This window comes from Gobio gobio (genome assembly GCF_949357685.1).
Source record: "Gobio gobio genome assembly, chromosome: 25".
NCBI classification, from domain to species: domain Eukaryota; kingdom Metazoa; phylum Chordata; class Actinopteri; order Cypriniformes; family Gobionidae; genus Gobio; species Gobio gobio.
Window position 1 is genome coordinate 34,042,029 of NC_137121.1, and position 72,089 is coordinate 34,114,117.

General features: G+C 40.6%; 3 protein-coding genes across 5 annotated transcripts; 1 reads left to right on the forward strand and 2 right to left on the reverse strand.

The window, feature by feature from the left end:
* Positions 1-13,221: 13,221 nt before the first annotated feature.
* hsd17b2 (hydroxysteroid (17-beta) dehydrogenase 2) lies at positions 13,222-25,613 on the forward strand. 2 transcript variants are annotated; one of them, XM_079810437.1, is made up of 5 exons: positions 13,222-13,921; positions 17,143-17,355; positions 21,688-21,873; positions 22,189-22,326; positions 24,522-25,613. In XM_079810437.1, the coding sequence occupies exons 1-5, from the start codon at positions 13,657-13,659 to the stop codon at positions 24,860-24,862; spliced, it is 1,143 nt and encodes a 380-aa protein (XP_079666563.1). In that variant the 5' UTR covers positions 13,222-13,656; the 3' UTR covers positions 24,863-25,613. The 2 variants fall into 2 exon arrangements, with proteins under 2 accessions (XP_079666563.1, XP_079666564.1); XM_079810438.1 differs by having other exon boundaries at positions 13,553-13,921; positions 21,844-21,873.
* Positions 25,614-30,853: 5,240 nt separating this feature from the next.
* On the reverse strand, positions 30,854-41,006 carry mphosph6 (M-phase phosphoprotein 6). The gene is made up of 5 exons (XM_079809796.1): positions 40,811-41,006; positions 40,091-40,203; positions 31,741-31,831; positions 31,404-31,513; positions 30,854-31,310 (listed from the first exon to the last, which is right to left on the reverse strand). The coding sequence occupies exons 1-5, from the start codon at positions 40,856-40,858 to the stop codon at positions 31,169-31,171; spliced, it is 504 nt and encodes a 167-aa protein (XP_079665922.1). The 5' UTR covers positions 40,859-41,006; the 3' UTR covers positions 30,854-31,168.
* Positions 41,007-44,311: 3,305 nt separating this feature from the next.
* On the reverse strand, positions 44,312-51,237 carry snx20 (sorting nexin 20). 2 transcript variants are annotated; one of them, XM_079809588.1, is made up of 4 exons: positions 48,156-48,212; positions 47,159-47,288; positions 46,916-47,070; positions 44,312-45,506 (listed from the first exon to the last, which is right to left on the reverse strand). In XM_079809588.1, the coding sequence occupies exons 2-4, from the start codon at positions 47,265-47,267 to the stop codon at positions 44,841-44,843; spliced, it is 930 nt and encodes a 309-aa protein (XP_079665714.1). In that variant the 5' UTR covers positions 47,268-47,288; positions 48,156-48,212; the 3' UTR covers positions 44,312-44,840. The 2 variants fall into 2 exon arrangements, with proteins under 2 accessions (XP_079665714.1, XP_079665713.1); XM_079809587.1 differs by lacking the exon at positions 48,156-48,212 and adding an exon at positions 51,075-51,237 and having other exon boundaries at positions 44,713-45,506.
* Between the last annotated feature and the right edge of the window lie 20,852 nt (positions 51,238-72,089).

Consider the following 72,089-nt stretch of genomic DNA (forward strand, 5'->3'; position numbering starts at 1 on the left):
TTGATGACTTAAAACGCACCATCGCAGTCTGTGAAAAAGGTCCATTTGACATCAGCAAACATGTTACTTAAAAAGCTCAGTGTCTTGAGTTGAAGAGGGAAATTTATCCCTGAATTAGCAAACCTGCTAACGTCGCAGCTACTGTATACAAACCCTTACGAAATTTAACCATGGTTTTATTGTAGTAAAAGTGTAGTAAACATGGTTTTATTGTAGTAACCATGGTTTTATTGTTGTAAAAGTGTAGTAACCATGGTTTTATTGTAATAAAAGTGTAGTAACCATGGTTTTATTGTAGTAAAAGTGTAGTAACCATGGTTTTATTGTAATAAAAGTGTAGTAACCATGGTTTTATTGTAATAAAAGTGTAGTAACCATGGTTTTATTGTAATAAAAGTGTAGTAACCATAGTTTTATTGTAGTAAAAGTGTAGTAACCATGGTTTCATTGTAGTAAAAGTAACCATGGCTTCATTGTAGTAAAAGTGTAGTAACCATGGTTTTATTGTAATAAAAGTGTAGTAACCATAGTTTTATTGTAGTAAAAGTGTAGTAACCATGGTTTTATTGTATTAAAAGTGTAGTAACCATGGTTTTATTGTAGTAAAAGTGTAGTAACCATGGTTTCATTGTAGTAAAAGTAAAAATGGTTTTATTGTAGTAAAAGTGTATGTAGTAAAAGTGTAGTAACCATGGTTTCATTGTAGTAAAAGTAAAAATGGTTTTATTGTAGTAAAAGTGTAGTAACCATGGTTTCATTGTAGTAAAAGTAACCATGGTTTTATTGTAGTAAAAGTGTAGTAACCATGGTTTCATTGTAGTAAAAGTAACCATGGTTTTATTGTAGTAAACGTGTAGAAGCCATGGTTTTATTGTAGTAAAAGTGTAGTAACCATGGTTTTATTGTTGTAAAAGTGTAGTAACCATGGTTTCATTGTAGTAAAAGTAACCATGGTTTTATTGTAGTAAACGTGTAGAAGCCATGGTTTTATTGTAGTAAACATGTAGAAGCCATGGTTTTATTGCAGTAAAAGTGTAGTAACCTTGGTTTTATTGTATTAAAAGTGTAGTAACCATGGTTTCATTGTAGTAAAAGTAACCATGGTTTCATTGTATTAAAAGTGTAGTAACCTTGGTTTTATTGTATTAAAAGTGTAGTAACCATGGTTCTCTTACGAGAGGTTCTCTCGTATTGCGTAAGTTCCTTACGCTACGGGAAAGTATTCTTTCTTCGAGATTTCTGAAAAACCCAAAATTATCCTTAATTTTGTAATATTGTCAACGCAGTGCGGCAGCCTGGCAGACCATAGCAGGCTATTCCAGCGTGCTATTGGCTGCTCTGCTGGCAACTGCAGCAGCCTATCGGTGAGCCCGCGTGACGTGGCGACCAATGAGGGCGCTTCGCGCCCACCTGGCTTCATTTGCCTACAGGTGGGGCGTGGCCACGTGTATATAAGCAGGGCTCACGGGCTGCATATTCGATTTTCTTTTCTTCAGCGAAGCCCTTCGCATCGCTGGATCTGGAACCCGCCGCCGTGACCGCGCAGACAAGCAAGCAGAGGACAGCGCCTGAGGAAGCCGGCAGCATCGCGCCACCTTCAGCCATCCGTGCCTGCTCTGCTATCCGGCAGCCCATATCCTTTACGCTCAAAAGTGTCGTCGCCGCTGCGTCACACTTTTTCACAAAAAGAGCCGAGCGTTGATACAAATGTCTCGTTCCACCTGCGGCTCGTGTCACGCGCAGCTCAGCTCCGGGGACCGCCACGTGATCTGCGCTCTCTGCCTGGGCCGTGATCACGCCGCCGCCGCACTCCTCGCCGGCGGATGCCTAGAGTGCGAAGAACTGACGATGTCGACCCTGCGGGCTCGACTCGTCCTGTTCGATGATGATATCCCTCCAGTCCCTGCCACGCCGCGCAGAAAGAAGCGCCGCTCGCAGCGGATTCCGGAGTTCGCCGAGAGAAGCTCGCCGGAACCTTTCCCGCCCGCTTCACTCTCGCCTTCCCCGCCCCCACCCCAGGCCGCCATTTCTGTTGCCGCCTCCGGGGATGAGGCGGATGCGGCCGCGGAACGCGCCGACAGCTGCTCCATCATGGCTTCCGACAGCGAGGACTGGTCTTCCGCGTCCTCTTCAGTCCGGGGCTCCGGACGCTCTCGAGCGGGTGAGGACGCCGAACTCTTGCGCCTTCTCACCCGGGCTGTCGAGCAGCTAGGCCTCGAATGGGCCCCGCCCAAGGTGGCAGCGCCGAACCGACTTGACGGATGCTTCCTAAACAGTCGCCGCCGTGCGCCCACCTCCAGGACTGCACCCTTTCTGCCGGAGCTTCACGAGGAGCTCGCAAAGTCCTGGAACGCGCCATTCTCCGCGAGGGTCTCGTCTCAGGCTTCTTCGACGCTCTCACAAGTTGACGGCGCGGCCGAGAAAGGCTACAACGCTATCCCTCCGGTGGAAGAGGCGGTCGCAGCGCACCTTTGCCCGCCTTCTGGTTGGCGCTCAAAGGCTGCCCTCCCGTCTAAGGCCTGCAGAGTGACGTCATCGCTGATCGGCCGCGCTTTCGCTGCCTCCGGTCAAGCTGCGTCTGCTCTGCACTCTCTGGCCGTGCTGCAAATCCTCCAAGCTAATCTCCTCCGCGACCTGGACGAGAAATGCTGTGACGCTGAGTTAATCACGGATTTGCGAAGCGCGACGGATCTCTCCCTTCGCGCCACCAAGACCGCAGCACAGGCCCTCGGACGCTCTATGGCCTCCCTCACGGTAGCTGAGCGCCACCTCTGGCTCACGCTCACGGACATGCGAGAAACAGAGCGCGCGGCCTTCCTAAATGCCCCGCTCTCCCCGTCTGGGCTCTTTGGACCAGCGGTCAAGGGGATCGTCGACCGTTTCTCCGAAGTGCAGAAAACGACGCAGGCCATCTTCCTGCCTCGACGCCCCGGCGCTAGCAATAGCTCCGCTGCTCGCCGTCCCCGTGACCAGCCAGCAACGAGCTCCACGCAGCGCCCAGCGCGGCCCCCTTCGTCTCAGCGAAGACCGAGCGGCCGCCCCAGATCGCGCTCTTCCAGCCGCGGTAAGCCGCCTAAAAGTCCTCCTAGCCAGAGGCAAGAAACGACGGTTAAGTCCCGCCGCGGCCGGACCACCGTCAAAACTCTCTTTCCTGTCAGCCCCCACCACTGTGGCTGCTGCAGATGGATTTCACGCAGCCAACGAGCCGGCAAAAATGCCTTCTCGCCTGTCAATAACCGCCGTTTTTACGGCGAACCAGAGAAATCACAAAAGTTGCATTATTTCTGGTTGCACGGCTCACGCCGTATGTGTTTCAAATGCAGTAAATGTGCCCACTTTTCTGTGTTCACCCCTGCACACAAGCACTATAAACCCCGTGTCCCCCACTCACATAAAGCGGCCACCGGCCGCTCGAGTGCTAGAGTTAGGTCACGTGTCCGCTTGTTTGCGTCCACGACTAACCACCACACGCGCTGTCACACAGCCACTCTTAACCGGTCATGTTCCACGCGTAAGAGTTGTGCCCGCTCAAACGCGCTCACACATTTTCGCGAACATTATGCCTCAGGCGCCACGCGCCGCGCCACACACCATTTGTTTTCCGCCCAGGGTGGCCGGAGCGATGAGTGTAGGGCCGCACACAAGCCACTCCCCGCTCGAAGCGGCAGAGATGATCGCGAGCGATCGGCTGGCCCACAGCACAGAGAGCGCGCGCACTGCGCCCGCCCCTCCTATACAGGCCGTCAAACCCGCGAAGCGCGGCGTTTCGAGCCCGGAGGCGTGGGAAGCCATTCCAGGTGTATCAGAATGGGTGCTGAAAACAGTGAAGCACGGCTACACTCTGCAGTTCGCTCGCCGCCCTCCGCGCTTCTGTGCGCGTACAGAGACGAGAGTGAGCGAGGAAGTAGCACATCTACTTCGAGCAGAAATAGCCACGCTGCTGTGCAAAGGGGCTATAGAACCGGTTCCCCATTCTATGAGCGAGTCAGGCTTTTACAGCCGGTATTTTCTCGTGCCAAAAAGGGATGGGTCGCTCAGACCAATTCTGGATCTGAGGCGTCTGAACAAAGCTCTTATGAAAAGATCGTTCAAAATGCTCACGACCAAGCAGATCCTCGCGCATATTCGCCCGAGAGACTGGCTAATCTCCCTAGATTTGAAAGATGCATATTTTCAAATCAAGATAACGCCGCGTCACAGGCCATTCTTACGATTCGCCTTCGACGGCCAGGCTTATCAATACACCGTCCTTCCGTTCGGCCTATCCCTAGCACCCCGTACATTTACGAAGTGCATGGACGCGGCCCTCGCTCCTCTGAGAAATCGAGGGATGCGAGTATTGAACTATCTGGAAGATTGGCTCATCCTGGCGCAGTCGGAGGCCGAGCTCCTCGCCCACAGGGCAATGCTGCTCAGCCATCTGGACAGCCTAGGGCTCACGGTCAATTGGACCAAGAGCTCATTAGTGCCCACGCAATCAACCTCATTCCTGGGTTTGAATCTGGACACTGTGGCAATGTCCGCCCGCCTGTCACCCCATCGCGCGCGCCAAGTTCGGCGCATGGCTGCGTACTTCCGGCCGGGCAAAATCGCACCTCTCAAGCTTTTTCAGAGGATGCTGGGACGTATGGCCTCAGCTGCGGCTGTGCTCCAGCTGGGCTTAATGCGCATGCGCCCGCTGCAATGCTGGTTAAACGCCCGAGTGCCTCACAGAGCCTGGGCGTCCGGTGGCTTCAGGATCAGAGTGACTCAGCCCTGGTTAGTAGCCGACTGGTACCAGAGGGGAGTGACGATGGGAGCCATCTCACACCGCAAGGTCATCTCGACGGACGCCTCCACCACGGGTTGGGGCGCCGTTTTCGAGGGCAGATCAGCCTCGGGCCTTTGGTCGAGCGAGGAAAAACTCCTACACATAAACTGTTTGGAGATGATAGCGGTAGAGAACGCGCTCAGGCAGTTTCTCCCGCTTATACGAGGACACCATGTGTTAGTCCGGTCGGACAACACCACAGTGGTGTCCTACGTGAACCGGCAGGGCGGTGTCAGGTCCAGAGGTCTGGGCATTGTAGTAAACGTGTAGAAGCCATGGTTTTATTGTAGTAAAAGTGTAGTAATCATGGTTTTATTGTAGTAAAAGTGTAGAAGCCATGGTTTTATTGTAGTAAAAGTGTAGAAGCCATGGTTTTATTGTAGTAAAAGTGTAGTAACCATGGTTTTATTGTAGTAAACATGTAGAAGCCATGGTTTTATTGCAGTAAAAGTGTAGTAACCTTGGTTTTATTGTAGTAAACGTGTAGTAACCATGGTTTTATTGTAGTAACCGTGTAGTAACCATGGTTTTATTGTAGTAACCATGGTTTTATTGTAATAAAAGTGTAGTAACCATGGTTTTATTGTAGTAAAAGTTGTATTGTAGTAAAAGTGTAGTAACCATGGTTTTATTGGTGTAAAAGTTGTATTGTAAAAGTGTAGTAACCATGGTTTTATTATAGTAAAAGGTTTATTGTAGTAAAAGTGTAGTAACCATGGTTTTGTAGTAAAAGGTTTATTGTAGTAAAAGTGTAGTAACCATTGTTTTATTGTAGTAAAAGTGTAGTTACCATGGTTTTGTAGTAAAAGGTTTATTGTAGTAAAAGTGTAGTAACCATGGTTATATTGTAGTAAAAGTTTTATTTGTAAAAGTGTAGTAACCATGGTTTTATTGTAGTAAAAGTGTAGTAAACATGTTTTTTTGGCTAATTGATTACCATAATATAACCCCAGTTTTACCACAAATACCATGGTTAAACTATGGTTAGAGTAGCAAAGCCATGGTTTATTTGTGGTTACCGTGGTTTAACTACAATAACCACGTTTTTTTTTTGGTTTTATTTGTAGTAAAACCATGGTTCATTTTCGTAAGGGAACTACACCAACATGCTTACATTCTTAGGTTTTAGGCAGTCTCAGCCTCGGACGCCATTGACCGTTGGCTGAACGTCTGTGCATATGCCACACTTATCTGGAAGCGCTTCAGGAGTTTCGAAGTCGAAAAATTTCATTTCTACAGGATGTCCGAGAGACATGTGTTGCATTCTTTAACGGTCCATGGAAAAAATGCAGTGACTCCAAACTCCCTCGTGGAAGAAGAACGCCTTTGTATTTACAACCGTGACAATGAGCACTTACCAGGCTCAACTAAACGCTGGATTTGTCTATTCACACCAAGTAGAAATTGTTGGCAAGTGCTAATCGCACTAGCTCTGCCTAACAGTGCATGGCTGGGCCAAACAAGATAAAAAAAACCCACATGTACTTCAGTGGCGCAATCAATAAAAAGCATAAGGCTTTATCTAGGTTTTGCACGATCGACCCAGGTTCGAATCCGCATTTTGCAGAGCTCGCTCTTCTCCCTTTTTCCATCACATATCACATCAGAAAAGCATTTACTTTCAATAAAAATTAAGAACATGTTCTAAAAGTGGAAATAAAGTGCCTAACGAAATGTATATTAATACAGGGAGTGCAGAATTATTAGGCACGTTGATTTTCTGATCATATTTTTTTTCCAGGCACATTTGACCAATTCCAAACCACAGTAATCCTAATAACTACTATTGATTTAGTATTTAATAATGTATAAGTGATATATAATTGTTCATGAAGGCTGGAAAGGAAAATCACCTTATATTCAGGTGTGCAGAATTATTAGGCATGTTTTCTTTTACAGATAAATTGAGCCAAAAAAGAGATTTAACTCAGACTGAAAAGTCAAAAAGTATTAAATGCCCATGAGAAGGATGCAATACTAATGCAATACTAGACATTGCAGTTAAGGCGTGACCATTGGACAGTGAAATGCTCGTTGGGTCAGCAGGGTCAGACAAAAACATGTGGCGGAGAAAAGACACCTTTTATAATAGATTAGATTAGATTCAACTTTATTGTCATTACACAAGTACAAGTACAAGGCAACGAAATGCAGTTTAGGTCTAACCAGAAGTGCAATAGCAGCAAGTGCAGGATATACAATGGATGCGTAAGTGCAGGACATGGATATGTACTGAATATGTATAAATATGTATAAATAGAGAGACGTTATTACTATAAACAGAACTGAATTTACAGGTGAATATGTACAGTGAATAAATATACAGATGGCTATTACTATAAACAGAATTTACAGGTGAATATGTACTATGAATACAATATACAGATGGCTATTACTATAAACAGAATTTTACAGATAGAGGTATACAATAATATGTTAGGCTAATATGAGGAATAGCAGTGGATTAGGGTAGTGCAATAAATTATGGACAGAGCTATCCGGAAAAAAAAAAAAGTGTAAAGTGCAGTGGAAAGTGGTTGCATATTACAGTTAGAAGTACAGTGCAAAATGCAAATGTAAACATTGGTACTATAAATACAGTCGGCAGTGCAAATGAGCATAATCCAGTTAAGATATGGCAGTGTAAGATGCATATGTAAACAGTTGTTACTGTGATAAACAGTCGGTAGTGCAAAAAACAAAGTGAAGGCAGATGTGAGGTAGGAGAGTTCGCAGTTTATGAGGGAAGTGGATCAACGGGGGTTTGAGTTCAATAAAGAGACAGCTCTGGGGAAAAAACTGTTCTTTAGTCTGCTGGTCCTGGTCCGGTGGATCCTGAAACGCCTGCCGGAGGGCAGGAGAGAAAACAGTCTGTGGGCTGGGTGCGAGGAGTCCTTGAGGATGCTGCGAGCTCGATGCAGACAGCGTTTCCTCTGGATGTGCTCGATGGCAGGCAGTGGAGTCCCTGTGATGCGCTGGGCAGTTTTCACCACCCGCTGCAGTGCCTTGCGCTCCGCAACAGAGCAGCTCCCATACCACACTGCCACACAATTGGTCAGGATGCTTTCTATTGCGCAGCGGTAGAAGTTCACCAGGATGGCCGAGGAGAGCTGATTCTTCCTCAGTGTCCTCAGGAAGAAGAGGCGCTGGTGAGCCTTCTTGACCAGGCTGGAGGTGTTGGTCGTCCACGACATGTCCGCCGAGATGTGGATCCCCAGGAACTTGAAACTGGAGACACGCTCAACAGCCATTCCATTGATGTGGATGTGCACCTGTTAACTGCAAAAGAATGAAGAATTAAGGTGAAGAATTAAGGGTGAAACCATCAGGAACCCTTTAGTCTCCAGCACCACCATTTTCCAGAGCTGCAACCTACCTGGAGTCTCCAGAAGTGCAAGGTGTCAGGATCTCAGAGACTTCAGTTAGGTAAAGAATCCTAAAAAATGACCCCCACTAGATAAGAATCACAAGCTGAAGTGTTTTAAAATACATGAAGAAGGTTTTTTTATAGGCTTTATGGACAGATAGGTTGAGAGTGACTCTTGAAGGACCAGCACCACATCCTCTAGTACCACTGTTTGAAGAATTCATCTTCCAGAATCTGGCAGTACGTTTTAGGAGTTCATTTTAGTCCATCCTGAAGTCCGTTTTGCAGAGATGGACTAAAAATGAACTGCCAGATTCTGGAAGATGAATTCTTCAAACAGTGGTACAAGAGGATGTGGTGCTGGTCCTTCAAGAGTCATTCTCAACCTATAAAACCTATAAAGCCTATAACAAAACCTTCTTCATGTATTTTACAACACTTCAGCTTGTGATTCTTATCTAGTGGGGGTCATTTTTTAGGATTCTTTACCTAACTGAAGTCTCTGAGATCCTGACACCTGCACTTCTGGAGACTCCAGGTAGGTTGCAGCTCTGGAAAATGGTGGTGCTGGAGACTAAAGGGTTCCTGATGGTTTCACCCTTAATTCTTCACCTTAATTCTTCATTCTTTTGCAGTTAACAGGTGTCTTTTCTTCACCACCTGTTTTTGTCAGATCCTGCTGACCCAACGAGCATTTCACTGTCCAATGGTCATGCCTTAACTGCAATGTCTAGTATTGCATTAGTATTGCATCCTTCTCATGGGCATTTAATACTTTTTGACTTTTCAGTCTGAGTTAAATCTCTTTTTTGGCTCAATTTATCTGTAAAAGAAAACATGCCTAATAATTCTGCACACCTGAATATAAGGAGATTTTCCTTTCCAGCCTTCATGAACAATTATATATCACTTATACATTATTAAATACTAAATCAATAGTAGTTATTAGGATTACTGTGGTTTGGAATTGGTCAAATGTGCCTGGAAAAAAAATATGATCAGAAAATCTACGTGCCTAATAATTCTGCACTCCCTGTAATAATAATAATAAAAGCATTTATTGGGTAGGGTTAGGGGTGTAGGGAGGGCTTTTATTGTCCCCTTAAGGCGACATCCATTTAATAATTTTAATAAATATAATAATTTACACTCAATGTTATTATTGCATCCTGTTAATGTACAACAATACTGGGGTGCTAATAGTATGTATCAGTAATTACAAGCAATTTATACTTTTTGACAATATACACATATTGCAAAGAACTGCTACTTGTATGGTGTAAATAGAATCTATCACTATTTTACTTAGTGTAAATATCATCTATTGCTAAGAAAATGTTATTTTCACTTGGTGTAAATAGCAATTATCGCTAAGAAAATATGCTATTTTCCCTTAAATAAAAATAGCCGCTGCCTTTTCAAAAGTTTGTGAAGTTTGAAGCTCCATTATTGCAGTGAACTTGAACAACATTCTTGAATAAATAATTTATAAGCCGTCTGTTATAGAGAGTGCGTGTGACGTCACCGTTGGCGAGAATGACTGTGGTTACTCCCACTGAGTGGCAGCATTGGTTTTCAGCATTAATGCCGCAAAAAAACACACAAAACGCATCTAAAATGGGAAAGAGCTTTGAGATTAACTCCTGTCAACTCTCCTCCTGTCAACTCTCACAAGGATGGGCGTCTCAGGAACTGCTCTCCAGTGGTTCAAGTCTTACCTCTCAGGTAGGTCCTTCTGGGTGTCATGGAGAGGTGAAGTTTCTAAGTCTCACAATCTAGCCACTGGCGTTCCCCAGGGCTCAGTGCTTGGACCACTTCTCTTCTCCATCTACATGTCATCACTAGGATCTGTCATTCAGAAACATGGCTTTTCCTATCACTGCTATGCCGACGACACTCAACTCTACTTCTCATTTCAACCAGATGATCCTACAATTGGTGTTCGTATCGCTGCCTGCCTGACAGACATTTCTGCCTGGATGAAGGAGCATCACCTGCAACTCAACCTTGCAAAGACAGAACTGCTTGTGGTCTCTTCTGCCACTCAGTCCGGCTGAGGGGACGTGTTCCGGCGGGAAAGGGACGTCAATGCATACCTTCTATTGTAGGGACAACTACTTTGCATTTTCACTCCCCTAAACATGACGCGGAACAGAACGAACTGTGGTTGGTTGCGTTACATCTCAGTCAAACGTCCTCTAGGGCGGTCCTTCACCAATGAAAGCTGCGATAGAGTCCAGACCTTCTGCTCAGTCTGAAGCTCTGGCTATGCAAGACTAGGTTTTAGGAGTGTGTTTTTTCTCTCTTTTTCTATATACAATGTTTGTTGTCAAGTAGGATGATTCGACAATTTTTTTGGTCCTGTTGCCTTATTTATAAAATGTTGCGTAGAAATTGTCCAACATATGATCTTACGATCATCTCTCAAATGCATTCGTGTGATTCGGAGAGAACGAACATAGTACGAACAACAACAAAAAAAACATGCGTAAGCTGAATAGTTTCAGATCTCCGCCTTGTAAACGACACCTAATTAATGTAATTAACATATAAAAGAGCACCAGTCAACACACAAATCCTTTAAGCTTGGTTTATACTCGCCGCGTCCGTACAAGCGTGAAGGTGCGCGTGGCAAAAATGACGTCATCGCGGTGTGGCCGTCGTGCGCGCTGAGTGCGCGAGACCTTATTTCTCTTGGTGGTGTGCACAGCATTTTTTGTAACTTTCCGCGTGGCTCTGCTTCCGAAGAAGTTTTGGTGGTGCACTAAATTAAAAAAATGTTGCACTCTTGATGTTTTAGAGATTCAGCCCTTCACTGTTGAGTCCTTTTTTCTGCATCCTGGCTGATTTGTAGATTGTATGCACAAAAAAACTCTGTATTTTCATATTTTTGCCAATATCCCATTTACTTCCTATGGGGGTCATTTTTGACCCGAAGGTCCTGAGTGTGACTATTTTTTTTACGACCACTTAGACTTTTCAAATCCTGTTTTTTGTGTGTTCATATACCAAGTACCAATAAAGTCACCAAGTTTCGGACCATTCCGATGAAGCTACAATATATATATATTTTTTTTTATAAAACGCTTCGGGTCATTTTTGACCCGAAGTACCCCAGAGGGTTAAAGGCACACAATTGGTCCTTAGGGTACAATTAAACCATTGTGTTCTTCTACTTAGAGCAGGGGCAGGCAAGTTCGGTCCTAGAGAGTCGCTGTCCTGCAGAGTTTGGCTCCAACCCTGAAAGACATCTATAGAAGCTCTTATTGAGAATTAACAGAGGTTTAGTTGTTGATGTTTTATTGAAAATGTTTGGTCGCCATTATGGTGATCAGTGTCTGCTTTAGTTGGGCAGTTTGACTCTTGGCTTTTTATGTGAGTTTGTGGTTTTAGTTACAGTAAAAACAAAACAAAATCTGTTCAAACTAAAAGAAGCCATAAAAAAAAATGTCATGAAGAAAAACGTTTGACTAAACTCATCACTGACTAAAACTATTAATAAATAATATATCTTTCTTGCCACACATCAGACATTCTGAATTTTTATTTTTAAATACATTCTAGGGAGAATTTTTTTTAGACGCACACAGATATCAAGAATCAGCATATGATTCTCAACAATGGCGACATACTTAATGCTGAAATGCATGCTGGGTGCCATGAGTTTTATACTGTGGTGGCTTAGTAGGGTTGGAGCTAAACTCTGCAGGACATCAGCTCTCTAGGACCGAACTTGCCTACCCCTGACTTAGAGATACAAAAATGTACCCTTAAGGGTACCACCCCAGTGACGGTCACTTGTACCTTAAAAGGTACAATTTAGTACTCTTATTAAAGTACATTTAGCCACTTGTAAGAGACCACCTTTTTCAAGACACGTAACAGCTGTAAACGTTTATTTTATGTTGTAGAATAAAAGGTGAAAGTGTCTTGAGCTCGTGTTCACCGCAGACCTTATTTCTGCATAACTTACTTGAACGGAAACTAGTTTAAATGTTGATAAAACAAAATCAATCCCTCATAATCTTCTTTCTATTACTACTTCCGAAGGTTCAGAGATTGAGTTTGTGATGCTCTCTCCTTTGGCCCTCGTGTTCAGCAACTGGTGAAAAGATTGAAAGTGAAATTGGGTTTCTATTTTAGAAATAAGTCCTGCCTTTCCTTCCAGGCTAAAAAGAGGCTTGTCGCTGCCACTTTTATGTCTGTACTGGACTATGGGGATGTTATATGCATGCATCTCCTCAGTGTTTACATGCTTTAGACACCGTTTATCATGGTGCACTGAGGTTTATAACAAATCTTAAATCCCTCACTCATCGTTGTGTGTTGTATGCTCGGGTTGGACGGTCTGCTTTGTCCATCCGTAGACTAAAACACCGGCATGTCTTTAATTATAAATCTATCCTGGGTCTACTTCCTTCACATCTTCATACATACATCTGTAAAAAACATGTTGGTAGCTATAGCCTTCGGTCCCAGGAATCTTTCCTACTGTCTGTTCCAGTGGTACGTACTGAATTAGGGGAAAAGGCATTTCAATTTGCTGCTCCCTCTGCTTGGAATAACTTGCAATTGACATTGAAACTTAGGGAGCTGGACATTTCATTGGACATTTTTAAAGTGATGTTAAATGATTTGGAGACAGAAACATCGGTTTGTAGATGTTTTGATCGGTTTTTGCCCCCCTTTGGCCAGGACGCTCATGTAAAAGAGATTCTTAATCTCAATGTGCTTTCTTTTCCTGGTAAAATAAAGGTTATAATAATTTCAGCCTTTTCACCAAAAATCCCATTCAAAAACACTTTGACTTCAGGACGATGGAACCAGAAGTGCCAACTCGCTTCTGCGTTTTTGGCCTACAAATTTATGTCATACCTGCACCACCAGTCTATGTGATTGAACAATGCTAGCGTGGGAATGTTGCTCCAGACAAGTAAACAAAGTCTCACGTTACTGTTAGTTTGCTCAGTAGAAATGTATTTGCATTGCAAAATTCATCTAGAATTACATAAACAGGATACTAAAGCTCGACGGTTGTGAAATTAGATGCAAACGTTTCCTTAAATGCCAGGCCAGAAGACCTTTGAGCCGTGCAAGTACAATCTCGCAATTCATCCGTAAATGCATTCAATTATGTCGTTAAAAGCACATATTAAGTTGTCACCCATATTATTTTATTTGAAAGTTTGTTAGTTTCCATCCAAGTTTTTTTTTTATTTATATCTTTAATTTAGAGTCTTATATAATCCAATGATTTAATTCACCTCCAGTGGCATTACTCTTCAGCCATAAGCACGTTCAGACATGCCTAAAACATGCTATGCACTGGTTAGGGGTGTGATTAATTTCTGTGTGAAGGTTTACAAGATCCACACACTCATCAAACCAGCTGAGCACAATAGACAGGTCGTAATCTCACAGGCGCCTTTCTAGATCTCCTGATAGCATTGGCTGCTTCATTCCTGTGCGTTGTGTAGAAATGGAGGGAATTGTAGAAGGCTGCCTGGGCTTTCTATATGATCTGCTCATGGTAATATGTGTTGGGCTGCTGATCCTGCGCGTTGCTGAAGGCCGGTCAGCGAGGTGGTTGGGGCTGCTAGTGGTTTCTGGTATGATGCTGAGCTGTTTGGTCCATTCAAGTGTTCTTAAAGTGGGGCTTGTGAGTGTGCTGTGTAGTGTGACCCACTATGTAGGGAGAGAAGAGGTCATGTTGCCTACCCTGGACAAGGCGGTACTGATCACAGGTAAGACACCACCCTGTTTGCTCCTAAATTCTGTACATTTGTATATGTTCTGAAGGTCAGCATTCATTAAGGTATTCAAAACTGAGTTTAGTAGATTATGTCTTATGAAACATTTCAAGAACAAGTCATTTCACCACCAAATCAAATGTTAGAAATAAGACATTAAAACACTACGCACTAAGAAATGAAGCCAATTTTACGGCCATTAAGGCGTTTTTGAATTGTGACATTGTTTTTATGACAGTTTAACGCTTATGATTAAGCACATTTCCTCCCAAATTCCCATTATCGTAATAAAACAATACAGTAAAATATATAAATCTCATTCTCATAATGGATATAAATATTTTTTTAATCCCAAAGTAAATTTAGATCATTTTTAAAATATTAAAAATGAATACAAATATTATTCATTATGTAGATTCTGATTATATATATATAAAACCGTAATATAATCTGTATAATATAGATATATACATATAATATAATAATCTATCACTGATTCTTGAGATTACACACAAAAGCCCTATTTATGTTAAAAAGTAAGAATGTCAACACAATAAAAATACTCAAAAAGTTACATCTAAGAGAAATTTGTATACTCAGGACATTTATTGCTTATTATTTTAAATAATTTCTTTAGTATTACTTTAAAAGCACACTCTACACTTGGAAACACATGTAATCTAACCTGTTCTCAGCATGAGGTCACAATGAAAAACTGCCAAACAAATTAAATACACAGAGATCGGAGATCTTTAAGATGTCAAACAATTTTATCAAACATAGGTGATATATGTGTAATATTAAAAGGAGGGATTTAGAAATTGGATTGTTCATCATCGTGTGAAAAAATAAACAGAGAATTTTATGATTTAGATCCTTTACTGAACACAAGTATTACATAACTGAAGACTTCACGTTGTTTTTGGATAGATGCTTTTTAGTGTCTGATGGACTCATTTTTATTTGTTTTATTTTGTAACATTTAAAAAAAAAATGTTGTCCCTTATCTCAAGAATCAGTGATTATATATACTGTATATATACAGTGGGGAGAACAAATATTTGATACATTGCCGATTGTGCAGGTTTGCCCACTTACAAAGCACGTAGAAGTCTGTCATTTTTATCATACTTCAACTGTGAGAGACGGAATCTAAAACAAAAATCCAGAAAATCACCTTGTATGATTTTTAAGTAATTATTTTGCATTTTATTGCATGACATAAGTATTTGATACAACAGAAAAGCAGAACTTAATATTTGGTAGAGAAACCTTTGTTTGCAATTCAGAGATCATACGTTTCCTGTAGTTCTTGAGCAGGTTTGCACACACTGCAGCAGGGATTTTGGCCCACTCCTCCATACAGATCTTCTCCAGACCCTTCAGGTTTCGGGGCTGTCGCTGGGCAATATGGACTTTCAGCTCCCTCCAAAGATTTTCTATTGGGTTCAGGTCTGGAGACTGGCTAGGCCACTCCAGGACCTTGAGATGCTTCTTACGGAGCCGCTCCTTAGTTGCCCTGGCTGTGTGTTTCGGATCTTCAATGCTCTTACTGAGGGAAGGAGGTTGTTGGCCAAGATCTCACGATACATGGCCCCATCCATCCTCCCCTCAATACGGTGCAGTCGTCCCGTCCCCTTTGTAGAAAAACATCCCCAAAGAATGATGTTTCCACCTCCATGCTTCACGGTTGGGATGGTGTTCTTGGGGTTGTACTCGTCCTTCTTCTTCCTCCAAACACGGCGAGTGGAGTTTAGACCAAAAAGCTCTATTTTTGTCTCATCAGACCACATGACCTTCTCCCATTCCTCCTCTGGATCATCCAGATGGTCATTGGCAAACTTCAGACGGGCCTGGACATGCGCTGGCTTGAGCAGGGGGACCTTGCACGCGCTGCAGGATTTTAATCCATGACGGCGGAGTGTGTTACTAATGGTTTTCTTTGAGACTGTGGTCCCAGCTCTCTTCAGGTCATTGACCAGGTCCTGCCGTGTAGTTCTGGGCTGATCCCTCACCTTCCTCATGATCATTGACGCCCCACGAGGTGAGATCTTGCATGGTGCCACAGACCGAGGGAGATTGACCGTCATCTTGAACTTCTTCCATTTTCTAATAATTGCGCCAACAGTTGTTGCCTTTTCACCAAGCTGCTTGCCTATTGTCCTGTAGCCCTTCCCAGCCTTGTGCAAGTCTACAATTTCATCCCTGATGTCCTTACACAGCTCTCTGGTCTTGGCCATTGTGGAGAGGTTGGAGTCTGTTTGATTGAGTGTGTGGACAGGTGTCTTTTATACAGGTAATGAGTTCAAACAGGTGCAGTTAATACAGGTAATGAGTGGAGAACAGGAGGGCTTCTTAAAGAAAAACTAACAGGTCTGTGAGAGACGTAATTCTTACTGGTAGGTGATCAAATACTTATGTCATGCAATTATTTAAAAATCATACAATGTGATTTTCTGGATTTTTGTTTTAGATTCCGTCACAGTTGAAGAGTACCTATGATAAAAATTACAGACCTCTACGTGCTTTGTAAGTGGGCAAACCTGCAAAATCGGCAGTGTTTCAAATACTTGTTCTCCCCACTGTATATATAATGTAATATACACATTACTGTTACTATCAGTGCTGTAATAGAGTAAAAGATTACTGTAATTCAGTACTTTTTAAATTAAAAACTGTAATTTGAGAAGAAAATGTAAATTATTTAGAATTTTATTTAAAACATCTATACATGGTAGTATTTGTTTTTCTCCCTTTAGGCTCATAATAAAAACAAAACATTAAAAGAATAAAATGATACTGTAGTACAGTAAAATGTAGTTCCCAGATTGTGATTTTTGCAGTACAGTAATGAAAATGTGGGGGAAAATCATGAAAATAACTCTTAATGGTCCTAAAATGTTCCATGTAAAATTTTTATCTTTCTTTTCTTTAAAATCTGAACTGTGTTTCTCTGTCATCCTATAGTGACCGTTGCACTTTAAACTTTAAACTCATGGTTAACTTCACTGGTTCCCAGAAGACCATAAATCACTGCTGCATTCCTGTGATGTCACTAAACTCAGATTGCTTTCCATTTAGATTAGAGAGATAAACAAACATGAATTGCCACATGACTATGTGGCAGCTGACGACTATTACCCACAATGCAATGGAATGTTGGTCTATAGGGCGGTGTGATTGCGTGAGGAACTGAGATTGTGTGTGTTGCACAGGTTGTGATTCGGGTTTTGGTCATGACCTGGCCAGGTTTCTGGACAGTGCAGGGGTGAGGGTGTTTGCAGGGGTTCTGAATGAACTCAGTCCTGGAGCTCTGAAGCTGAAGAAAGAGGCATCTCCAAACCTCACCGTCCTACAGTTAGACATCACCAACAGCAGCCAGATCACACAGGCACATCAGTACGTCAAGAGCCAAACAGGCAAAGCAGGTAAGAACGTGGTGTTTTCGAAAGCAAGCATCATTATTACTAATACTCATAGTCACTGATTTGGGCCAGTAAGCAAACACCTAGATCATCTCAACTCTGGTCGTCGACGTCCACTTTCCTGCAGAGTTTAGCTCCAACCCTAATCAAACACACACATGACCATAGACAGTATCAAAGATGGACAGCAAGTCTCCACTGTCGAAAAAATTAAAGGTAGGGTAGGCAATTTTTTTCATAAACACTTGTTATTCATGCAATGGTCCGAATGCAATGATACAATATAGGGATGGGACAGTATGAAAATTTCATATCATGCCAAATTATCACGGTTATCAATATTATCACTAAAATTTGATGAAAGTGTTCACAAAGAGCTGATGCGCACACTGACAACATTTCAACAATATGCATTTTATATGTGAAAATCAACAAAAAACAAGCAGCTCTATGCACTTTTTTAAGCTAGATTCTATTCTGTGGCATTTCTTTCCGTCGTCAATAGCAACGCATTATAACACAGCACACATGTATCGCAACGGACTCGCTCTCGTTTCATTAATGCAACTAGCGTCTTACGTCTCTGTTTTTGATTGTATTGAAAGTCAAATCAGAGGAGTTTACTATTAATACTACTATAATATTGTTTTGATAATCTAATCTCGACAATTGTTTTGTGCGCTGTACAAAATGGATTCAAAAACAGGTAATAATTAAAACATTATCAATTCAATATGTCCCAGAAGTTATTTACAGGTATGTGGTAAAAAAAAAATCTTAGTAATAAGTGTACGATGAATATACATTATTATCCCTTGAATGTCACCCTTAGTCTGAACTTGTTTGTTCATCTTTGGCTCAAAGCCTTGCTGCAAACTTTTCTTGGCGGAAGCCCTTAATGTTCATTTCAAGTGTACGATGAAAATATTTCAACTCAAACAACATTTTTCCCTGGACAAACCCAGCCCATCCGGCCCATGAGTTCCTCGTGAATGTTAGGGCCTTAAATTCGAGTCAATAAATAAAACTAGGACAGGGACAAATAATGATGGATATTCACACAGAAATGCACTTGACAGTAAAGAACTGATTTTGAGCTAGGGTGCATTAAAGTGAATTTACTGCTATTCAAGTCTGTCATCATTTACTTCCCCTTCAGTTGTTCCAAACCTGTTTGACTTACTGTCTTCTGTGAAACACAAAAGATGATATTTTAAAGACTGTCGGCAGCCAAACAATTTTGGTTTGGCAACCATTGAATATTGTATGGACAAAAAAAACAAAACAGACTTCATTCAGGGTTGTAATGACATTAGAGTGAGTAAATGATCACATTTTGGCATGAACTACCCCCTTTAAAAACAATAATATTTTAGAGTTAACGCCTAATTTATGTAAGACACTGATATCTATCTTTCACGAGGCTCTCATTGAAATTGGCATTTAATTAAATTTCATTAGAACTATTAAAAAGTTCATAAATCATTTAAAGAGAAAAAAGCTTTGTCCTTAATTCATGGGATCCAGGCTTTAGAGCTGTTTTGTTTAATTATCCTTTAATTGCCCTAATGAAATTTACCATGGGTTAACTGTAGGATCATGGTAGCCACAGGTAAAACCAAGCTTCTTATTACCATGGGTATATGGTTTCTAAAATAAACAAATAACAACAAACTATTGAATTTGTCATAAAAAAATATTGTAAACACATGTAGAAAATACGAAAAAGTGATGTATATTCTACAATATTTAAAGTAAGTAATAATAGCTAAATTTTTAATAAATACATTTCTGCCAAAACACCATATTTCTTCACTGTTAGTAGCTGAAAGGTAAATTATTAAAAAGGTGTGGTGGTGCTGGATTGACAAGTTTGTAGTTGTGTGTACTGGCGTTTTCCAGTTTACCCCGTCATGTATTTTACATGGTCGCGGCTCTTTTCAGCTTCACCACAGAACCTGTAATGTTCACATATCACACGGCTGTATAAAACTAAATTCAGAGTCAAAGTGCCGTTCATCACTTCATAGAGCAGCAGTTTCCCATGCGCTCAAAAAACAAACAAGCGCCTAATATGAAGGAGGGAAGGTCTCTCTCGCTTTGACCTGTCAATTCAGAAGACAAACCAAAATGGGCCGCTGTCCCTCCATGATGGGCCAGTCCGATGCAAAACATTTATAAATAACCTTGTATTGGCCCCAAAGTGCATCGGCCCACCGGGAAAATGCCCAGTACGCCAGATTACCAGTCCAGCCCTGACTGCAGAAAATGTATTCATCACACAAGACCGTTTTTTTTTTGTAGCATGTGCAACATATGTCCTATACTGCAGCCAGCCACCAGGGGGCGATCAAAAGTGATCTGCAGTCAAGTGTACCTCAAGGGCCAGAGTTGAGAAGCCCTAACATAGAACACCATAGGCACCACAAAGAAAGCATTCAGAACAGGGGTGGGCAGCTCTGGCCCTTAAGATCCATTTTCCTGCTGAGTTTATAGTGTGTCGTTTGTCCTCGGATGTTATGCGTTTGTATTCTGAAAGAGCAAGCACAGCAAATGTTTGCCTGGATGCGTCCATCTTAGTTCTTTAACCTGTGTACTGAAATGCGGTCGACTCGGGTGTGACGTCATTCCCAGCTTCTACATCCCTCCTTCGAGGTAAATGGCATTAGCTCTAACTATAATCAAACACACCCGAACAAGCTAATCAAAATCTTCAGGATTACTAGAAAGCTACACTCTAAAAAAAAAAAAGGTTCTGTATGGCACCAAAAATGGTTATTCGTCGTAATCATAGAGGAACCACTTTTGGAACCACTATATAGCACCATATCTTAACATGTTCTGTATATGGTAGCGGTGCTATATAGCACCTTAGTCAAAGAACCCCTGAAGAACCACTGAAGCACCAAAATTGGTGCTATACAGCACTTTAAAAGGTTCCTCTATGATTACCAGTCAATAACCATTTTTGGTGCCATATAGAACCTTTTTTTTTTAGAGTGTACAGGCAGGTGAGATTGACCAGGGTTGGAGGAAAGTGGACCTCGAGGGCCAGAGCTGGCAATCACATAGTAACTACCCACTAGTAATTATAGTAACCACCTAGTAACCTCAGAACACTCAAGCAACAGCATAGCATCAACACAGAAAACCCTATGCAACCACTTAGCGACATCCTAGCAATCACCCAGAACACCCTATTAACCACTTAACATCCTAAAACCACCTGGAACAACATAGTAACTGCATAGCAGCCACTCAGAAATCCTAAAAAACACAAAGAACACCCTAGCGACTGCATAACAACCACCCAGAACACCCAAGCGACATTTTAGCAACACCCTATCTACCCAGAACAACCACTTTACTACATTCTAGAAACTATCCATAACAACCTAGCAACCACTTAGCAACAACCTAGAACACACTAGTAACCACTTAACAATGACATAATAAAGGCCTGTTTACACCGGGACGATTTTCACGCACGTTTATCGCCGACGTTTAACACTTCGTGACTAAACAAAGAGCACCAATGTGAGTGTGCACACTGATGCGCAAAACGCCAGGCGTAAAAGCGTCATTTAAAAAAGACGCATTGGGTTAATTTTCTTGTTTTGACGCGGTGTATTAACTGGCCGACCAATGAGATCGGCGCTTTGGTTCACGTGCCTGGAGCTGCTGAAGTTACAGTAAAACACGACTTGGTGGCGCTCAAGCACAAAACGGTCTTGCCGAGCACACATTGATACGACGAAGAGGAAGTAAGTAGACAAAGAAGATGCTAATGCTGCTTGCCAGTTAGCAAAAAGTGTGTGAATGGTTTTGGCAAGCACGTAAATACTGTCTCTCTTCTTCTTCTGCGTGACAAGCGAGCGTAAGAAGCGTAAAGTGCACCTTGTGTACCGGGAGCGCCATCTACTGAATTTGCATGTTCACTCTGCAAATCGCCAGTGAAAATCGATTGGGTGTGAACACTCAAGACGTGCCGAAAAACGTCTCGAAAAACGCTGGTGATAAGCGCACGCGGTAATCGTCCCAGTGTGCACAGGCCATAAGACTTAAAACACCATAGTGATTGCATAGCAACCCCCTAAAACACCTCAGAGACCCTAGCAACCACCTAGTAGATCACAATACCTTAAACAAGCCACAAAGCAACCAAAACCAAAATATCCAGTACAAACCACTCAAGTTAGCAATGCCCTGGCATCACCCTAGCATAATGGCAATATGTTTTACTAACACTCACAAAGAAATGTTACTGTTTAAAGTTTAGTATATGTACAGATACAAGTGCATTGTTATTGTGTATTACTCATTTCTTGTGGGCAGGACTCTGGGCACTAGTGAACAATGCAGGAGTGCTGGGATACGTGTGCGATGGAGAAATTCTGCCGATTAAAATGTATAAAAAATACTTAGATGTGAATTTCATTGGTAGTGTGGAGATAACGCAAGTCTTTCTGCCTCTGATACGACAATCAAAAGGAAGAATAATCAGCATATCCAGTATGGCAGGTAAGCATTTTCATAAGCATGCAAGGTTTTTGTAATACTCAACTCAAGTTCATACAGCCTAAACCAGGGGTGCCCAATCCTGTTCCCGGACATCTACCCTCCCGCAGATCCAAGATCCAACACACCTGTCTGTAATGATCAAGTGCTCCTGAAGATCTTAATTAGCTGCTTCAGGTGTATTGGATCAGGACATTGCAGGAAGGTAGATGTCCAGGAATAGGATTGGGCATTCCTGGCCTAAACCAATTCAAGTTGTCAAAAATACCAATAAGCTCTAAAAGCTTTGAAATCAATCCCATCATTGGTTTCCTTCAGGAGAAGTTCCACTTGCTGGGTTTGCAGGCTATGGGGCGTCTAAGGCAGCGATGAGCATGTACAATGGAGCGATTAGACAAGAGCTCTCACGCTGGGGAGTCAGAGTCATCATCATTCAACCTGGAGCTTTCAAAACAAGTGAGAATTAAGGCCTGTTCACACCAGGAACCATAACTATTAGCCTCCACGCCAATGATCAAGCACATTCTGTTTATTGTAAGTGATATTTGTATGTCATCTGTTGCTTTAAATGCTTGAGCTGGAGTTGAACTTGATTCTGATTGGCTGTCAGTGTTTTTTATCATTCATCAGACGGAACAAAATTGTGGATGGATTCCAACCATCCGTTCTAGCCGTGGTGTTGAATTAGAACATTAAAACTTTACACCGATAAGACATTCAATTATGACCACCTCCAGCCTAGAGCACACCTGACAACCGAACGGTGCCACAGAGCAGTATATACACCGATCAGGCATAACATTATGACAGGTGAAGTGAATTACACTGATTCCTCACGGCACCTGTTAGTGGGTGGGATATATTAGGCAGCAAGTGAACATTTTGTCCTCAAACTTGATGTGTTGGAAGCAGGAAAAATGGGCAAGCGTAAGGATTTGAGCGAGTTTGACAAGGGCCAGATTGTGATGGCTAGACGACTGGGTCAGAGCATCTCCAAAACTGCAGCTCTTGTGGGGTGTTCCCGGTCTGCAGTGGTCAGTCTCTATCAAAAGTGCTCCAAGGAAGGAACAGTGGAGAACCGGCGACAGGGTCATGGGCGGCCGAGGCTCATTGATGCACGTGTGGAGCGAAGGCTGGCCCGTGTGGTCCGATCAAACAGACGAGCTACTGGAGCTCAAACTGCTCAAGAAGTTAATGCTGGTTCTGATAGAAAGGTGTCAGAATACACAGTGCATCTCAGTTTGTTGTGTATGGGGCGGCACAGCCGCAGACCAGTCAGGATGCCCATGCTGACCCCTGACCACCACCCAAAGCACCAACAGTGGCACGTGAGCATCAGAACTGGACCATGGAGCAATGGAAGAAGGTGGCTAAAGGAGGTCCTACCAGTTAGGAAGGTGGTCATATTGTAATGGCTCATCAGTGTAGTTATAGCTTTTGTTAAAGTTATTGTCCGTGGTTTGAACAGCCCTTAAAAGGCACAATCACACAAAGAACAATAACTATAATGATAACTATATTAGTGTGGCGGGAGCGTGGTTTAGCGAGGTCTGTGACAGGAGAGAGAGAGTTGGGAGACAAGTGCGGCGTAAGTGAGTAATGGGCGTGAAGAGACTGTATGAAGCCACCTGGGAGTGTGTACACATCACAACATGTAAATAGGAAAATGTTGGCGTTATTTTGTCACTTATTGAGCAGTAGGCTAGCTGGAGCCATTTACCTCAAGTCTTTATGCTAAGCTAGGCTAGCGGTGGGAGCGTCAGACAGAGTTATGGCACACAGAGAGATGAGAATGGTGTGTATGGACTCATCTAACTCTGGGGGATACGGTGAATAAGATAAAGTCACAAAAAGTCGGCGTGTTCCTTTAACGGAAATAGAACGTTAGTTTTTGGTTTTGTAGAACATTAGGTTACACTTTATTTCGAGAGTCCACTTTAAACATTCTACTAACTATATGTAACTTTGCAACTACATGTCAACTAACTGTCATTAGAGTATTAGTTGACTGTCAGTAGACTGGTAGGTTATGGTTCGGGTTCGGGTTAGTAGAATAAGTTGAATTGTAGTTGCCAAGTTACTTATAGTCAGCAGAATGTCTGTTGGGGGACCAACAAAAGAAAGTTTTAGTAAATATTAATCAGACAGTCTACAAACACTCTAATGACAGTTAGCTGACATGTAGTTGCAAAGTTACTTATAGTTAGTAGAATGTCTAAAGTGGACTATCAAAATAAAGTGTAACCGAACATTATTCTAATGTCATTTTAATGTTCCCCTAATGTTATTTTAACATTCCTAGAACGTTCCCCTAACCTCTTTACTCCGATATCATTACCCCGGCACCATATATAATTAAAACATATTTTATGTAAAACCACTGAGTACAGCCTCATCTCATGCGAGTGTACACCACTCAAAGGACTCGTCACAAAAACACTGTATACACCTTTAAACGAATAGTTTACCCATAAATTAATCTTCTGTCACTATTTATTTACCTTCAATGCCATTTTTTCCTGGGGAACTTTAAATATAAAAATATAGTTTCTTTTTGTTTTGATTTTGGGGTTAAATTTGACCCACTTATATATTGACAGGTTTTGTAAGCAGTTTTAATACAGTTCTACCTTTGTCAACACATTTTCCAGATATTTTCGGCAGCAGAGAGCAGTGGAATTGTGCTCAGGAGGACATCCTCAATGGTCTGCCTAAGGAAGTGATGACGTCTTACGGAGAGGAATACATCCGCTCAATGCAGCAGCGGCTGGCCAACATGTCCTCAGCATCAAGCTCAGACACAGGGCCGTTTCTGGAGGATTTAAAGCATGCAATACTGTCCCCGAGACCAAAACACTTCTATTACCCGGGGGCCGCAGCATGGGCTCTTCCCTTTCTCCACAGACACTGTCCCACCTCCCTGTCTGACAGAATCCTCTCACGAATCTTTATGACTGGTGATGCCCAACCAGCAGAATTTGGAGAATTGTGATTTCTGTTTGGTGATGCACGTGAATTGTCCACTTTTGCCCACATTTAGTGTCCACACTTGGCATGTTTGGTTGGATTAAAACAAACCCTGGTGTGATTGCTCTGTTAGTGCGGTTCATTTGAATAAGTGTGAACACTGCCATCTGAACCCTGGTGCACACCAAACAATGGACCGAGACTACTGAAAAGATGGGTCTCGCTCCGCTTCCTAACCAACTCTGGTGCGGTTTGAATGAAATATGAATGCAACACAGACCAAAGACATGCAAACGAACCAAAAACAGGATGTCAAAAGATGCGACCCTAAAAAGGACAGAATGCTCAAGCATAGCTGTTTTTTTCTTGTCATAGTCACAATGTTGCCCATCACAGTTCAGGACAGGCATCAGAACCGCTGTTTTGACTCCTTCACACATTTTATAAGCTCTTCACAAGTTCTCAGCTGGTCAAAATACCATCATATGTAGCTACGCACATAGTCAAGTCAGCTTAGCTTTATTTCTATAGCGCTTTTCACAACACCGATGCTTCAAAGCAGCTTTACAGTGATGATAGGAAATTAATTTTGTTTTAGATGAAAAGCTAAAGTAAGCTTTTGATTGATTAATATCTGTTGTAAAAATTTCAAAATGTAAAAAAGCATGTAAAAATACATTGCACAAAATGAAAATAATAATATAAATATTATTAGAAGTGCAAATCAAAAAATGTAAAACGAATTTTTTTAACAAATAAACATGATTTCATCTCTTAAATGTGTTAGTGTGTGTTTTGGTCATAATTTAGACTTTAAAAAAAAAAAATTGAATTTTTTTTTTTTTTCTAATTTCAGCTTTTCCATCTCATTATTTGGACTTTTAATCAAATGTTGTCCTAGTCCCAATTGCAACTGTTCATCTCACAATGACTTAACATGTGGTATTTTCGACTTAATATCTTTTAATTTAACTATTATGACATTTAAAGTCATATTTTCAACAAAACGAGCCAACATCTCTTAATTATGACTTTATGATAATTGAAATGAGCTGATCAGTAAAATAGTTGAATATTTAGTGTCCCCAAATGAGCAAGCCAAAAGCCAACAGAGAGGCAAGAGGCAAGGAACCCAAACTCCATCAGTGACAGAATGGAGGAAAAAACCTTGGGAGAAACCAGGCTCAGTCGGGGGGCCAGTTTTCCTCTGGCCAATGAACAAACAGTGTATGATTATGATTCTGGCAAAATTACAGGTCAGGGGTCATATAAGATCGGAATATTTGAAAGATCGGAGTCATCACGCTGGAGACGGGTTTATTGAGGATGCCGTGTCAAGTAAACAATTATTAGATAAGAACATACGAAAGATCGGAGTCATCACGCCGGAAACGGGTTTATTGAGGATGCCGTATTGATGAGGCAATTATTAGATCGGAATATTCTAAAGATCGGAGTCATCACACTGGAGACGGGTTTATTGAGGATGCCGCATCGATGAGGCATTTATTAGATCGGAATATTCGAAAGATCGGAGTCATCACACCGGAGACGGGTTTATTGAGGATGCCGTATCGATGAGGCATTTATTAGATCGCAATATTTGAAAGATCGGAGTCATCACACCGGAGACGGGTTTATTGAGGATGCCGTATCGATGAGGCATTTATTAGATCGGAATATTCGAAAGATCAGTGTCATCACACTGGAGACGGGTTTATTGAGGATGCCGTATCGATGAGTCAATTATTAGATCGCAATATTTGAAAGATCGGAGTCATCACACCGGAGACGGGTTTATTGAGGATGCCGTATCGATGAGGCAATTATTAGATAAGAATATTCGAAAGATCGGAGTCATCACGCTGGAGACGGGTTTATTGAGGATGTCGTATCGATGAGGCAATTATTAGATCGGAATATTCGAAAGATCAGTGTCATCACACTGGAGACGGGTTTATTGAGCATGCCGTATCCATGATGCATTTATTAGATCGGAATATTCGAAAGATCAGTGTCATCACACTGGAGACGGGTTTATTGAGGATGCCGTATCGATGAGGCAATTATTAGATCGGAATATTCAAAAGATCGGAGTCATCACACCGGAGACGGGTTTATTGAGGATGCCGTATCGATGAGGCAATTATTAGATAAGAATATTCGAAAGATCGGAGTCATCACGCTGGAGACGGGTTTATTGAGGATGCCGTATCGATGAGGCAATTATTAGATCGGAATATTCGAAAGATCGGAGTCATCACACTGGAGACGGGTTTATTGAGGATGCCGTATCGATGAGGCAATTATTAGATAAGAATATTCGAAAGATCGGAGTCATCACGCTGGAGACGGGTTTATTGAGGATGCCGTATCGATGAGGCAATTATTAGATCGGAATATTCGAAAGATCGGAGTCATCACACCGGAGACGGGTTTATTGAGGATGCCGTATCCATGATGCATTTATTAGATCGGAATATTCGAAAGATCAGTGTCATCACACTGGAGACGGGTTTATTGAGGATGCCGTATCGATGAGGCATTTATTAGATCTGAATATTCAAAAGATCGGAGTCATCACACTGGAGACGGGTTTATTGAGGATGCCGTATCGATGAGGCAATTATTAGATCGGAATATTCGAAAGATCGGAGTCATCACACTGGAGACGGGTTTATTGAGGATGCCGTATCGATGAGGCAATTATTAGATCGGAATATTCAAAAGATCGGAGTCATCACACTGGAGACGGGTTTATTGAGGATGCCGTATCGATGAGGCATTTATTAGATCGGAATATTCTAAAGATTGGAGTCATCACTCTGGAGACGGGTTTATTGAGGATGCCGTATCGATGAGGCAATTATTAGATCGGAATATTCAAAAGATCGGAGTCATCACACTGGAGACGGGTTTATTGAGGATGCCGTATCGATGAGGCATTTATTAGATCGGAATATTCAAAAGATCGGAGTCATCACACTGGAGACGGGTTTATTGAGGATGCCGTATCGATGAGGCATTTATTAGATCGGAATATTCTAAAGATCGGAGTCATCACTCTGGAGACGGGTTTATTGAGGATGCCGTATCGATGAGGCAATTATTAGATCGGAATATTCAAAAGATCGGAGTCATCACACCGGAGACGGGTTTATTGAGGATGCCGTATCGATGAGGCATTTATTAGATCGGAATATTCAAAAGATCGGAGTCATCACACTGGAGACGGGTTTATTGAGGATGCCGTATCGATGAGGCATTTATTAGATCGGAATATTCTAAAGATCGGAGTCATCACACTGGAGACGGGTTTATTGAGGATGCCGTATCGATGAGGCAATTATTAGATCGGAATATTCGAAAGATCTGAGTCATCACACTGGAGACGGGTTTATTGAGGATGCCGTATCGATGAGGCATTTATTAGATCGGAATATTCAAAAGATCGGAGTCATCACACTGGAGACGGGTTTATTGAGGATGCCGTATCGGTGAGGCAATTATTAGATCGGAATATTCGAAAGATCTGAGTCATCACGCTGGAGACGGGTTTATTGAGGATGCTGTATCGATGAGGCATTTATTAGATCGGAATATTCTAAAGATCGGAGTCATCACACTGGAGACGGGTTTATTGAGGATGCCGTATCGATGAGGCAATTATTAGATCGGAATATTCGAAAGATCTGAGTCATCACACTGGAGACGGGTTTATTGAGGATGCCGTATCGATGAGGCATTTATTAGATCGGAATATTCAAAAGATCGGAGTCATCACACTGGAGACGGGTTTATTGAGGATGCCGTATCGGTGAGGCAATTATTAGATCGGAATATTCGAAAGATCTGAGTCATCACGCTGGAGACGGGTTTATTGAGGATGCTGTATCGATGAGGCATTTATTAGATCGGAATATTCTAAAGATCGGAGTCATCACGCCGGAGACGGGTTTATTGAGGATGCCGTATCGATGAGGCAATTATTAGATAAGAATATTCGAAGGATCGGAGTCATCACACCGGAGACGGGTTTATTGAGGATGCCGTATCGATGAGGCATTTATTAGATCAGAATATTTGAAGGATCGGGGTCATCACACTGGAGACGGGTTTATTGAGGATGCCGTATCGATGAGGCAATTATTAGATCGGAATATTCAAAAGATCGGAGTCATCACTCTGGAGACGGGTTTATTGAGGATGCCGTATCGATGAGGCAATTATTAGATCAGAATATTTGAAGGATCGGGGTCATCACGCTGGAGACGGGTTTATTGAGGATGCCGTGTCGATGAGGCAATTATTAGATCGGAATATTCGAATGATCGGAGTCATCACGCCGGAGACGGTTTATTGAGGATGTCGTGTCAGTGAGGCAATTATTAGATAAGAATATTCGAAGGATCGGAGTCATCACACCGGAGACGGGTTTATTGAGGATGTCGTATCGATGAGGCATTTATTAGATCGGAATATTCGAAAGATCGGAGTCATCACACCGGAGACGGGTTTATTGAGGATGCCGTATCGATGAGGCATTTATTAGATAAGAATATTCGAAGGATCGGAGTCATCACACCGGAGACGGGTTTATTGAGGATGCCGTATCGATGAGGCAATTATTAGATAAGAATATTCGAAGGATCGGAGTCATCACACCGGAGACGGGTTTATTGAGGATGCAGTGTCGATGAGGTATTTATTATAGGGATGTTAACCGATGACCGTTTGACCAATGGTTGACCGTATCAACGTTAACCGATCAAAGTTGTCGGTTAAAAAAAAAGAAGTGATCTCTAAATTAGGCTATTATAGACAGTGGACTAAACGCTACTACAGTTAGCCATCTCATTCCAAAATCTTTTTGTGTGAAGTGAACAAATCCCTCACACTCAATATTTCATAACTCGACTGTTTGTACTTAATAAACCAATAAAAACATTTGGCGTGAGGTCACAGCGTTTGGGTTTGCGCACTCACAAGGTTTGAGGTTAGAGCCAGGGCAGACGACAGTATGAAGCGTGCAAAGAAAAGTAGTGTGTGGGACCATTTCACAAAAAAGAACGACACAGATGTAAGTCGCAACTTGTGTGATACAGTGCTTAATTAGAAGGCACACAGTGAGTTAGACCTGCCTTGGCCGGTGCGTCTTTTACGCTTTCTGAAGGTTCTGTTTTATCCATTGGTTTTATCGTGTTGCAGTCTATTAGACAACATTCCGCATAAGATGGGCTTACATTTGGAAATATATTACATCTACATTTCAGTGGTAACGCATAAGGTGTTGATCATCGTCTTTCATTATTATTGTTAGCACTTCCTCGAACTAAAGTGGCGTCTCTTCGGAGCTGTCATTTTCTTAAATGAGCCGCGGCAATGTTTCAAATGAGCTTCTAACGCTACACAAATGCCTTTATTTTCAACGCGATCACCTTGAATATTCCGATCTCGGCGGCGTGTTTGCGGGACTCATGTTTCGCGCTGTAGGGGATTTTAAAAAAAGTGACGTGAGTGGAAGGCAGGCGGCGGCGCCGGGACAGTGTGTGTGTCCCGCAATTCAGTTCGGCAACGCATGACGTCACCCATTCAAAGTAAACGAGAAGCGTTGACGCGACACCCTGTGTGAATGCGGCGTGAGAGCGGGAGGCAGAGCGGCAGAGAGATGCGACAGAGTTGCGAAATTGCTGGCGCGGCTCGCAGCTGTTTTTTCAAATAGCGCAGCATATTTTAAACTAATCGGTTTCAACCGGCTAATGAGGCTCGGTGGTCGGTCAAGAAAATGTTTAGTTTTCGCCATCCCTAATTTATTAGATTGGAATATTCGAAAGATCGGAGTCATCACACCGGAGACGGGTTTATTGAGGATTGCCGTGTCGATGAGGCAATTATTAGATAAGAATATTCGAAAGATCGGAGTCATCACGCTGGAGACGGGTGGTGCTGGGTGTTCACCCTCGCCCATTTCAAATGTCTTTTTACCCCTAAGTGAAGAAGGAAAAAGAACTTGGCCGTGAGTATTTCAGGGCCTTTAATGGTTATTTACTACTATAAATGGCACCACTGAGATCTCAGCAGTTTTCAAAGAATTGGTCGTCACATCCAGGTCAGGTTTGTAAAATTTTTAGGATGGTTCATTTAATTGTGAAGAAACTTAGATATCACATCTTAGGATATTCAAAAAAAAAATCCATACATTAGTACCTTTTCCATAAAAATATGATCTTTTAACAATGCATTTGTTGACACTAAACCTTTTTTTTTTTTTAAAACTTGTCCCTTGAATAAAATGTCCATTGAATAAAAAAATAGTTTTGTACAAAAGGTCTCAGTCCTGAGGCTTCATGAACGCCCTTTTGGGTTGATAATCAACAACGTTGCAGTTGACATCCTCTTCTTTCTTAGTAATAGCGGAGCGATCTCGTTTTTTGGCAAACTTTTTTCTCATGCTCCCAACCAAACTTTCATATCTGAAAGAAAATAAATAAATAAATGAATCAATGTCTTTCGCTCACAGTACATTATAGACATCTCCTTTAGTATGACATCATTTCCTCTCTCACCTTCTGGCCATCTCTTCGTCTGTAATATCGGTTTCCATTCTGCTCACAGTTTCGTCCTCATCTTCATCCTCCTCTTCCTCTTTGGGTGCGTTCATTAGCAGCATTAATTTCTACAAGGGATTCAATGTTGTGGTAAATAAACGTTCAATGGTATTTAGAGAAGATCATATTTTACATGCATCATCACATACAATGAATAAATATGTCAGATTCCAGGTAACTCAAATATAACCAAGGCATTTATTAGTTAAATTAACGAAATTCCATTCGAGCAAGTACATAAAAAATGGAAGCAAACTTGTGGTCTCACTTCTATAAAAGATTAGAGAATCTGTACCTCAACGTCAGGATTGAAGCCTTTGAACGACATTCGGCCATAAACCAAATCCTCGCAGGGAACGTAACTTCTCTCCTCAATGATGTGGTTTCTGGTCGGAATAAAATCTCCCAGTTATTTTGTATTCTGATACGCTTGATGATATGATTCATTCAATTACAGAGGGAGAGTTTAATAAATCATGCATGACAAAAGATGGCATTAACACACAAAAATATGTAGGACAAGGAATTTTGTAGGGCTGGACGATATGACCTGAAATCAAAACCTCGATTACGATTAAGGAGCGATTATTTATTTTTTGCCCTCATTAGTTCACTGACAAGGTATATACTGTAAATATGCTTAACTATTAAAAATGTGGGATATTTCTTTAACCCTTAATCGGCCCTTGGGGTCCAGCTGACCCCACTGGACTTTTCCTCCATTTTTAAAAAGTGTTCCCTTCATCTCAGGGTCATGAGACTCTGTGACTTTTCCTAAATAATCTATCTAAACATGCACAAAAAATCTGGGCTTGATTTGGTTGTTCTAAAGGTGTGTAAAAAATGTTTTACCGTTTAAGTCCCTCGGGGTCAGATTGACCCCACATTGAAAATGAATGGGAAAGTGTAAAAAAAAACTTTTCACTTTTTTTGTCAAATTTTTTAAACTAAATCCAGTATAGATCTGCAAATTTCTACATTTATATTAAGGTCTGGTCCTAGAGCATAAACACAAAGTAGAACGAACTCTCATACACACACACACACACGTGTGCGACTGCAACAGAGTATTTTTATTGAAATTGGCTAATAAAATCAACAAAACTGGCATAAATCTGAAAGATTTTCATACATAAATGAAGGACAAATACTAGAGCACAAATGCAACATGGAACAATCATGAGAAAGAGAGGGAAAAGGGCAAATAAAAGAAAGATGAAAGGCAGCTTAACTCTTGCAAAACTTCCCTATGGATCTCTAATGGATAATGTGGTCATTGCACTCTCTTTCTCTTTAACTATAATTCCTAAAGTTTTTCCACAAACCTACAGATGGCGGTATTCTATCCCTAACACATAGAGCAATGTCCAAAAACTATTTATATTTATTTAAGATCATCATTCAAGTGATTTTTTCATTAAAAAATAATTTTTAATGAGCCAATTTATGACATAGTTAAGTATTTGTGCAGTAAATAGGTCAAAAACTACCAAATACCCACAAAAACACAGCATAAATGTATAGTTGAGAAGTAAATAAAAAAAAATGATATATAGTTTTCCATGTAAAAAATGTATATTTCCTTATGCAATCGCTCTGTAAAAGTTTGGGGTCTATCTGACCCCAAGGGACTCAAACGTAAACCCTACTTGAGGGACGATTAAGGGTTAATAAATTAGCACCGTGAGAGAGCACAGTTATTTGAATGCATTAATGAGAGAGACTGCGAGTGTGAATTAGTCATCCCGTCTCTCTATTAGTTGTGAAGCGGTGCGTTGTATTAGGGCTGGACAATAGGGATGTGCCAAAGCATACCGTCCACGATAATACCGGTATACATTTTTACATGATTTAAAAAAAAAAAAAAAAAAAAAAAGTGTCATATCGCGATATCAATGATATAGCGACGCGATGGCGCATTTACGTTCCCTAGCGCGCACAACAACAACACCTGTCAGAGTATACACGAAGAGCAGCATGTCAGCCTCCGATAACCACTTAGTCCCTAAAAAGGAGCTACTTGGTTACAAGAGGTCAGCCTCTTGACAACTGACTAAACATTGACAACTTAAAGCTACTATTGATGTTTGCAGAGCAATATTTGTCAGTTAGTTTCGTCAGTTACGGCTCGTTAGATCTAGCTTTCTGCCTTCTTTGAATCAGACACAGAGATAAAGTAGTGCGTAAGATTACATTTATTTGAATGAATGGATTATAGCATTTATTTGGATTAATATGAGTCGTACCTGTGTGACTGCGTCTGTTCAGCGTCTCTCTTAACGAAGATGTGGGTTTATTACTGAAAAATAGCGCTGTAACCCCATCGTTGCTGAGAAATATAGTGATCCAGTAACTTAGCTATTTTATTGCTAAAAGTCGCGGGTGGCGTTAATAACAAGTTTCTGTGCTCATGAATGTGTAGCGCGATCCATGCTCTCTGAATGCGAGTGACGCGTGTGAGTAAATACAGTAACAAATGTATTGCTCATAGTTAGTTCATGTTAGTTAATACATTAACTAATGTTAACTAATGACCATTATTCTAAAGTGTTACCTTTTATTTTACCTTAATTACATTAATACTTAATTGGTACTTAATTTGATTTAAAAAGCACCTGCTGTGGCATCTTAGTTTTTTTCGTTGCACTAAACATTATTTGATTTAACATTTTGAAACCATTATATACTTTGGTTTTATTGAATTTCACTGGAAAATACTTTTTTTCCTTACACTGAATTTAAAAACAAATGCTGATTTAAGTAACATCTTTGTTTGGATTGCAGAATATGCAGTTGTTGCCTTTAATTTCACCTTTCAGCCTTTTCATTTCCAATTCAATTTCCTGTTAATTTCAGATTGCGAATTTGTTTTCATTAGCCAAAAGCCAATTTAGCCTGTTAAATACCAAACAAACATCTTGTTCATGTATACTTTCATTATTTTATTGTGTACAAAATTTTTTTTTTTTAAATAAAAAAAATAATCGGTATCGGCCATGTAAAATCATGATCGGTGCATCACTACTTTAAGAAACACCTCAGAAAAATAAATTCTTCTGTCAGGCGCAGTAGAAAGTGCCTGGGAAAAAAACGCTGTCAGATGAGATGGCGTAGCCAGGCTATGTCTGTGTCATTATTCCAACATTATCTTCCTAACTTGTTACAAAATAAAAAGTTTAACACTTCAGAAAAGTGTGTGTATCCTTATGAAAGCAGTGTTTATATGCAGCATTTTCATTCAGACTTTTAAACCGACTACAGTGCTCTGTGTAAACACACCTGAAATGAAAACAGCGCATTAATATAGAACAAGGATTCATCTGACTTGGAACTGCCTGTGCATTAAATGATTTTATTGCACACCTTTAGATTTGAAAATCAACAAACAACAAATAAATCAAGCAGCTCTATGCACTTTTTTTTAAGATAGATTCTATTCTGTGGGATTGCCTTCCTTATAATGGCTGTCGTCAATAGCAACGCATAACGCATAAATAATAATAATTTGACGAAAATATAATCTCTAATATTATCTCTGTAAAATATATTCTCAAGCAATATTCTCATCAGTGTTCAGCAATGATGCATTTCAATCTAGCATGTTTTGTGTAAGAGCTCAAACAGTATCCTAGTGAAATAATGCATATCCATATTTCCATATGATTTGACAGTTTATTTTATTAAATATCAAAATGTGTGCATCATACCTGACACCTAGATGATCACTTTACAGTCAGTTTTATGACTGTCATTCTCTTCAAATGATATTGAAGTTTGAAACGTGTATAACATTACCAATGTTGTGTGTAACTTTAGAGACGGTCCCTAAATTCGGTCCCATAAAACTGTGGTTCTGCTGTGTTTGTTTGAAACTATTTTCGCTGCTGAAATAGAACAAAAACAGTCATCCACTGTATGATGAGTGAATCTCCTGATTCCAGAATCTCTGATCTGAGTGTATATTTCAGCGTGTGAGCGGCGCGCGCTGTGAACAAAACTCCGGCTAATCTGAACGCCTCTGATTATGAAACATTGCATTCATAAACTCAATATAAACACGTGTGAGTGGTTATAATGCGCAACGCGATTATAACAGATGGCTTTTGAGAAGACTATAATAAGTTCAACCGCCAGAGTGGCTATAGTGTGCAGCCGAAATAACGTTACACCCGCAAATGGTGGTTGTTAATGTCAAACCCTGATTATCCCTTAAATGTCCCCCTAGTCTTGTCTGAATTTGTTCGCTTCACGTTATTATTTCTCAGACGTAGTTTTGGTATTGAGGTCAAAGTCCACTTGCCTTGCGTTCGTAGTTTTGAAGTGTTTTCCCCATTACAGTGACTTTCTTCTGGCATGTTCTGCAGACAGGGTGACCATCTTCGATTAAGTTTCCCTCAGGACTTTTGTAAAAGCCAAAATATGACCACGCCTCAGATTTGGTCCTTTTAGAGGCTGAAAAATCTCCCGGCGCTGTCACTGCCATTTCTTCTCATTCAGAAAACAGCGATGCGCTGCGCCAGACTGACGCTGACTGGACAAGATTTACCGCGAGTTTTCACAATCGTGATAATCACACGCGGATTTAATGCTAATTAAATTTTATACAATATTACTAACAGTCACTAAATTTGATCGTGGTTTATCGTGAAACCGGTAATCGTTTCATCCCTAGTCTATACTACGCAAGCTATGATGACTTTCACCTTGATAGTTTAGTGCGGATGTACACCTAGCCGAAGTGCACTGTAGGGGCGAGAGAACGAGTCTTCAAACCTGTGTGTGTGCCTACTAGTGTTGTCAAAAATATCCATATTTCGATATGTATCGATACTGAAATATCTGAAAGGATACTCATTTTCTACAGTATTGATATCAGCTGCGCTCTCCTCTCTGACCGACAGCGAGCTGACACACACCCGCCTCCTCTCATTCAGTCGGTTAACCCTCTCGGCGAACGCGTGTTCTGCTGGACTTTTCCTCATGACAGCCTGTTAGTGTTGGAGTGACCTGTCTGAATTTCACGCGGGGTGGCACATAACGTTAATTCTACCAATTCCCACAGATTTCACGCTTGCATCTGAAGCGCACACACACACACACACATACCGTAATAAAGCCGCCTCTGACATACAAGTGCAAAAATGAGCTCCTTTTTCCAGTTTATTAATGGTCAAACTAGGGATGGCTCGATAACACAATTTTGTCTTCGGTACGGTACCACAGTCTAATACCGAAGTACCGATATTAAATCGATACCATACAGGGTCTGAATTTTGATGCGGGTATTGCGCATAATTTTACTCACTCTCGCAAGTTTTGGGTTTATGAAGCGGGAAATTTCCGCAAATGTTTATTATTAAATCAATCAACAAAGATTAAATCACATCAAATCAGGCATTTGGAAACTTTCTTGTAAGTCATTTCAGCAATACTGCGCGTCTCCATTCTCTCAAAATCAGCAATTTGCTTCTGGCTTCAAAAGACATCACACATGCACTATAAAAGCAATCTGCGCGCTCAGATTCAACACTTTCGCTTCCGTTGCGGGAGAGCTGACGGAAATCACTGCCCACGTCTTTTTAAACCTCGCCAATTTGAACATGCAAGCGATTTTATAGCATTTCGTAATACATATGGGAGCTCTTTGAGAGGGAGAGTTTTCTTTGCGCTCACACCAACAACAAACAGACAAGCCTAAAGTGCTCGCGCATTCCAAATTAAGTTGTTTTTACTTTCAAATACACACCCAATTATGTCAAAAATGTCCATCTTTAGTGAGTAGTCACATAAACACAGTTGGTTATGTCTTTCGCGAATGTAAATAGTGCAATAGTATGCGTGCAAATATTATGAAATCTAAACATCACTGGTTGAAACGAACGCTGGAGATTTCATGATATTTAAACGATACGATCTTATGTATGTGTTGATCAGTGTTGAAAGAAAATAAATGTCTAAATTAGACCGTTTGAATTATGCACTCACCTGTCGATCTCTTACAAGTCAACTGCTGCTTTAATTTTGTTCTGTTGGCAAATTTGCTGGTTTCACGTCATTTTGGGTAGCGCGCTGCCATCTAGCGGTGAACTTCAGAACAGCAGCATATACCGAAATTAGCAAAATCATGATATCGTACCGATTGAAATAAAATATATACCGGTATTTTCCCAGTACCGGTATACCGTGCATCCCTAGGTCAAATACACTCAAAAATGTCTCAATGCCCATCTTGGTGAGTTTTAACGTAAACGCAGTCATAACCAGCTCACAGGAACAGTGTTTGGGATCCATGCGTGCGTCAGGTCTTAAAGGGACAGAAGTTATTTATTATTCAAACTACAAAAAGACAAACAAGCACTTACGAGCACATATATTCTGAATGCCTTCGGCAGAATTCAAATGAGCCATTTTAATCTAGATTAAATCCAAGATTACAGTGAGATTAATATAGATTTTTTTTAAAAATGTATCTATGCCCACCACTAGTTAAAGCTACACTGTGTAACTTTTTTAGTCTATTCTTAGCTAAAAACACTTAGTTCTTTCAAAAATATATGTGCTCATTAATGTATATTTACTTCTTTTAAGTAATAAAGTATTCTCGTAAGTTTATAATATGCCATTGAAAATACATAAGGTAATGGGATCTAACGGTGGTCGCCATGTTGCCCCTCCATCTTGAAAGTACATTAGCCAAAGAGGGACATACCCGTAAATTCAAGCTTCGCCTTTCACGTTTTAACCGGTTTTAACACTCGATGGCACTGTACAAAATTCTCTGCCTCGCGCATGTGCGCGTCAACTTGTTCAGACTTGTCTGGTGCATGTGCAGAGAGTTTTCATCTCAGCAGCTCCAGTAACAGAGTTATACGGAGTTTTCCTGGCTTGTTTATTCCTCAAAAGTCTGTTTTTCCTTGTGTGGTATTTCTGTGCGTTAATAACTCCGTGAGTAATAATAGTTATTGTCATTGTAGATGTGTTTCAGAGTGTGTCATCGCGTAATTCAGTTGATGTCACCTCAGAAGTATTTTTGTGTCAACATACAATAGCGTAATGCTCACCTATTTGAATAATCATTCAGTTATTTTGTTATCAACAATGTTTATTCGTTTATAGAAAATATTTGCTTGTAATGTATGTTGATGGAAATATGTATCAGGTCTGATCGGCATATTGCAGTGCTAAAGCTGCGCACACACTTTGATAACCCGACACCGCTTGTTAGCAGCAGCGGCAGCTCAGCTCCTTTTAATGCAGCTGCATTTAGCGCCTATATATGGTACAATAAGCTCTGGTTTACGGTTACATTATACAAATGTAACTTATAAGTATAGTTATACAGTTCTTAACTGTGTATCTTCTGTCATGTCATTATCATATATATTTACCATCCTTATTTGTTCTCTCACAGAAACCGCATTTATGTACATATCCACGCAAACCTGTTTATGCTTTGCAATTGGATGACTGAATAAACATTACTATCATCAAAGTTCACTCTGGATTAGCTGCAGTTCTTTCTAGCCGAATAATTAGGCCAGTTGAGTTCCAACCATCCCACTGCGCACAGAATATCCCACAGGCACCGTGTCGAATGTGGACGAGGTCAAACTGGAAGCCATGTTAATCTTGGACTAAATCGCCCACCGTAGGAGTTGAAACGAAATCGGAATTGAGAGGAAGAGAAACTAATATTCACTGGATGGTCATATACAAGTTCACCACTAGATGGGGGAAAATATCACACAGTGTAGCTTTAAAACGCATACAATTGACAAAGTTTAAATGAAGACGCAAATGAAAGTGATCTGGCTCCAGGGCTCGTCAGAGACGCGGATCGGCTCGCTGCGTCACAGAAAACAGCTCGCGAGCACTGAAGTGCCATGTTTTCCATATTGATGTTATTGAATGGTGTAAAATCACTTGAATGTTCTACTTTTCATTTTCTGTCGGTCTTAGTACACGATGCAACTACAGAAGAGTCAAGTTTTAAATTATAAAAATATCGAAACTCTTTGGTCACTTTTGAGCGAGATGCTAACGGTCTAATCAGATTCAATGATCTATGCTAAGCTAAGCTAAAAGTTCTCCCGCCAGACCCAGAGATCGGCCGAATGGATTCGAAACGGCCAAACTCAGCGGTTTAACTCTAGTGGAGCCGGAAAATGAAAATATTCAAAAATAGTGACATGTTCCTTTAAGACTTTTATCGTAATTATGACTTAAAGCAATTGTGTTTCTCTTCTTATGGGGTAGAAATGGGCTTCCATAGATTTTGTGACTTAAAGGGATGGTTCACCCTAAAATGAAAATGCTGTCATTTACTCACCCTGAAGTTTTTCCAAACCTGTATGAGTATCTTTCGTCTGTTGAACACAAATGATGATATGTTTGCGAATGATGGTAACCAGACAGTTGTGCCGTCAACATATCCATTGACCTCCATAGCAGGAAACAAAAAAAATACTACGCAAGTCAATGGAGAGCCACACAACTGTTGTGTTCAGCAGATGAAAGAAACAGGGACAGCATTTTCATTTTTGGGTGAACTGTCCCTTTAAGAGTCCAAACCCTTTTCTGAGGAGGACGGTCGGTGTGTGTGTGAGTGTGTGTGTGTGTGTGTGTGTGTGTGTGTCAAGTCTCACTCTTTGGCCTTGAGCTCAGGCAGATCCAGGAACCAGTGATCGTCGCTGATGATCCTCTTCTCCTCCTCCTCCAGCAGCTTCTTCGCCTCAGCATCTAACCCTCTCTGCATGAACTACACACACACACACACACACACACACACACACACACACACACAGGTTTGTTTTGCCATCTAAGTGAAGACATACCATAGGCCTAATGGTTTTTATACTGTACATTCTATCCCCCTACCCCTAAACCTACCCATCACACACACACACACACACTAGTCCTACCCATCACTCACACACACACACACACACACACACACACACACACACACACTAGCCCTACCATCAATCACACACACACACACACACACACACACACACACACACACACACACACACACACACACACACACACACACACACACACACTTCATGTTTACGTCGTAATACCAGTGTCATTATACAAATCTGTGTCCTTATAAAATATAAAACACACTCTCTCTCTCTCTCTCTCTCACTCTCACACACACACACACACACACACACACACACACACACACACACACACACAGGTCACTGCAGAGCACGTGACTGACCTACAACACTGCGTTCAGCAACACCACGAGACCCAAAACATCTCTCCAACATGAAGACATTTTATTACAATGTCAATCAAAGGCTCGTCACTGAATGACTCCGGATATTAGCGCTGATTCTGATGCTTCTTACCTTCATTCGCAGGAGATTTTTAGACAACTTCGCTCCATCGTTCGCCATTTCAGACAAGAGCTAAACTGCACTTTTTAATGTGAATGAATTGATAAAAAGCGCGTTTCTTTCAATAATGATGTGTTACATGGGCGGCATGACTGGAGCAAGACGCTAAAATAAATACTAGTCCGCATGAGGTCTGCGCATGCGCTGTAGCGAAATGTGCAAGGCTCGATCAGTCGCACCAAACAGATCGACCGACAATACTTACAGTCGTATGATTTTTATTACAAATATAATAATATAATATTTTTTTTATTTAACTATAGTTCACTTGCTTATGATGTGGTTTAGTTTAAAATTTACTACAGATACTTTTAATTAATCTATCATTATCGATTATTCATGTCTGAGGAGCTCTATGGCAAGTTGGCAACTCATGATTTTCCTTCTCAAAATGCATCACTAAACACATTTTTGTATATTTCACCACAGTGATGATTTATTTCTGTGGTTTTGGTAAGTTAAATAGATGTTGTTGTTTACATATCGCCTTTGTGTAACAGCTGTAGCCTACAGTTAAATGTTGACATATGACAGGAATAAAGATCACAGACCAAAAAGCGAAATTGTAAACACACATATAAAAATATATTGCAATAACTGAAAACATATAATTCACAATTAGCAGAATAGCAAACATTGATTGTGGTCATGGGCAACAGAATTGAATCCCATACAGGTACAACAACAGAATTGCAATGCATTTTCTTAATGGGGTTTTCCATTAGAGGCATCAATTATATTATTTTGTACTTATAGTAATTTTTTTTTCTTCTTCACATAAATAACACAGTTATTGCTATCATAATATATTAAAATATTGATATACTGATATAATAATGACGGTCTAATCTCATTATCACATCTACCACAGCGCTGTTTTATTTATCTCACTATCAAAAGTACCATAGTGCCGCCATATTTTTGACATGTAGGTAATACCATGGAGTTCTAGTACCTTTGAGTACCGTGTAATAATTGGTAGTGGGGGAAAGTGGGGTGAGTTGTGCCAGTTTTTACTCAAAGTGACTTTAAAGTGAGGCCATGACAGTAATATCTTCAACTTAAGAATGTACATATTTCAGGATGTGGTGCATCCCTGAGAACAATAACTTTGGATCTGAAATAAATCGTTTTCTTCAAATGTAAAGATGGGCTTTCCATCCACAGACCTCTTTCAACTTTGGCACAACTTAACCCAGGCCCTTTGGCACAAATCACCCCAGTCCCACAAGTTTGAAAAACTAGCATGATCCAGCAGCTAAGAGCTAACATCATGTTAACTAGACTCATTGTGTAGCCTAAAGCGCTAAAACATGTGTGAAATGTTTTACAACTTGTCTCTAATCGTTCAGACACTACAATCAAAACACCTTGATCATAGAAATTTTACTTTGAAAGGAAAAAAACAGTTTTTTGAGCTAAAATGTGCTAACCTCTCACACCCTTCTTTAGAGGATGAGTAAAATGGATGGCTTTTCAAAATTATGTGGTCACATGACAAATTTCTTCTATGGTTTTCCAGAAACAATGGGTGGAACTACTTCCCCCCCTGGCACAAATCACCCCACTCTCCCTAGATGTGGTCATTTTATGGTGTATAAACAATATTCTGTTTTTTATAGGAAAACCTCTATCACAGAGTTGAAGTTTGTACTCTTCTCAAAGCTTTATGACAATTACGGTAAGTAGTAGACAAGACTTATTGTGCCCAAGCAAAGTATCTGATGCTTTCATGAAAGACTCAGGCATAAAATCATCCTATATTGACGTACAAATCATTATTTGGGGGCTCATTCGGGATTTGTATACCTAGATTTACTAACAGCTTTCACTAGAACAAACCCTCTTTAGACTACTCTCAGGATTCGCTAAAGACACACATTTTTTTATTGCATGCATTTGTAGGAGTTCCCCTTTCATGCAAGAGGATTTACTAAGGTTTGCGCTCGCCAATTTACTGGTGTTACAGCTATTATTTACCGCCCAAAAAAAGCATAGTGCTAACTGGTAGATTGTGTTGGTCATTATGGAAATGATCCAGCTGCGTCTGTGTTCTTTAATTTGTGTGTCAGTAGATCACGAACTGTCCACTCGAGTCTACGCTTTTATGGAATTGCGCTCTCACGCTAATTGGCCCTGTTTACTAAATCTGGCCCTATGACTTCTCTTTCCCAAAGCAAGAATCATAAGTGAATCACTCAGTGTGAGATGTACAAATATCAAAAATTAATAGGTTGTTTTGTCTGTTTCCATATGACAGCTCGAAACAGTGTTATTTTAGTGTTATTTAAATACTATTATAGTATTTATTAATATTTTGAACTAGTTATTATATATTTTCAGGATTCATTTTAATTTGAGTTGTCCTTTTTTTTTTTTTTTTTTTTCCAGTATTTTTAGTACCTCAAATTAAACCTGTTTTATTTCAATTAGTTGCACTGGCAACATTTAGAATTTCCAAACAGTTTTTTATATCTAATATTTATATTTCCATTTAATTCAGCCTTATTTCACCTTCATCCAAGAGGAATGCAAAAGGTTTGTAGAGAAAATTTTATATAAAATAATAATAATATGGGCTGTCACACTTTATATTAGGTTTCCTCAACTACTATGTACTTACATCAAAAATATGTACAATGTACTTACTGTGTTCATGTTGTGTTGCAAAACACTTGATGCTAAAAACATGTGTTTACACAATAAGGGCATTTTATTGATTGAAATTATTAATTTAAATATTAGTATATAGTAGTTAAAGGCTCCTAATATAAAGTGTGGGCTCATGAAAACAGAAATACATTTGAACAAGTCAAAGGAGCCTATCCTCATGTCTATAGCCCAGTTTCCACCGAAATTACCCGCTACAATTTGTCCCAGGAACTTTTATCCCTCCCAGACCTTCTGCTGTCTGCATTTCCATTGCGGTTAAGTACCATGAGGATTAGTCCATGACGTAGGACTGCACATCTTTCCAGAGCCCACTGGATTTCATCCTCCGCAAATAAACTTAAAAAAAGCCTGAACCTCGTGGTCGGTCCATCGGTCGTATTTTTTAAACTCCATTGTTGATTTGAATAGCAAACGACTCTCACTGCACGCACCACAACAGACTTTTAGAGTGAAATAAAATGCTGAATGAGCTCAACCAATCAGCATGTTCAGCGCCCAAGTCCCACCCCCGAAAGTTCCTGAACTTTGAATAAGTACTACCTCGCGAGCAGGGCCGTTTTGAGGGGGAACTTTTTACCCAGAACTTAATTTAGACCAGGGGTCTCCAAACTCGGTCCTGGAGGGCCACTGTCCTACAGAGTTTAGCTCCAACTGCAAATAAACACACCCGAACCAGCTAATCAAGGTCTTACACGGTCCTAGTAAGACACTGATTAGCTGGTTCAGGTGTGTTTAATGGGGGTTGGAGGTAAACTCTGCAAGACAGTGGCCCTCCAGGACCGAGATTGGAGACCCCTGATTTAGACCCTGGTTCCTGCAGTCGAAACACACTGAGTACCACCCCAAAGTCCCTAGTTCCTGGGGAAAGTTCCTGCGGTGGAAACCCGGCTTAAGATGTTCTGGTGCTAAGATTTGGGTGGGGCATGTTGCTATGCAGTTGCTGTTCAAAAGAGCCCAACCCAAATTCTGGTATCTAGATAAGGCTGGATACAACGTATCCTACAATGTAAGTCTGTGGGACTTTTCACTCCAATATTAGAACAGGGGTGTCCAAACTCGGTCGTGGAGGGCCGCTGTCCTGCAGAGTTTAGCTCCAGCTTGCCTCAACACACCTGCTGGAAGTTTCTAGTAGGCCTAGTTAGACCTTGATTAGCTGGTTCAGCTGTTTTTCATTGGGGTTGGAGCAAAACTATGCAGGACAGTGGCCCTCCAGGAGCAGGATTGGACACCCCTGACTTAGAACAACTCTGAATTAGGGGATTTGTTCAAATAATGTTTATAAAAAACAATTGAATGTACGGTTACACGATTACACAAACTCTTGCACCACCAGTTCTTTAAGGGACACCTGTGACACCTGCCCATATGGAGAGTCTCGCACTCTGGTCAGCTCGTCCTGTAACTGGGCCACAGGCAACTCAAGACTGTAGCCCAAATCAACAAGAGCCTCCAGCAAGGGCCCTTGATACTGCCGGAGCTCGTAGCGTCTCACTGTGGGCAGAGCTCTTCTGCCCGTTTGAAATGCTGCGTCAAAGTCTTCTAGATCCCTCTGGCACACCAATATGGCGCACAAGGTTGGGATCAACAAAGTAGGGTTATGAGACAGTTTCTCCTGAAGTACTAACACCTTCTGCAGGCCCTCAAGGGCGCGGGAAAAGCGCCCCCCACGCAGGAGGTTATATGCATCTTTTAGTTCCTGATGAGTGAAGAACGCTTGGAACGCTTGTGATTTTCGGACAAACCGGAGGGAGTAGAGCTGAGTCAGATAGTCTCTGAGGGCTACGCGCCGCTCAGCGATGTTCTCCTCTGAGAAGTTGCCCGTCATTTTCTTCCTGGGCATCACGATGTCTTCCATTTCCTCACAGAAGTCGAGCAGGAGCTCCTGATGAAGGTGAAGGAAGTCCGAGTAGCGTCTCTCGATAGCTACACGCTCACAGTCGTAACTGCCCGAGCGGATCACCACAATCTGGTACACCTGAGGGACAGAAATAAGCTGTGAACTTAGACCTAATATGGAGGAGGCAGGAAGCAAAGACATGCACAGCTAACAGTTTTCGATCCTTATGCCAGGTACACTTTGTACGATTTTGGGCTGTCCCAGACGAAAGATTACCAATTGTGGTGATTTCTGTGGTCGTGGCTCCTAATCGTTGGTCCTATGTCGAACAGTGAGAGAGGTTCAAAGACGGCGTTGTCACGGTCAAAAATCATTTTCTGACAGTCTCATAAATTTAGCATGATCGTGTTTGCTGCTACGACCTACATCTACTGACTAGCCAATAAAAATGGCGTATTGATACACACTGAAACAAAACTACTTGCCTCAAGCTCGATTTGCAAAATTGGCATGCCTGGTTGGCCTCTTTTCCTTACACACTCAAAAAAAAGAGTACAAAATTGTACCTTTTAAGGTACAAGTAACCATCACTGGGGTGGGACCCTTAAGGGTACATTTTTGTACCTCTAAGTCAGGGGTAGGCAAGTTCGGTCCTGAGCTGATGTCCTGCAGAGTTTAGCTCCAACCCTATTAAGCCACCATAGTATAAAACTCATGGCTCCCAGACTAACTGCCCAACTAAAGGAAACACTGATCACCATAATGGTGATTTTCAATAAAACATCAACATCCAAACCTCTGTTAATTCTCAATAAGAGCTTCTTAATAAAGGCCTTCTGAAGTGAAGTGATGCTTTTGTGTTATATCCATAATTAAAACTTTATAAACTAAAATAACTAGCTTCCGACAGATGGCCCACGCAATGATTTAAGTTGAAAGAGTAACCCCTGACCTGACACATGACGTATTGGCGAACACGGAAGCGCAGAGGATAGAGCAAAACAAAACACTGGTCATGAATTAGAGTCTAAAATGAGAATTATTACAGAGAAATGTGGGAGGATTTCAATATATGAGAAGAGGGGCTTGAGTTTGTTGCCGTCAAAACTTACGCTACTCCTACATCGAGTCAGGGGTCACTCTTTCGTAGGCCGTCCGCTGAAAGCTAGTTATTTTAGTTTATAAAGTTTTAAATATGGATATTTTTCTTACACAAACCCAATCGATTCACTTCAGAAGGCCTTTATTAACCCCCCAGAGCCGTGTGGAGCACGTTTATGATGGATGGATGTGCTTTTTAGGACTTCAAAATATCATCCTCTATTCACTCCCATTATAAAGCTTGGATTAGCCAGGACGTTTTTAATATAACTCAGATTGTGTTCGTCTGAAAGAAGAAAGTCATATACACTAAGGACGGCTTGAGGGTGAGTAAATCATGGGCTAATTTTCATATTTAGTTCAGCTATCCCTTTAAGAGGCAGAGCAAGTTATTACATTTTGAAAAAAGACTATTGAATAATGGAATTATGAATATTTTGATATACCACGTATTTGGACATTGTTAGCTCTCTGATGCGGGCGTCGGGGATGTCAAACAGCAGTTTAACGCTTCTGAACTCCTGCTTGACGGCTCTCCAGTGCTGCTGCAGTTCTGCTGTGGTCAGACAGGAGGCGCTAAAGCCCACATCAGCCTCTTCAGCTGTGAGGAGGACACATGAAATCAACACACACTTCTAATGCCACAACACACAACCACAGTTACCAAACACAGATCGACTCAAACTGACCATTATTGTATAATGTGTCCTCCTGTGGCGAGGGAAGTTCAGGAGGTGACGAAACTGTTTCTTCAGCATTCACTGTCTCTGTGTCGTGTGGTGCGAGTTCTTCCTCCATAATAATGTGCTAATTTAGCTTCTGCGAAGGAATTGAACAGGTTATTACCACAACTCACATTCAGTCATCATTTCAGATAACATTTCAGATTACATAAGCATGGAAGACCTCAAACAAGTTTTTGGATGATGTAAAATGTTCATTTATTATGAATCATTCGATCAAAGGCACTTAAAAGGCACTAAACTGTGGATTCTCCAAATAAATATGGCTCTGAAAATACTCATTCGAGTAACCGTAAGTAATTGCATTTCTTTCATTTATTTGCATGATTTTTCAACTATATATACTGTGTGTGTGTGTGTATATATATATATATACACTCACCTAAAGAATTATTAGTAACACCTGTTCAATTTCTCATTAATGCAATGATCTAATCAACCAATCACATGGCAGTTGCTTCAATGCATTTAGGGGTGTGGTCCTGGTCAAGACAATCTCCTGAACTCCAAACTGAATGTCAGAATGGGAAAGAAAGGTGATTTAAGCAATTTTGAGTGTGGCATGGTTGTTGGTGCCAGACGGGCCGGTCTGAGTATTTCACAATCTGCTCAGTTACTGGGATTTTCACGCACAACCATTTCTAGGGTTTACAAAGAATGGTGTGAAAAGGGAAAAACATCCAGTATGCGGCAGTCCTGTGGGCGAAAATGCCTTGTTGATGCTAGAGGTCAGAGGAGAATGGGCCGACTGATTCAAGCTGATAGAAGAGCAACTTTGACTGAAATAACCACTCGTTACAACCAAGGTATGCAGCAAAGCATTTGTGAAGCCACAACCCGCACAACCTTGAGGCGGATGGGCTACAACAGCAGAAGACCCCACCGGGTACCACTCATCTCCACTACAAATAGGAAAAAGAGGCTACAATTTGCACGAGCTCACCAAAATTGGACAGTTGAAGGCTGGAAAAATGTTGCCTGGTCTGATGAGTCTCGATTTCTGTTGAGACATTCAGATGGTAGAGTCAGAATTTGGCGTAAACAGAATGAGAACATGGATCCATCATGCCTTGTTACCACTGTGCAGGCTGGTGGTGGTGGTGTAATGGTGTGGGGGATGTTTTCTTGGCACACTTTAGGCCCCTTAGTGCCAATCGGGCATCGTTTAAATGCCACGGCCTACCTGAGCATTGTTTCTGACCATGTCCATCCCTTTATGACCACCATGTCCCCATCCTCTGATGGCTACTTCCAGCAGGATAATGCACCGTCACAAAGCTTGAATCATTTCAAATTGGTTTCTTGAACATGACAATGAGTTCACAGGACTAAAATGGCCCCCACAGTCACCAGATCTCAACCCAATAGAGCATCTTTGGGATGTGGTGGAACGGGAGCTTCGTGCCCTGGATGTGCATCCCACAAATCTCCATCAACTGCAAGATGCTCTCCTATCAATATGGGCCAACATTTCTAAAGAATGCTTTCAGCACCTTGTTGAATCAATGCCACGTAGAATTAAGGCAGTTCTGAAGGCGAAAGGGGGTCAAACCCAGTATTAGTATGGTGTTCCTAATAATCCTTTAGGTGAGTGTATATATACTGTATATGTATATATATATCATACTTAAAGGAACACTCCACTTTTTTATGTATATACTATATAGGCTCATTTTCCAACTCCCCTAGAGTCAAACAGTTGAGTTTTACCGTTTTCGAATCCATTCAGCCGAACTCCGGGTCTGGCGGTAACACTTTTAGCATAGCTTAGATCATTGAATCTGATTAGACCGTTAGCATCTCGAGTTTCGATATTTACCCATGGTACGGGACAAAGTTCCTTGATTATTATGCAGGAATGAGAGTATAGTTCCTAGCCATATCGGCCTAGAAATTCACAACTTTTCTTAGTACACAATGTAACTACAGAAGAGTCAAGTTTTAAATAGGAAAAATATCAAAATTATTTGGTCATTTTTGAGCGAGATGCTAACGGTCTAATCAGATTCAATGATCTATGCTAAGCTATGCTAAAAGTTCTACCACCAGACCTGGAGATCGGCTGAATGGATTCGAAAAAGGTAAAACTCAATTGTTTAATGCAGTGGTTCCCAACCACGTTCCTGGAGGACCCCCAACAGTGCACATTTTGGATGTGTCCTTTGTCTGACACACCCACATCAGGTCTTGGAGTAGCTACTAATGAGCTGATGACCTGAATCAGGTGTGTTTGATTGAGGAGACATGCAAAATGTGCACTGTTGGGGGTCCTCCAGGAACGTGGTTGGGAACCACTGGTTTAATGCAGCGTTCACACAGAACGTGAATAGAGCGTCTGGAGCGAGTGATTTCCATGTTAAGTAAATGTAAAGACGCATTGACGTGCGTCTGGAGGTCCTGCGACGCGAATGACGCAAATTGGCCATCTTGCCCGTTACGCGCAAATTATTTTATTTGTTGCTTTTTGTGCATTTGCGCGTTTGAAGTGAATTTGCGTCTGACACCAGAGTTGAAAAATCTGAACTTTGCCGTCTATTCACGCCGCGTTAACCAATCAGGAGCCTGCTCGCTGCTATCACGTGGTGAAGTGATGTGATGAGAAACCCTGTATAATTGAAAATACTACTATTATTGTGTCACACAATTAAGTTAAGACTTTTTCAGGTGAGAATGTAGTTGTTTAAAGCTCAAATCTGTTTATTTATAAAGAGAGCGCCTATTTAAAAAGAATATTCTTGCGTTTTTTAAGTTGTGAGATCCAGGCGATCACCGGACGCTCAGCGCTCATTAACCCCGGCGAGAGCAGCCTTTCCTCGGCCAGTCCTTCTGCCGTCTGACCATTTGAAATCTATAATTTGTTGTCTCGTTTTGACTGAGGGCAAAGAGAAGTTTCATAACTTTATTTTTTAGGATATTTAAATATACATGCAGTGAAGATAATGTAGGAGGTGCCTGGACCACATTTGTGTGGCTATTAATGTTTAATATATATTTTTAAGGAAAATGAAAAGAGGCAGAGTGGTGTTTTTATGACATATTTCTCCTGAACGCAAAATTAAGTTTCGCTTCGCTTCAAACGCTTGATTTGTACGCGTGTCCAATTCGCTGTGGACACGCGAATGGATTTAAAATGTTCATGCATCCAACGATTTTGACGCTCTATTCGCGTTTGGTGTGAACGCAGCATAACTCTAGGGGAGTTGAAAAAAGTGGAGTGTTCCTTTAAATTTACTTTGATATGCAAAACATTTTTAGCGTTAAAATACTTAAACTTGTACTGTATGACCCTTTAAATCAAAGTCAGTTGTGACTCTAAATGATGAACCTTTAGTAATGAAATGATTACATAACTAAACTTATAACATAATACGGGGGTGGCTCATCTTACCCCACTGGCATATCTAAGCATCCAAAGCTATTCTTGTGAGGCCAAAAATTTAAATAATGCTGATTGTGGAACTGAGTATTTCCTGTAGAAAGTTTGTTACTTCTTCTTCTTCAGATTTCATCAGCACGAGCAGGCAACACTGAGTAAAGGAAAACAGTTCATCATGCTTTTGACGTACACACGCACAGAAGCTTCTAGCGCTTTCTGATGGGAAACAAATTGTAATAAAGAGAAATGTCAAAATTAGTGGATTCCAAAATTGCACATCAGATGTATCCCATGCATGCAGTGGAAGGCAAACGACACACTTCCCCAGGAAATACAACTATAAATACACCTCTAAAGGAAACGGCGAGGAGACTTTGATGCTGTAGGTAAGAGAAGATGTAACGCCTGAAAATCTGACATCTAGTCATGTGACATTTCATCTCCACAGCACAACACACTGAAAATAAAGAGAAAATATTGACCCACCTGTGCAAACAGAGCTCCAATAATCGGCAAACGCTAAACGTGCTGTTGTGAAAACTTCAGCTTTGTTGTTTTTCTAGAAGTGATGATTTTCATGTTTTCTGTTTCTGTTGTCCATGTAGGCTGAAGCTGAACTTCGTTCATGAGGAAGTGAAACCTGAAAGAGGGAGTGTCATTTCATTATCATTGGTTTTCATGCAATTAATCTGCCCTCAGCCATGCAGAAGTCTAGTGAAACCGTGACATACACTCGATATATGCTGCTGGAAACACTCTAGAGATGCTGGTCCGTGAGAGCAGTGTTTAACCCTCGTACGGCCTTCGTTTGGGAATTACACTCAGGGTCTTTGGGGTCTCCAACAAAACAATTGTTTTGGGTTTTTTTTAGAACAAATGTAATTTTACTCTGTTTATTAATGTTTTTACTCAACATCTGTGCAGTATTTATAATAATTTTTACAGAAAACATTTTTTATGGATTTTCACACAAAATCAGTTTTTAAATGTAAAATTCCCAAATATAAAAGACCCAAACTTCAAACTTTCATTCGTGGGGATAACATGGATAATTTGACATGGTTTAGTGTAAGATTTTTACCCATCTTTTGGAAAATACAGTTTAAAAAAAAGGAAAAAAAAGACTTTTACCAGTAAATGGCTGCAGAGCTCCACTATTTGCTTTGTGCTATTTGACTGACTGAAAGACAAGTATTTTTCATTTGGATTCATATCTAAATGTTATGAAATCACAATTATAACAATTCAAATGAATTAATTTAGTCAAAGTTTAGCATTTTTTTGTACTGAAAAAATCTTTTTTTCAATGATGTTACATTATGATTAGAGTCTTTAGAGTGTATCATTTATTTCAAACACCTGATTTTCTTATAACTCTACACATTTAATCTACACTTCAGTTACTAACTGTAACAGAACAAAAATGAACAGAATATTACTTTTATATTACATATTGAGTAAAAAATACACAACATGAACATCAAAATGAACTGAACAGCAATAACAAGCAATAACAAATGTATCCCTGTGTGTGTGTGTGTGTGTGTGTGTGTGTGTGTGTGTGTGTGTGTGTGTGTGTGTGTGTGTGTGTGTGTGTGTGTGTGTGTGTGTGTGTGTGTGTGTGTGTGTGTGTGTGTGTGTGTGTGTGTGTGTGTGTGTGTGTGTGTGTGTGTGTGTGTGTGTGTGTGTGTGTGTGTGTGTGTGTGTGTGAGCATGATCATTTTGCATTGTGGATGTTTTATGCATTGTTGGAAGTGTGCCACTTCATTTCTGTATGCGTGTTCTGTGTTGTTTCTGTTTTTGAGGATGAATTTTGTCCATTTTCCCTGAGTGTGATTTTGTTTTTGTCACACAAACATAAAAACAGATATCAATCTAATTATTTTTTTATTTATTTGTAGATTTAGAGTGTTGACAACCGTACAAAGTCTCATGCCATTTGGACAAACATTTTTTTTTTTTTTGAGCAAACGTCCTCTGGGGTCAAAAAAGACCCCAAAGACCCTAGAAGGGTTTTAAATAAGAGCCTGATGGGAAATATTCCCCACACTGTTACACCACCAGCAAGTGGATCTTTGATATTATATTTGTATTATGTATTTGTCCAATAGATGGTGCTGTACAGTTAAATAATGGTCAAGTAATGGAGGGCTGGTCTGGACTGTGATGGTCTATACTTATTTTGTGCCAGTAAACATTATGGGTCTAAAAGCCATTTCATACTAAAACACTCAAACTGATATGCTTATCTTTCCATGCAGCAGTGTAACTACTGCTAACTTAAACCAAAACTGTTACAAATTGTTTTTGCCTTTGGAAGAACACCAAAGTCCCTGCTGTTGAATGGTAAGGTTATTACATCTGAAAAATGTTTTTCTTTGATAAGATTTGGTTTCCCCTTCTCGATTGCCTTGATAGCGTAGCTTCAGTAACTGTAGCATTAATGTGGCATGATTAAGTCCCTAGGGTGGGGTGGGTGGGTATGTTTTTGCTTAGTTTTTTTTTTATTGTATTGATATTTTTAGTTTGTTTCTTCCTTGTGTTATAATGAGGAATCATAAAAGCCATGTACAATGAAATTCAAATAGTTGGATTCCCTAATAAATCTATTTTAAACACAAATAGTTTTTTTGGTCAATTGACAAAGCTGACATGAGATCCAATATAAATATTAGATGAAAAACTTTACATTTAACACAAATAGAAATGTTGCCTTAAAGCTGAAATAAAACAAGCTTGAAGGTACTAAAATGACTAAACCTAACGCGGAAATTAAAATGACAAAATGAACAGAATTACGAGAACTCAATATAAACATACAAAATATATAATACAATTTGTATTTCACACATTCATTTCTTATTATCATTCTTGTTATTCTTATTATCTTAGCATGCATTGTGTAGGATTATGTATAGAGATCAAATTAGTATGAAATGCTAGCCTGACAAGCCAGGGCTCAATGAGGGGCGAGATAAACTGTTGTCTTTCAAATTCCCTCTGCACGCAATTGGATAGCGCCATGAGCGCCACAACCAACCAGAGCGAAGAAGAAGGTGAAGCCGAGCTAACGTTAGTTGATAGACTTTCGCTGTATCCGATCGGCAAAACTTTGAACACATCTTCTTTTTTTAAGAATGACTTCAGTGCCGTTCTTTGTTCTTTTCTCAAAGAAAAGCTTAACTCAAGTCTTCCAGAGTCGCGGCCAAAGCCGAAAAGACCGCTGTTCGCCAGCTTTGTTTACGAGTAGCACGCAGAACCTCCGCAACTCTGACGTCATTATGTTAAGCCCCGCCCACCGACTCTACACACGCTGTGATTGGCCTGACCAGAGTTTGGTTTTTCCAGCTCTCAGGTCTACCGAGAGTTGCTAGACTACACTTGCGGCAAAATACATTTTCTGACAACAAAATATAATTAAAAGGTTTATAATGTAATAATTACGGTAAAAAAAAATATTTTATTTTATTTTACAGTTCAAAACCGTATAATTCAAAGGTTTATATTGTAATGATTATGTTTACACTGTAAACAATTTACGGTAAAAAAACACATTTCATTCACTGAAATAATGTTAAATTACCAACCTATTGAAGTACTAATATCTGTTATGTACCTTTGATATATACGGACAACCACCAATCACAGTGGTGATGAGAATCACGTGATGAATCAAAGCTCATCACAAGCAGCTTTAATGAGGACAATATTAATATATAGAAGGTGCTCAGTGTCATTCACACAAACACTAAACACCATCATGGTAAAACACATGAAATAAAAAAAAATGCAATAAACATTCATTTAACAACATCAGATGTAACATAAAACCCTAATGTACATAACTGATTAGAAAAAAACAAAGAAGAAACATAGTTATTGCAATGAAAATACATCAAATGCGAAGTGTCATTCTGGGAATGTCAATTTACGGGTTTTCATTGTAAATTACACAATGACTTGTTCTTTTTCACTTCCAAAAACTGTAAATTTAACGGTATTTTACTGTAAAATTCAATGAAATGTAAGGTTAGATCTATTACAGCTATTCACCATATATAGTACAGAAACTTTCTGTAAACCAATTAACTGTTTTTCACCGTAGCATTTTTACAGTAAAATAACGTTCAAATCACAATCATTTTTTACAGTGTAGGCTAATGAAATGCAATTTGATCAATAAAAAAACAAGCACATGAGAATGAATTTGTCAGTGTTACCATGATCCAAAGTTCTTGCCAACCCGATCTCTTGAGAAAAGGTAGCTTTAGCGAGTGTACACATTTTTGTATGATTCCTATGAAGATGTAGCCTAGAATCTAGACGCTCCCTAGCGGCAGCAAATCTAATTTGCAGCCAGACCGTCTAGCAACTCTCCGATAGCTTGTGAGCTGGAAAAAACAAACTCTGGTCAGGCCAATCACAGCGTGTATAGAGTCGGTGGGCGGGGCTTAACATAATGACGGCAGAGTTGCGGCGGTTCCGTGTGCTACTCGTAAACACAGAAGCTGACAAACAGCGGTCTTTCGAATCGGCTTTGGCCGCGACTCTGGAAGACTTGAGTTAAAGGGTTAGTTCACCCAAAAATCAAAATTCTGTCATTAATGACTTACCCTCATGTCGTTCGACACCCGTAAGACCTCCGTTCATCTTCAGACACAAATGAAGATATTTTAGTGTAAATCTGATGGCTCTGAAAGGCCTCCATTGGCACAATGCACGGTTCACTCTCAAGACCCTTAAAAGACACTAAAGACGTCGTTACAAAGTCCATCTCACTACAGTGGTTCTACAATAACTTTATGAAGCGACAAGAATATTTGTGCGCAAAAAAAACCTAAATAACGACTTACATAGTGATGACGATTTCAAAACACGGCATCATGAAGCTTCGAAGCGTTATGAATCACTGAGTCGAATCAGCGGTTTGAATCGCCAAATTTCAGCAGTTTGACACGCGATCCGAATCATGATTCGACTCACTGATTCATAACGCTTCGAAGCTTCATGAGGCCGTGTTTTGAAATCGTCATCACTATATAAGTCGTTATTTAGGTTTTTTTTGCGCACAAAAACTATTCTCGCTGATTCATAAAGTTATTGTAGAACCACTGTAGTGAGATGGACTTTGTAACGACGTCTTTAGTGCCTTTTAAGGGTCTTGAGAGTGAACCGTGCATTGTGCCAATGGAGGCCTTTCAGAGCCATCAGATTTCAACTAAAATATCTTCATTTGTGTCTGAAGATGAACGGAGGTCTGACGGGTGTCGAACGACATGAGGGTAAGTAATTAATGACAGAATTTTTATTTTTGGGTGAACTAACCCTTAAAGCTTTTCTTTGAGAAAAGAACAAAGAACGGCACTGAAGTCATTCTTAAGAAAGGAAGATGTGTTCAGAGTTTTGCCGACCGAATACGGCGAAACTTTAATCTATCAACTAGCTCCGCTTCACCTTCTTCGTTGCTCTGGTTGGTTGTAGCGCTACAACCGTTTATCCCGCCCCTCGGATTGAGCCCTGCCAATGGTGTGTTCCCAGACCAACATCTTGATGTGGCTTGTCAGGCTAATGAAGATGTACAATTTTTATGAAAAAAGTAAGCATAAAGCTCCCCTAAACCTATAGCCCTCAGTGGACGACAGCAGATAGTATGAAAAACGCACAAATGAGGTTATGATTTTTTTTAAAAATCGAAAAAGTTACAAACTGTTGTGTTGTTCTTGCCGTATTATCCCCTGTACATTCTGGTTGCTGTGAAAAACAACCACATTTTACCTAAAAAAACGTGTTATAGTAAACAGAACGTCATCGTCTCTTAGTGTGGACACTAATAAATATAGATGCCGTTACAGTTATCGTTCTTATCTTTAGAGATAAAATGATTTTTACAACTTTACCATTATAGCTATGGTGCTTGGTGTGAACTGCGCGCGCACATCTTTGTGTAGGAATGAAACTACCAGAAGTCACCAAAAAGTCAAGACATACTCTAGTAGATCATTTTGTATTGTTATTTGTGAGCTGTGTTTTTTCGGTTTGCTTGATGGGTGTTTTTGAAAGTTTCTTTGCCATCAGATCAGGGTTGTATCTCGATGAGGGTGTGCGATACAGGGCAGATTGTGAGGCTGAATGAGCGTCTGAAAGGCTCATCACTGTATGGGACAAGGACAGCTCTGTGATCTCCGGCCCATCTCATTTATACAGGCATAAACACATAAACCCCACATTGCTCAGAGAACAATGACATCAAGCCAGTTATTTTAATACACCCCATTGTGTCTGACGTGCCAGGCTGAGCCTTGGTATCTATTTATTAGTTTTGATACATACATATTCTATTGTTCGCAGCATAATTCCTGTTTTGTTCGTCCGGGGTGGTCTGGGATCAGCGCGGTCCAGCTGGGAGAAGTTAGACTGCCTCATTGTGGTTCTCGGAGGTTCACTGGAGATGGGATGTTAATCAGACGTGTCATTTCAAATGTACAGTTTTCATGCTAGTCAACAATAGTTTCATTTTACTGAATTACAAATGATCAGTGTATTTATAATAAACTCATTTTTGGCTTTAACTTAGCCAATGTTTACAAAAAATGATTGCATGGCCATAAAAAAAAGTCTCTTCAAGGTTAAATGACCGTGAGACTACAGCTAATTTATGATCTCCTGAGCTGATATACATGACTATATGCCAATGTGTCACGGTGATACGATTTTTCTTCACAGCATTAATGAATTTTGATGCTTTGTCGCATTAACATGTGCTGTCTGCTTCAGGGATAGACATATATGTCCCTGAAAATAAATAGCTGTATGTGTTTATGGGTCCGGCTGGCGCAGGTCACAGAAAATATCATAGCCGGACCATTTTGGGACACACAGTTCATGCCAGGAAAACTGATTAATATTTGGCTTCAAAAAATGACAGGAGGATGATGTATAGCGTTATCTTCCCATCAAAACACTATGAAGAGATGAATAGCCTTGAGAGAAGAGCGCAAATGTAAAGTGAAATAAATTAACATATCTATATTACCAGCGGAGAAGTGTTTCAGTTGAGACATATATTCAAGGTGTTCGAGTCCAGGTTTTTTGGAGTCGACTCCGATTCCCGACTCCCACTGTAGGAGTGGAATCGATTCCTCGACTACATTTACTTTACATCAAAACAGGGTCAGAAATAAGACAAAATTGTAGTTGTTTTACACACTTAAATTATTTTCCCCCGACACAAAGCTTTAAAATTCCCTTATTAAACGTCCAAATTAGTCCAATTTAGCGATGACTTGATGAGTGGCTGTCAACGTTTCTACCTAGCTGTTGCCCATGCCTAATTTTACAGAGGAAAAACTCACGGAAAAAAAGCTGTTGTCGAGTGATGGCGCTAAACGCACATGATCATTGTCTTAACCCTCAATCGTCCCTTGGGGTCCAGCTGACCCCACTGGACTTTTCCTCAATTTTTTAAAAGTGTTCCCTTCATCTCAGGGTCATGAGACTCTGTGACTTTTCCTAAATAATCTGTCTAAACATGCACAAAAAAATCTGGCCTTGATTTGGTTGTCCAAAGGTGTGTAAAAAAAAAATTACCGTTTAAGTCCCTCGGGGTCAGATTGACCCCCCATTGAAAATGAATGGGAAAGTGTAAAAAATAAATTTTTCTTTTCACTTTTTTTGTCAAAAAAAATTAACTAAATCCAGTATAAATCTGAAAATGTCTACATTTATATCAAGCTATGGTCCTAGAGCATAAACACAAAGTGGAACGAACTTTCTGTCTCATACACACACACACACACACACACACACACACACACACACAAACACACACACACACGTGTGTGACTGCAACAGAGAGCATTTTTATAGAAACTGGCAAATAAAATCAACAAAACTGGCATAAATCTGAAAAAATTCCATACATAAATGAAGGACTAATACTAGACCACAAATGCAATATGGAACAATCATGAGAAAGAGAGGGAAAAGGGCAAATAAAAGAAAGATGAAAGGCAGCTTAACTCTTGCAAAACTTCCCTATGGACCTCTAGTGGATAATGTGGTCATTGCACTCTCTCTCTCTCTCTTTAACTATAATTCCTTAAGTTTTTCCACAAACCTACAGATGGCGGTATTCTATCCCTAACACATAGAGCAATGTCCAAAAACTATTTATATTTATTTAAGATCATCATTCAAGTGATTTTTTCATAAAAAAATAATTTTTTAATGAGCCAATTTATGACATAGTTAAGTATTTGTGCAGTAAATAGGTAAAAAAACTACCAAATACCCACAAAAACACAGCATTAATGTATAGTTGAGAAGTAAATAAAAAAAATTATATATAGTTTTCCACGTAAATTTTTTTATATTTCCTTATGCAATCGCTCTGTAAAAGTTTGGGGTCTATCTGACCCCAAGGGACTCAAACGTAAACCCTACTTGAGGGACGATTAAGGGTTAAAAGGTGAGTTAAAGATACTAAAGTTAAAGAATCAGTAGACAAGTGAGCGATTTCGGACACAGCAACAGAGTCCTCTTTTTTGGAGTCGACTCCCCATCACTAATTCAAGGGAAACAGCTTGAATGAGAAAAAAAAAAAAAAAAAAGTAGGGCGGAACTTGATTTTGTCTATGGGGAATTGATTGGATAATTGTGGTTTGCTATTGGTTGATCTCATGTGAGTGACAGGTTGCCCCGCCATCACAAACATGTCATCAGAGAAGAGATGTTTTTAAAAAAAATTTTTTTTAATGATGTACGCAGCTACGCACAGAAAAAAATATGTATAATAAATACAGCAAAATTCCATAAAAAATTATATTTTGATCTCATGGTTGTCAGGGTTTTGTTTGAGTCTGATTAGTTTCATTGTGTTTTGTTTTTGTTTTCCATGTTCCCGTTTTGCCTGTGCTCCTGGTCATTATTACACTCTAAAAAATGCTGGTTAAAAACAACCCAACTTGGGTTGAAAATGGACTAACCCAGCAATTGGGTTGTTTTAAGCAAACATTTAACCCAACCGCTGGGTTAAAACGACCCATTCATTGGATTAAAACAACCCAATTGCTGGGTTAGTCCATTTTCAACCCAACTTGGGTTGTTTTTAACCCAGTGTAGTTTCTTTAATTGTTAGTTTATGGTTATTACTAAGTTGCTGCATTATTCCTGTTATGAGTTTCTGTCGGGTTTATTAAAGACCAGTTTTGTTGTAATTGTGACAATAGTGACTTTAACATGTATTACATGGCTTTCTGAAATGCCTGATTCTTAGTTCAGTTAAGGTGCATTCATGCCATGGCGAATTTACTGTAATAATCAGATTCCGGTAACACTTTAGAATAATGGTCTGTCATTAATAGGTAACTATGCGGGAAGTAATGCAGGACTAATGAGTATTACTACATTAACACTTCAGCTACTACTATTAACTAATATAGAAAAAAGCTTAACATTGGCAGAAAAAACTGCGTAGGATGTGCGTGCGCACGGTTTTATAAATCCAAATATTTCTGTGCGTACGCATGTCCTATGTTTCATCCGTACGCCATTTCTGACGCAAATCCTATGCAAAGTTTTATAAATGAGGCCCCAGGTCACTAGTAGTTCCTGCATAGTGACTAGTGGCGCTTTTCCACTACACATTACCAGCTCGCCTCGACTCGACTCGCCTTTGTTGGGTTTTCCACTGTGTAAAAGTTGTACCTGTACCTGCTTCCAGGTACTTTTTTTCGTATCACCTCCGGCGAGGTTCTGAGCAAGCTGAGGCGATACTAAAATGTGACGTGAACACGCGGCCGACTCCTGATTGGTCAGAGAGAATCGTCACTATTCACTGCGTCATCATTGCACGCACCAGACGGAGAATCCTGAATATTTTTTTACAGTCTATGGAATAACCCCGCCATTTTTAAATAGTTTGGCCAGAGATTGCGTGATATACCCATTACTATTATGGCAACTCGGAAGAATACGCCGTAGTCAAACGAGGAGGTTTCCTTTGTTTGGTTGCCGAAGAGAGGATCCAGCAAGAGCTTGATGGGGCAACGAGGAATGAAAAAGTTTCCTGCGGCGTCGCTATGACGACCAGGTACTATTGTGGAGGTACTATCTGCAATGGAAAACAGAGCGAAAAGCGAGCCGAGACGAGGCGAGTTGAGCTGGTACTGGTACTGGTACTGGTAATGGAAAAGCGCCATAGGTAACACTTGAGTAATTAGAGATGCATTTCATGACCACATTGAGAGTAAAAAAAGACAATTTCTCACATCTCAGACACGTTAATGTTGTGATCAGTAATTAATTAGTAATTCTTTATCATTTGTCATAGTTACCTATTAGTTCTTAGGGATGCCAATCTCCTTCAGTAATTATTGATTACCTAATAAGGAAATATCTTAGTCCTAAATTTGATATTACTCACTGATTAGTTAAGCTTGTTTCTATATTAGTTAATAGTAGTAGCTGAAGTGTTAATGTAGTAATACTCATTAGTCCTGCATTGCTTTCCGCATAGTTACCCATTAAAGGGTTACTTCAGTGATTTAGCATTAAGCTTTGTATTTAAACTGGGTCATTTATGTAGTAGAAATGTGAAATTATTTTTGAATTTGGTGCCTTCTAGACTGAGAAAAGACAGAAAATGTATTTTTGTCTCATGTGGATGAAAGACAACAACTCCCAGAATGCACTTGGTTCGCTGCCCTACGAGGCCACTCCGTACACCGTCGTTTTGATCTTCATAGTAATACAATCATTTCGTTCAGTTTGAGAATAAACATTATAATTAAAAACTGAACGTGTCTTTTCAATAAAGTGTGAGTAAGCCGAACAAAAGTCACGGCACAGACGCAGCAGTGTCAGATTTCATTCATCACGAAGAGCTGAGCAGAGCTGAGGTAACGTTAAGCGCCAGTCTGGCACGTTTTCTGATCGCACATAGAAGCTAAACTATCACAGGAATTCATTGAAAAGTTGAAACACTCACTTTACTCTGCACCGCTCTGTTATGAATGTCCGTGCGGCCGTCTGTGTCTTACATTCTGTGCGTGAGATCTCTCCCCTATGGGCGGGTTGATAACATGCGGAACAGCTCCATCTAGTGGCTGTAGTCTTTAGCCTATGGCCAAAAAATCCTCCGATGACGCAAAATGACGATATTTGCGTCATCGGAGGATTTTTTCCAGAAATTGCATAATTCTCTCGTCTCAGGGGGATATGAGGGGGAAAAGTACCGTAATTAGAATATACTATCGGGTTTCTACTGATACAAAGCCTAATGCTAAATCACTGAAGTCAAGTTACCCTTTAATGATGGACCATTACTCTAAAGTGTTACCCAGATTCCTACTTGCAAAAAGCATTCTGAGAGCTCCCACTGTACCAATTAATATTTCTCTTGATAATATTGCAATAAAAACAGCTCAGAGTAGAATGTCATTGGTTGTAATTACGGTTATTCTCTGATAATGACCGCCATCAATTGCAATCCTATATAACAGATAAAATAAACTGGAGGATTTCAAAATTAACAGTAGGCCTACAGTAATATTGTTGAAGTGTCTGTCTTGTTGCTAGAATGATTGTTTTGTACACGGTTATGTATTACAAGATAATAAACAGGTAAGTTTTTCTTCTCAAATCAATATTTCATGTCCCTGTTATTATTTATGTGGTGAAAAACTGTGTAATAAGTATTATGACTGCCCAGTAGCCATATCTGTCTGTTTTAACATGTTTGTTCATCTGTCAGGGTTTATTTTGCGATGTCTGTAACCATGGTTCCCTGAGATGGGGTGCGAGACACTGTATCCCCTAGAGGACATTTTGGGGAATGCCTCCAGCATGACCGGTCTCTGAAGCACGTGTTAAAACACTACAATGCACTTGACATTGGTCGGCGACAGCCTATGATGTACTACTGGTGCGAGCGTGAGTATAAAAGGGCACCTTTTATAGAACACATCATTCACTTCTTTGTCGGAAGGAGACGTGCACAAGCACGGCAAAGATACGTAGTGTCTCGTTTCCCTTCTCAGGGAACCATGGTTAACCTGAGACATTCCCTTTCGAGTGGGAATTCGCACTGCATCCCTTACGCTGCGTTCACACCAGACGCGAATGAGGCGAATAAATGAATCATTTCAAATTGGTTTCTTGAACATGACAATGAGTTCACTGGACTAAAATGGCCCCCACAGTCACCAGATCTCAACCCAATAGAGCATCTTTGGGATGTGGTGGAACGGGAGCTTCGTGCCCTGGATGTGCATCCCACAAATCTCCATCAACTGCAAGATGCTCTCCTATCAATATGGGCCAACATTTCTAAAGAATGCTTTCAGCACCTTGTTGAATCAATGCCACGTAGAATTAAGGCAGTTCTGAAGGCGAAACGGATAACATCCGTACCATTGGAAGTGCCATCCTACGTCACGATGTACCACAACGTCCAATAGGAAAACTCAACTGCAGTAGCCACCGTTCAACCTTAAGAGGGCAGCACTTTGGCGGTTTTACACCATATTTTATAGAATTAAAACACTTTATACTCAAATGTCAAAACATTTACTCGAATCAATGAACAGCATTAATAAAGCCCCAGTATTACAGATTATTTACTAGAAAAAGTTGGTTTAGGGTTTAGTTACCCTTTAATCAATTTTGAGTGTGGCATGGTTGTTGGTGCCAGACGGGTCTGAGTATTTCACAATCTGCTCAGTTACTGGGATTTTCACACACAACCATTTCTAGGGTTTACAAAGAATGGTGTGAAAAGGGAAAAACATCCAGTATGCGGCAGTCCTGTGGGAGAAAATGCCTTGTTGATGCTAGAGGTCAGAGGAGAATGGGCCGACTGATTCAAGCTGATAGAAGAGCAACTTTGACTGAAATAACCACTCGTTACAACCGAGGTCTGCAGCAAAGCATTTGAGAAGCCACAACACGCACAACCTTGAGGCGGATGGGCTACAACAGCAGAAGACCCCACCGGGTACCACTCATCTCCACTACTAATAGGAAAAAGAGGCCACTCACCAAAATTGGACAGTTGAAGACTGGAAAATGTTGCCTGGTCTGATGAGTCTCGATTTCTGTTGAGACATTCAGATGGTAGAGTCACAATTTGGCGTAAACAGAATGAGAACATGGATCCATCATGCCTTGTTACCACTGTGCAGGCTGGTGGTGGTGGTGTAATGGTGTGGGGGATGTTTTCTTGGCACACTTTAGGCCCCTTAGTGCCAATTGGGCATCGTTTAAATGCCACAGCCTACCTGAGCATTGTTTCTGACCATGTCCATCCCTTTATGACCACCATGTCCCCATCCTCTGATGGCTACTTCCAGCAGGATAATGCACCGTCACAAAGCTCGAATCATTTCAAATTGGTTTCTTGAACATGACAATGAGTTCACTGGACTAAAATGGCCCCCACAGTCACCAGATTTCAACTCAATAGAGCATCTTTGGGATGTGGTGGAACGGGAGCTTCGTGCCCTGGATGTGCATCCCACAAATCTCCATCAACTGCAAGATGCTCTCCTATCAATATGGGCCAACATTTCTAAAGAATGCTTTCAGCACCTTGTTGAATCAATGCCACGTAGAATTAAGGCAGTTCTGAAGGCGAAAGGGGGTCAAACACTGTATTAGTATGGTGTTCCTAATAATCCTTTAGGTGAGTGTACATTTCACTTTGACGCAATTGCAATATCATTTTGCAGAAATGTCGGCCCAGGCACGTATTTCCATTGAGCCTGGTTTGCTACTTTTAATTATTCAATGGATCAAAAGTGGGCAATTTGCCCAGCATTCACAACCCATTCACATTCTGTCCTGCACTTTCCCTCAAAAGACAGGAACTAATTAGTGTACACTGTATAGTCTGTTGAGTACAGTAGTTCACTGTGAGCCCCGTCCTGCTCTAGTGCACCGTGCAGTCACGTTTCCTTCCACAGCACCATAACTTGTTTGGGTTTTCCTATTCTTCAGGATTTGGGATAAAACAGAGTGCAGTGTGGGATCAGAACCAACCCCGCATGTTCAAGGCTATCCTTCTCTCAGGGGAAAAATACCAGGATAAGAGCTTAATCTGTGTCATATGTGTAGAGCAGGGATGTGCAAACTCGGTCCTGGAGGGCCACTGCCCTGCAGAGTTTAGTTCCAACCCTAATCAAACACACCTGAACCAGCTAATCAATGCCTTCAGGATTACTAGAAAGCTACAGGCAGGTGAGTTTTATCAGGGTTGAAGCTAAACTCTTTAGGGCAGTGGCCCTCCAGGACCGAGATTGCCCATCCCTGGTGTAGAGGCTACTTTAGTGTGTGTGTTGTCAGCACTGTTGTCAGTTTGTCAGTGAGGTCAGATTAGTTCCTGGAATAGTTTTCATAACAAAATGGTTCCTTAAGTCCCCCTACTTCCGTTCAACCGTTTACCCCTTGGACGTCCCTCAAGTAGGGTTTACGTTTAAGTCCCTTGGGGTCAGATAGACCACAATCTTTTACAGAGCGATTGCATAAGGAAATATACATTTCTTACATGCCAAACTATATATCATTTTTTTATTTACTTCTCAACTATACATTTATGCTGTGTTTTTGTGGATATTTGGTAGTTTTTTTCTAAACTTTTTCTAAATTTGTTTTTGGACATTGTTCTATGTGTTAGGGATAGAATACCACCATCTGCAGGTTTGTGGAAAAACTTTAGGAAGTATAGTTAAAGAAAGAGAGTGCAATGACCACATATATCCACTAGAGGTCCATAGGGCCATTTTCACTTAATTTTACTTGAGGCTTCAACTTCTCCTCACAACTTTATGATATATATATATATATATATATATATATATATATATATATATATATATTTAAACATTCTAAAATATATTCAAAATCTGTATTTTTAGGGGCCAAGCCCCGAATGGGCTGTAGCCCCTCTTGGAATTGTTAGTTTACTTTATTATTATTATTTTTCCCGAATGGGAGTCAATGGCAGCCCTATGAACCGTAAGTAGGAAAATGATGAAATTTGGCAACATTGTAGAGATGCTCATGAAAAGTAATTGGACCATATTTGGAGTCTCTACACCCAACTCCATAGCGCCACCACCAGTTCAAAATTTCAACATTGAAACTGTTATAACTTTTGAACCCTTTGAGGTAGAAAAATGAAACTTAGTACACCTGATTCCTCTTATCATGTTGATCGCATTCATCACCTTTCATCAAAACCCCGCCCATTACAGTAGCAGCCATTTTGAAAAGTACAGTGTTCAGTTTTTTTGCTGCTCCTCCTTCAAAATTTGTCCAATTTTGTCCAAATTTGCCTCAGATGACTTTTGGAAAAAGCCGCACAGAAATGACTGAACAGATTTTTTTTATTTATCTCTATTCAAGAGTTATACTGTCTCAAACTTAAAGAGGTCGACCCAAAATTGGTTCTGAAACTGTATATCGGCCAAACTTTGATCAATCAAAACAAAATTTGGTACGCTTCATCGGACCCATGATCTGGGGGTCCATGCCAAAGTTGGGAACAGCGCCACCTACAGGTCGTGAGATATAGAAAATGGCTATTTCTGCTCATAACTTCTGAACGCTTTGTCAGAAAATCATAATATTGGTGTCTATGGTTTCCTCGGGTCATGCCAAATCCATGGATACCGGATATGCTAGGATCAGATGAACCCTGTGTCCGCCATCTTGGATTTTGTCATAAATTGCAATATCTTTTATAATATTTAACATATCTGCACAAATATTGGTATGCATGACCGACAGCATGTCCTGAACATACATTAGAAGTTTCAGAACAGCGCCACCTAGTGTTCCATAGATATAAGGTTTTATTGCAAAAAGGCTTATAACTTTTGAAAACAAAGTTCAAAATTTAATTTCTTTATGTCATTATGTTCCTTGATTTATGCCAATTTCAACGATATCTCATTTGTCATTTTCCCAACATCTGACTGTCCGCCATATTGACGCAAATAAAAAACAGTTTTTTCGCTACTCTTCCTTCCGTTTTTGCCCAATTTTGTCCAAAGTTTGCTCAGATGATATTTGGACTGAGCCGCACAGAAATGACTGAACGGATTCTTGATAGTTACTACCGTTCCTGAGAAATTTGTCTCTGAAGTTGACCTTGCCTGTGTTTGTGTCTTTATACTAGCTAGCTTAGCATGTCAATTGGTTAATTCTAAAATTTGCTTCTGTTCCAGACATTAAATGATTCTGAGAATGATCTAATCTGAACTTTTTAAATATTACATGCAGTGCATTTTTTACAAAAAAAATCTTCATTCTAAGTTGATTCTCACTTTAAGTAAGCAACCTTGGCAGCTGTTTGAAAGCATGTCTGCCCAGTGGCGCAACACGATAAACTGCAGGCACAAGACCCAGAGATTGTGGGTTCGAGTCCCGTGTTGGGCAACTTTATAAAATTGTGTGTAATGGTGTGCTGTGCTGCAGAACTTGCTGTGCTGCTGTACTTGCTGTTTGAGCTATTTGCTGTCCTTGCGGTGCCTTCTGGGCTTGGCCCCGCAATTGCTGCTTGCAGCTATATTTATATTTATTTTTGTTGTTGTCTGATATATTTTGAATTGTTTGCTTTTGCAAATTATTATACATACATTTGCAGAAATGTTACAAGTCACCACTAAAAGACATGACTGTAATCACATACTATTTATATAAATTATTAATCACAAAATTTTAGAACAAGAGATGAATTTAAAAAAGTAGGCTAAAGAAGACCAACACAATACAAAACAAAAAAACAGCACCAATAAACAGTAGTGAAGAGTTCACAGAACAATAAAACGTTCATCTTTCTTTTATCTGTCATTTCCCTCTCTTTCTGTGTGTGTGCGTGTGTGTGTGTGTGTGTGTGTGTGTGTGTGTGTGTGTGTGTGTGTGTGTGTGTGTGTACGAGTGGGCATGTTTTTGTGAAATATCAGGACACAAATGTGTATAATGACATGGGTATGACATAGGTATTACAAAAAGAGGGTGAAATATGAGGACGTTCCCCATGTCCTCACTTTTCAAAATGCTTATAAATCACAGAATGAGGTTTTTTTCACAAAATGTAAACTGCACAGTCTCCTGTGAGGGGTAGGTTTAGGGGCAGGGGCAGTGTGTGTGTGTGTGTGTGTGTGTGTGTGTGTGTGTGTGTGTGTGTGTGTGTGTGTGTGTGTGTGTGTGTGTGTGTGTGCGTGTGTGTGTGTGTGTGTGTGTGTGTGTGTGTGTGTGTGTGTGTGATGGGTAGGTTTAGGGGTAGGGGCAGTGAAAGGGGATAGAAAATACGGTTTGTACGGTATAAAAACCATTACGCCTATGGAATGTCCTCACATTTCACAAAAAAAACATGTGTGTGTACGTCTGTGTGCGTGCGTGTGTGTGTGTGGGGTGTGGTTTGTTATGTCTACCCCTTCACACTGTTGTGCATTTATGTCTGATTTTATTTGCCAAAATCCAAAGAAATGCCCCAGACACCTGTGTGTGTGTGTACATGTGTGTGAGTGAACATGCTTGTTCCATGTTGCATTTGTGCTGTAGTATTAGTCCTTCATTTATGTATGGAAAATGTTCAGATTTATGCCAGTTTTGTTGATTTTATTTGCCAATTTCTATAAAAATGCTCTCTATTGCAGTCACATACATGTGTGTGTTTGTGTGTGTGTGTGTGTGTATGAGACAGAAAGTTCGTTCCACTTTGTGTTTATGCTCTAGGACCATAGCTTGATATAAATGTAAACATTTTCAGATTTATACTGGATTTATTTTAATTATTTTTTACAAACAAAATGAAAAATAATAATTTTCTACATTTTCCCATTCATTTTCAATGAGGGTCAATCTGACCCGCAGGGACTTAAAAGGTAAAAAATGTTTTACACACGCTTAGAACAACCAAATCAAGCCCAGTTTTTTTTGTGCATGTTTAGATAGATTATGTAGGAAAAGTCACAGAGTCTCATGGCCCTGAGATAAAGGGAACACTTTTTTAAAAATGAAGGACAAGTCCAGTGGGGTCAGCTGGACCCCAAGGGTTAAACGTTTTTGGTCATAATTAATATAACTCCATTTATTTGTTGCACAACTTTTTAATTGATTTTATTTGATTTCTATCTACCTTCATTGCCAATCAATACAAAAGATGATGCTTGTTTTGACATGATGTCAAGAGTTTACAATAGATTTACAATAAGACTAGAAACATGCATTAGGAAAGCATAGAGAGATTTAAATAGAAATATGGACATTTTGATGTCATTCAAGATTCCTATACTAGCTAAGTGAAAATGAAAGGCAGTCACACTAGTTTAGTGTGAACCACTATAAAAACGTAAGGATTTCTCGAAACACTGACTAGTCGTACGCATGCCGGGTCAGCAGTAGCCATGGGCACTTTAAAATGCTTTATTAACATATATAGAGGCACATATCGTCTGTGAAGTAGAGGAGATCAGGTGTGCTGCGTATGATATGAGCCTGCAATGACAAGGCTTGATATTTATTCAGACAGGCAGGAGTCCCATCAGCCCCTGCAGCCAGGATCATCCACACATATATTACTGTCAATGCCAGGTACAACCTGAAAACTACAAGCACCTTTTGTCACTTGAAAACCTGGACTGTCCCTCCTGGGCATGTTGATATGAGGCTCAGTTCTTATTGATAAAGCATGATGGTTTATGCATCATTTTTTGGAGGTTTTCTTGAACTCTGGGAGTCGTATCAGATCAAATTGGTTGAGTTTTATTGTAGGATGCAGCTGATGGCCTGCAACAATTGGTGTTGTTGACCAAGACAACGCAAAATATGCATTTTCCTGAGTTGGGATGTCTTGTTAAAATTGCCTGCCAAATTTTATTATCAGGAGATATGTGGTCATAATTCTGAGATATGTCTGGGAGGAAGCACATTATCCCTATAGAGATGCATTGTCTTTGTCCTTGACCTCGGACTAAGGCAAAAACGTAACAATAGACCTCAGACAACATATTTAATTTGATTTGAGTAAAACTGAATGAGTGATAGACGTACAGTCCATTCAATATGTTATGCTGTTGTGTACTGATCTTCAGCTAACAACAAATTGAAAATACGTAATGGATATTTAATGGATAAATAAACATTGGTTGGGAAAATTAGATGCAACCTAGAAATATTAAGGGAATAGCTCAGCTAAAAATGATTTTGTATATAAAATGAAAGTCAATGGGGTGCAAACATAGATCCCCTCAATTGACCAAAGTTTTGAACCCCATTGACGTTCATTTTATGGGCAAAAATATATATATTTATATACCCTCAAATGGCCAATTGAACATTTGTATTAACATCTCACTCCTTTACTCCTTTCCTCTTCCATGTCATGCCTGTCAAGAAGCACTCAAACATCATTATTTCATTGACAGATATGCCCCGGTGCAATTTGCCCCCTCCCAGCATCATGTCACCTCCTGTGCTGCGACTGTTTGGTGTTTTGTGATGCTAATGTGGCCTGTGTTGGAGAAGCGCTGACCTGAGGTGATTATGACGCTGATGTGTGTGGATATAGACGGCACACAGGAGAGTTCTGCTGTCCACAGCGCTCACATATGAATGCATAGAAGAACTCTTAAAGCCCTTTCACATGACGCATCGAGGCATCTCTTAACACAAGTGTCATGCAACACTTTGGATACTTTCAGACTTCAGGCAAAAGTGGCTCAAATCTGATTATTATATATTTTTTTTAGATTCTGATTTGGGCCACTTCCATGTGTGGTCCTAAACCAGAAACTGGTTTTGCAATGTGACCTCAGTCTGAATTTCAGAATTCATGTGACATTTACGTCACTCTAGTTCAACATTCATCACAATTCTGCGCTTATGGGAGTCACTAATAAAATGTTAGATACCAGTAGTTCTTTGGTCACTTATGGAAGACAGCAGCTCATAAGTATTACGGTGATAGCTCTACACAAGCAAAATTTGGAAAAACTGTATGAGGAAAAACTTTGCTCAATTTGTCCTCAACATTGTTTGCATCCTCCTGATTGCCTGCGCAAATTTGTTGGCTACCCAGACACATCACCTTATAAATTAATGCGTAAAAGCTGACTACAGTAACCTCCGTGTTTGTGTGCATGCAAATCAGTTCAGGATCGTGACCTGTTCACACTCGAATCTTATATTGGCTAAAGCTGTGGTGTGGATTTCCCTATTCTCACAGAATTTTTATGAATATTAAAATGTTATAGTTATAGTTCTACCAGAAAGATTCGGAAGCCAGATGAAGTGCAAAAAGTAACAAGTTTATTGATAGCCTAGCAAGTATGATAATTAGAGGTTCTTTGGCGTAGGCCCCGTCCTTAGCTTTCGTTTCGAGGCTAACGGACTCTGCATTTCCTGCCTGAAGATGAAGGCAGGGGCGCAGCTTACCCCCAGGAGGTATAGGCGGGGACCATCCTGGTGGTGGTGGGGAGGCTGGAGGTGAATCTGCGAACTCAGACATGAGTAAGTGACCATCTTTTATACTCTGTGAATTAGGACGGGATTGGTTAGGCCTCAATGTGATGAGTGACATAACATTGAATCTTCCTGGCAGAACATACGCTAAAGCTTTCATTTCCCACTCAGTCAGTCACGTTGGACATTGGGTTCTCGTCTGGAGCACAATCACCTTCAAGTGGTAACTAAATGAGCCATTGGACATTGGCCAATGAGATTTGCATGCCGGGCCCCTCCTAGCTGGACATAAGGGTATAAATACGGCCGGCACGCACTTCTCATTCATATTTTGCTTTGAAGCCGAGCGTTTGTGACAGTGATCGCTCATTCCGTTCATTCTTCGACTGAAAGGCTGTCTCCAAACAGAGGTTGGCCCACTGGATAGTGGATCCCATAACCTTGGCGTACCAGTCCTAAGGCGAGCTGTGCCCTCTTGGGGTGAGAGCTCACTCCACTCAAGGTGTTGCTTCCTCCTAGGCATTGAGATCTCAGACATACCGCTGAGATCTTCCCGAGTGTTGGGCACAAACAGGTAATGTGCGGGAAGGCTAGCTCTGTGTCTCGCTTGCAGCGCCATTCCCCTCTAACGGGGGGATACAAGTACCTACTTGTTCTTTAGGTGAGTTCCCCTCTTGGCGAACCCAGAATCGAGTTCTTCCAGCATCCTTCGGCAGTCAGACACTGCGGAGGCGTCTGACGCCAGGCCCTTGTACTGGGCTAGATGCCCATATGCTGTGATTCCCCCTCGGTAATCCCATATCTGTACTGTCCCTGTCTGTAAACCTGTGTCTTTCCCTGGGTAGTTCTGCTCTGCCCCGTCTCTGGAACAGGCAGGACCTACCGCTGAGATCTTCCATATGTAGTACGGGAATACTACAAATGTACCCTTAGTTCATATGTGTATCCACCACATGTTACCTCCCGTTCGGTAGGGTATGGCCTCCGTAGTGTCCCTCTCCATTGGACTAGGCATGCTTCCTAGTCCACTGGTCA

What these genes read in the sequence shown, in the direction of transcription:
- hsd17b2 (XM_079810437.1), top strand. Translation starts at nt 13,657, where the DNA reads ATGGAGGGAATTGTAGAAGGCTGCCTGGGCTTTCTATATGATCTGCTC. An exon ending in CAAGGCGGTACTGATCACAG is followed by an intron (nt 13,922 to 17,142) that starts GTAAGACACCAC and finishes TGTGTTGCACAG; the next exon opens with GTTGTGATTCGGGTTTTGGT. An exon ending in GAGCCAAACAGGCAAAGCAG is followed by an intron (nt 17,356 to 21,687) that starts GTAAGAACGTGG and finishes TCTTGTGGGCAG; the next exon opens with GACTCTGGGCACTAGTGAAC.
- snx20 (XM_079809588.1), bottom strand. Translation starts at nt 47,267, where the DNA reads ATGGAGGAAGAACTCGCACCACACGACACAGAGACAGTGAATGCTGAA. An exon ending in GGACACATTATACAATAATG is followed by an intron (nt 47,071 to 47,158) that starts GTCAGTTTGAGT and finishes TCCTCCTCACAG; the next exon opens with CTGAAGAGGCTGATGTGGGC. An exon ending in TAACAATGTCCAAATACGTG is followed by an intron (nt 45,507 to 46,915) that starts GTATATCAAAAT and finishes TCTGTCCCTCAG; the next exon opens with GTGTACCAGATTGTGGTGAT.
- mphosph6 (XM_079809796.1), bottom strand. Translation starts at nt 40,858, where the DNA reads ATGGCGAACGATGGAGCGAAGTTGTCTAAAAATCTCCTGCGAATGAAG. An exon ending in AAAATCTCCTGCGAATGAAG is followed by an intron (nt 40,204 to 40,810) that starts GTAAGAAGCATC and finishes GTGTGTGTGTAG; the next exon opens with TTCATGCAGAGAGGGTTAGA. An exon ending in GACGAAGAGATGGCCAGAAG is followed by an intron (nt 31,311 to 31,403) that starts GTGAGAGAGGAA and finishes ATTTTCTTTCAG; the next exon opens with ATATGAAAGTTTGGTTGGGA.